Consider the following 54,657-nt stretch of genomic DNA (forward strand, 5'->3'; position numbering starts at 1 on the left):
CCACTTTCTAATCATTTCCCTTCCATTTGCACAAATACATTTCTTGCAGCAAAGTTCCCGGGCCTTTGGAACCTCTCCCAAGGATACCTGCTCCGAGGCTGTCCCATTTCAGCTTTAGTTCAGATAAGCCCTAAGGTTTAAGGCTATCAGGAGGCCATACCTGAACATCTCATGCATCCCAGCAGCCCTCCGCACATCGTGTCACTTAGGTGAACCTCAGCTTGTCAACCAATCCTCTCCACCACAGCGCTTCCTGTCCTGAGACTAGTTCACCAAATGAGAACATACCTTCTTCCCAAGCCCATTCAGCGCCTCTCAACTGTGCATCACAATCACCTGGTGGCTTTCAGGGGAAAAACCACCCTGTCTACCCACCACACTGGCGTAATCAGACTACAACAGCCACCTGCTGCACAGCTGCTTTTAAAAGTCCCCCCAGGATGACTCTCTTGCCATACTGGCCACTAACATGGGTCCAAGCCTGGGCCCGAGATACATGTCAGCATTATCCCCCTTTCCTCCTCACCTTTTGTAAACATTATCTTCGTAAAGGTAAAAGTAAAATGAACTTGTTCCTGATCCAGCTTGCATCATCAGTCACCACTGCATGACACCTGCCGAGGGCCGGATGGCTGCCGTGCTCACCAAGCACATAGGACACCGTGCACACCCCCCTGCCACAAAGACACTGGTACTCAGGATGAAGCATGTGTTTATTTTAGTTCAGTTAAAACAAACATACATTGTTTCATTGAAACGGTGTAGCACTCCCAGCCCACGTCAGTGGGACTGCTGGCCTCTCAACAGTACAGCAGGTATTTACACTATATACAGGAAGTCAGCACACCTTGCTCTCGGAGACCTCCCACTACACCACATCACACTGGATGTCATCACACTACATCACATTTGGGGAACAACTGCACTTTGAAAATTTATACTTATTTAAAATTTAGAAATCTGAACTTGCACCAAGTTTTCATGGAAAAATGTGATGTTCAACCAGTCTGATTGCAAATACAATTTAAACAATATTTAAAAATTTTAGCAGTCACCCGATTTGTCAATTTGTACTGAAATCTCTGTACAGGTACTTTTGGGATAATTCTTATAGATACGTGTGAATTCACCAAAATGCAGGTAAGAGACTTACAGGAATATATACACTTGAACCCAAGACCCAAACCTGACATTATATACAACCTATTTACAAATACATATGGACAGTGTATGTACATAAGATTATAAATATTGAAAAATAGGTTAGCTTTAATGGATTAATGCCGTTCTATAAATAACATTACAGTTACAACTGAAACACCCGTGGAAGACAGCAATGCAAACAGAGGGGACACGACAGTGGTTTTAATACTGAAGACTGCTCATCAATGGGAATTCACTGTTTAGGAACCTCAAGGCAGACAGGACAGCTCCAGGAAAATCATGCAATGGACTCTATCCTAAGCAGCCGATTTTGAACCTCAAACAGCCAAAGAGGATTGGAGGAGCCTCCACAGGTGGATTTCCCGTGAGAAAAGAATTCCTTCTTTCATTCCTCCTGGTTTCTGTGGTGTTTTCTCCCACATGAAAGGATGTAAACTGCAGAGAACAAGTCTACTTGGTAGTATTCCCCGGCAGATCTTAGATGAAAAATCAGCAATTCTTCCCAGGAACTGAAGCAGAAGTGCCAATTCTTGGTCTGAATCAGAGGTGAGGTTCTGGATTCGAATGGAGTGCCAAAAGCCCAATTAAATCCGTCTTCTCACTGCCTTTTCTAGATGGTCCCCAATTATTTTTGAAGAAACAAAAACGGACCACTGGTTTCCCCAATGTACGTAAGACATCTTCCAGTTCCAAAAGGGTCTCTGGCTATAGACACACGTGTCTGTAGTTTAGTCACATGTAATACAAGAATGCATACAAAACCCATGTCTGCCCCATTTCTGGCCCTCACCTAAAACCTACAATGCTCGGTTCAGGAGAAAACCTTAGAGTCAGATGACCAGCTGATGATTCCAGTATCTGCTTCCCTCAACCACTAATGGAATTATGGGTATTAGATCTTAGACATTATGCCCAATGAGCGAAGTACCACATTGTTCAATAATATATTCACCATACACCGTAATGTACGATAGGTGTACTCTTAAAGCTGCTACGTTTTCACTTCTAACTGGGATTGAAATGAAGGGTGAACATGCAGTCGGACCAACTACCTATGCAGGTCACACTGTCTTCCCTCAACATCTGCTGGATGTAAACAGTTCTATGTTGTACACGAATGAGATGATGGTCCAGTGCAGATGAGTCTTTGAAAAAGTTTTCTGCACAAGAAACCCAGTGGCCTGTATGGAAAGAGCTTGTATTATACCGAGTATCGGCGTGACCTGTGAATTAGACCTCTATTGTAGACGCAACGTGGACACAATGAATGCGCGTTATCAAGTAATTCACACTTCCAGGGGCAGGTGAACATGTGGAAAGCTGTACTTTCTGGAAAGGAGAGTTTTGGCCTATTGCCATCAAATGCCCACTGCTGGAAGCAATGTCAAGAAAGCGCTGGCCCAAAAACCCAGAGTCGTCAGAACCGCTCTGGAGACAGGTGCAACTGAATAAACCCTGTTTTACCCAATTGCACTATTTGGTACCTCAAAATTAGTTATTTTACTTCCCACAGAAATCTCTGCAGTATCTTCCATTCTATTAGACAGAAGCCAAATATTTCAATCTGAAAGAACCAAATTATTTGGGGACAGAGAAAAGTGATGAACAGAGAGTTCATCTGATCAGGTGCAGTGATAACCAATCAGTTGTACCTTAATGGTGAAGTCTGCATGGAAAAAATTATGCTCCTATTCAGGGTACAATTTTTCATTACTGAATCTTTTACCTAAAAATTGTTTTGGGTTAAAAAAGTATTTGGCTTATTATGCCTACAAAAGGCAAATCATTTCACAATACTAGTATCTTTGTAAATACCGATGAAAATTTTTTTATGGAATTTATTGACAACCGTTTTTGGATAAAGTTCAAAAAAAAGCAATTTTTAAAAAATAAAATAGTGCTTCTGAGGTCTTTAAATATTTTTGGTACAAAAAATAATAGTGTTTTTTCTCAATGGTTATCTCAATACTTTGCTGTAAATTAACAAGAATTGTTTCTCACATCGAATGGTTCCATTAGGCACATTCAAGTAAAATCATAAAATATCCAAGTTAAACAATGACACAGCCAAACATGTGGCTTGATAAAAGTTAAGAGTTTGTCCATTCTCTGGAATGGAATAAAATTGTCACTTCCGTTAACCCAAGACTCGTGGTTTTGTTGTTAATATCCATTTCTATCACACAGAATAGTTTCTTTAAAAAACCAAAAACAAAACAAGCCCAAGAGTTCACTTATTCTGCACTCAGAAGGACCAGCGAGGACTCTGCGCTTCCCAAGGAAGTGAAACTGAAAACAGGTGAGATTTCACAGCAGTTGAGTGTTGACTCAACACTGGCATCGAACAGATGATCGGAGTCTTAGGGGCGCCCATTAGTGGCCACCTTCGTGGGCGTTGTGGACCCAGTCCAGAACAATGAGGGCCATGCTTCCCGTCATCACCACTATGCCGCTCAGCAGGAAGAGCACGGCCTGCAACGAGCACGGAGAGAATGGTGAGCGAGCGACGCGCACACTGGGCCTGCCTCTCTGCTCCCAAGGACCGGCTTCTTTCTAGAACCACCCGGCGTGCTGGAGCTAGTGGATCTTGCTGAAGATACTGTAAACCATCTTACATGACCATGAGGTCACCCACAGTAGAAAGCAACTCTCTGAAATCTTCCAAAATTTCACATTTTCATTCCTTTGTCTCAAATTAAAAGGTAAATCGTTTTCTTTGCTGAATATATTACTTCATATAATAGAACTAGAGTGGCATTTTTGCATTTTTTATAGTAAAACCTTAAGGTACAAAATCACACCCAAGTGATCCTCCAAAGCCAGAGACCTTCAGTCAAAGCCCTTCAGGGGACATGACCACCTTTACTCCTCATCCTACCTGCAATTACTGCCACTATGTATTCTGAGTCGGTTTATAAACAATTCTAGTGCTTTTTACCAGACTGCAGTGGTAGTAAAGAGTGAGTACTGAAAAGCATTCTTCCCTGATATCCCCCCTCCAGGATCCCCGGGGTTAACACATCCCAGTTCCTGTAAGATCAGTGGATATACCGCAGCATACAGAGCAGTGCACGCAGGGCTTTGAAGACAGAATCTGACTTAACACCCACTTTTTCCCTTTTCTGTTCTCCAGGCCAATGTAAGAGCCTGCCACACAACAGGCAGTCCGACAAGCACCCGTCAAACAAAACACCGGAAGCGGGGCCAGCATCTTTACATTTCATGCTTTGCCCCTGCTCCCATCCTTAAAATATCCAGTAACTCCCTTGCAACTAACTGGGGCAGTACTGGTCGGCAAGCTGCCTCCCGTGTCCCTTCCCCCACCTCCGTCTGGGAAGGGCACCATTACAGAAATATTTACTGGAAACTACAACAAATGACAGCTAAGAGACAAAATTAAAATCAGCTGAAGAAATTATTATATTAGATTATTACTGATTCAAGAGTCATCATCTCTCACTCACCCCAATCTTTTGTACAGATTTCATAGGCTCTTTTTTCACCAACTTGACATAGAAAGCAGACGGCAGAATGAAGATCAGCATGGCGGCAGCAGATGCACCTGTGAGAACATTTGCTTTGAGAATCCAGCATGTCCCTTGTCAGTTTTTGAACCTCAAAATCCCTGCCGTTTAAAACCAGCTTGATTTCTTTCTAAAGCTTACCAATGAAACCAAAGATGTCTCTGATAGTGGGCACGAAGATGACAAGCAAATTGGTAAATGCCAGGATAGACACGGTGACGAGGCTGTGACGCCACCAGCTGAAACCTTTTGCTGAGCACAGCAAGTGGGTCATGGAACTCCGGATCTGCAGAGACAAATCAACAGTAAAGCTAAGAGTCTAGCTGTAATTAATCCAAGAAAACAAAGCCTGAATAATGGGAAATCTGTCTTAAGCAAGAAGCTGCTTAAACACTAAAATTGTACCCCTTCCTCCTACTGCGATGTCCTAAACATCTAAACACTGAGAGATGGTTTTATACCTTCAATTACAGAAAAATACCCCAGGAAATCCACAAAGTATTAAAAAGAGCCCTTTCAAAACCACAGTTAACTTGGTATTGCTCTAGTAGGTGTTTCTCTTCCCGAGAAGATGAAAATTCTGCAGATCTTCAAGTGTTAAGAACTCAGTTCTACTGCAAGGAGAGTGGATGCTTACCGGGAAAATGACCACGGGGACTGTCAAAGTGACAGCCATTAACACAGCCAAGCGGACAATGAGGAGGAGGATGTCAGTTCCCATGACAGCTGAGTAGGTATGAAGCAACTCTGACTCAACGTGCTCTACGGGAAAGAAGGGAAGGTTCAGTGAGCCGCCTTCTCTGGAGATGGGGCAGAATGTGCACTGTTAGCTACTCACAAGCGACTGTAAGCCAAGAAGCTAATAAGATTAATTTGGGATTAGGGATAATATAATTAAAATAACATTGAAAAATTTTTCTTTATACCAAGTAGTAGAGATTTAGCCACATGACCCCCATCAAAAACAATAGGAGCTAAACAGCTGAATTCCAGGGTTTCACTGTGTGAGTGTGCGTTTTTTAAGGTGATCACAGAAAAGAGGCGGGATGAACTCAGATACAGGCACTTTATATAAAAATGCCATCAAATGACTAGTGTTATACTTTTTAATTTGGACTCTAGAATTACTGATTAAAAATACTAGAGGAAATTCTAAGCTCTATATTCAATTTTTCTTCACAAATATGAAATATACCAAGACAGTGAATTTTTAAATAGATTATGCATATGAAAGTATTAATTTCACTTTTTTTTCCTGTAAACTAGACATTATTTACCATAAAACGTCAGGTATCCAAAGAGAGCAGCGAGCAGGTACATGAGAAACATGGCGAAGAATGAGATCTTGGACACACTCATCATCCGTCTACGGCTGCGGCTACACAGACCCAGAGGAAAACAAAAATATGCCTTGAGCAGCAGTTACAGCAGCAACCTAACGTTTTCCAATTTCTCAGTAAATGCATAAGAGAACAGGTGAAGTGCTCACCCTTTCAGCTCTTCATAAATAGGAAGAATAGCAGGATGACAGACGAATGAAAAGGTCAGAATCGGCACAGCATAGACAGTCTGCAAAAAATGTGAACATTCATTTAATATCCGGATATAACAAACTCACATAATCACAGTTCTACAACTTCTATACTACACTAATCTTAGCATCAAGACCCAACAGTCAGCTTCCCATGCAAAGCATCCACTCTTCAAATTTGTTCACTGTGATCAATATCCTAACTTCTGAATGTATCCAATGATTCACATCATGATTAGGCATTTCTCCATCAATTTAAGACACAAAACCACTGCTTTCTCCTCAGCCCTCAATCATTAGCCAGTCTCACTTCCTGAAGAGCAGCTTTCCCCCTCCTCCCTTCTGTGCTTTGTGAACTATTTTTCAATTGCTGGCATAGAGCTTCCCTAAAACTTCCTTTGAGAAAGTAAATAAAGACTAGATTCAGTCACCTGTGAGTTGAAGATAAAATATCGCGGTCTGCAGGACTCTTCAGTCATGTTAAACGCCACACCATGGGCAAAACCAGCTGGCTGGGTGAAAGTGCTATTTATTGTTTCATTAATTATCAAAGCAACTTCCACAGGACAAGGAATCTGAAATTTCTTGCAAATCACCTGAAAATATATTATTTTGCATTTATTAAACTGAATAATGTGACAGGGCTTACAAAATAATCTCTAGCTTTAAAGAGAAGGTGCACCTACCACAATCAGAAAGAACATCATACACAACAAGGAGAGGCCACTGGTGTATCCCAAATACCCTATAAGGAGGGGGGAAATCATTCTTAGTTTAATGAAATAGTCTTAGGGCAAATAGGTAACTCCATTCTGCTTGGAAGACGACTTTAGTGCAGATAGGGTACCATTTTAAATTTCTAATTCTTATGTATAAAGATACAGAATTGCTTAAAAATACCTGCTAACAACTAAATAAAACATTCATTTTGTATTATTTTTACAAAGCATGAGATATTACAAAATGTCAACAAGATGCTTTGGCCCCTTGGTAGCAATCCTGCTAGGCAGGGTTCTGGAAGACTACGGATCTGTATGCTGCAAATCCCAAAGGCATGTCTTTGGGGCTCTCTAGTTTCTCAATGTCTATTAAGAGAAAGCCCACCGGCTGGCTCACCTAAATTTCTCAGCAGTGACAACGGAAGAATGAGGACCAGGGACACCAGCAAAACCAAATAGTCGCCATTCAGATACCACGATCTGAGTTAAAGAAAAGAAAATCAGTGTCAGAACCAGCCACTGTATCCTCAGAGTAAGAGAAACACCTTGCAGGACTCACTTTATAGAAATACCGTAAGAATAAATACAAGACAGGTTGGAAAAAGTATCACTTATTCTAAAAGCCTTTAGACAGGAAAAAATCTCTATCTTTGTGCATTAGATGAATATTCACTCAGGTTAGGAATGGGGTAGCAAACAGTGCAATTTTTGTCCCACTGTTTGCTCTGGGAGAGCTGCCAGCTGATTCATAACATAAATGCTTCTAAAAGCTGATATTAATGTAGGAAACAAAGCAGCACTGTGAAGTCAGGAATCTTTAAGCATTTGAAGAAAAACTACACCAATTCTGTCACAGCTTTAGCATGCAATTGCTAATGCTAGAAACAAGGACATTTTAAAGCAAGTTTCTTTTTCTTTCAGCTTCATTTGTCAGCAATGCACTTACTAAACACTTTGACCAAGAAATTTTTTCATACTTAGATAAAATACACAGGCAGAAACAAAACAAAACCCAGTTCCCCAAACGAGGACTTGTCCCAAGTTGCCAAGAGTGCGCTGTGTACCTTCACCCACCTTGTCTCCAAAAATAGCCACAAGCTCCCTTCTGAACTTATTGTGCCCATCTCCTAAGAGTTCTAGCAAGGTCTTTTCCTTTGTAAGTAATCAACCACACCTTCCTTTTAAATCACTATTTTCAAATTTTTAATTGCCCTGTGAATTCTCCACTCATTCCAGCAACAGAGACCTCACAGAAAACTAATATTTAAGGATCAGTTTATTAAACTTCTAGAGCCAGAGATAACCACACCTCTCTATTCTGAGATAACTAGCTGCGTGTAAGTGGGAAATAAATTACCCAGCCCCATGTTTACTTTAGATAAAACCTGCTACTCCACTGAGATGAGGAACTTCACCAGAACAAGCTTTTTTAGCTCAGCCGTGTTTGCTGACATAATGCATTTTTAATAGGTCAACTTCTAAGAATTTGAAATTTACAAAAATCAGACAAGAATTAATGTTTAATGTGATTCAGAGCTTCAGTCCTAGCTTAGGTTGGGATGTATGTTCTTCAGCTGTAACAAGAGAGTAAATATACAGAAGAAAATCTAAGTTCTAGAAAACCTGTTTGCACACACAGGTTACAAATTAGTTATCCTGTTTTAAGACTAGTTACCATCTTTGGCCTTTTGTTCTCAAAAGTTCCAATCAGTTTATCAGTTTATGGGGAACTTCTTGGTCAGTTTCAACAGGAACATTTACAGAAAAATAATTCACTGATCATCACTTTGTATCCAACTTTGATAAAATGTATCTAGTCACTGTAGACTGTAATCGTTTCTTATGAGTAACCTTACTCAGCACCTACCCAGTTGTATCTTCAATGTTCATTAATGCCTGGATCACCAAAGGTAACTCATATTTCACTATGAAGAGGTAGCTTGACATAGCTGGAGGAAAACAAAATTACACCATTACAAGTGCAAAATGCGGCACGTGACACCAGAAGTACTGCGTCACCCTTCTGTGCTACACAAAGAGCAGAAAGCCTACCCAATTCGCCTTTTATAGCACTCTTACCTCCGATGTTCTGCATGGTGATTGATCCAGAGGCTGCAAGCTTTCCAACCAATCCAAAAGCTTTATATCCCAATTGTTCATATAATAAAGACCCTACAATTTAAAGAACACAAAAGTATGAAGCAAGTATTTTATAACAGGGAGAAAATCAAGCAGACGCAATTGTTTTAGAAATATTAAGAATGCTACCATACCTCCTTCATTGGCAGTCTTTAAAAGGAGATGAACAGAATACAGAGAAAATATTGACACAAACGTCAAGAGAATTCTGGTGAAAGAAAAAGGCACAGGGTTATTAACAAGCACAGGTCTACTTAAAGTACTTTTTGGTTGTTATTTAAACACTAAATATGGAACTTGTCCTAATATTTCTTGTGCTAAACAGAAAAAACCCAAGACCTGGTCACTCCCCTGGTTAGTGTCAACATCTATGCTTACCTGGCACTAAAAATCTGTACTAGGCCATAGGTCACAGCTCTGTGACACTGGTCAAGAGTAAGGGTCTACCCCACCAAGCCAAAGGTGCAGGGAGACCTGGAACACCTGACTTGGGCAGGAGCGAGGAGACATGATTTGATTCTGGCCTCATAGCTGTGCATTTGCCTCTTCTTGGCATTTTAACAGTTCCTTTTAACTGCAAAAGGGTGGTAATACCTGCCAGTAAACCCAGCCTACAAAGTACTTGTGAAATCCAACTGAAGTAGGTTCAGGAAAGGTCTTGAGAGCACATGGGCTGTATAGATACAGAGAGGACTGGGCTATAAAGGGGTTAAAGATACTAAGTGGGCACAAATCAGAGAAGTAACCACTGTGACAATCCACAGTATTGCACCCCATGGTGTGGAATACAGACCCAGTACTGTCACGAAGTTAGACAACACCTGTACGAGAACAAGCAGGCTGTCAGCCTTGTTTGGGCTGTCCCCTCCCCTCCCCCCTCTTACTTGGATGGAAGAAGGCAAAAAAAAAAAGAGAGAGGGACTAAAGGTCACCTAATGTCACTGAGTTTTCCTTTAGGGTGTGGGTTCTCTCATTCCAGCTTTGCTTTCCTACTGCTTAGGCATGCCAAGAAACTTAAGGATTTCTTCTTATTAAAAGGAACAAAAACCAAAATCAGGAAGGCTCACAGAAAACGCTGTAGTAGTCACACTTTTTGGATTCTGTATGGGCACACGGGGCACAGTACCCTGAAGGTCTGGCAAAGAAATTGACGTCTGCTAGTTAAACACAGGTAATGGCATTCAGCTGCCACTCCAATGCCAGAAGTTTGAGGGTGTCTGGTCTGAGGTGGAATCCAGCTTCACCTCACTGGCCAAACTTGTTCGTTTTATCAAAAGCAATTTTTAAGTGTGCTGACAAACTCATCCTTTCTTTCTTACAATGAAATGACAATGCAGGCTTTACGGGTTTTATAACCCTTGAGGTCACTTTCAACCTCAAGACTGACTACATCATAAGGTCTAACTACAGAGTCGTTTAACCACATTGGGACAGCCACGTGTCTTTTGGTCCTTTTAGCTCTATACGTCTAAATATACCTTGTAAAATACTGATGGATTAATAACTTATTTTAGCACTTGATATTATTTAACTATTATGAAAATGGTTAATCCAACACACAGACCTATTAGAGCACAAATAATTTCAGAAGTGCAAGGGCTAACACCAGAAGTTTCACTTATTAAAAGGGGTGCTGTTTTATCTTATGTAAATCCTACACTATATAATCACACTGGCAGCATGTAAAGACTGCCTTCAGTTTTTATACTAAGTTAGGAAGGGCTCCAAATATCTAACAATGACGCCATCCATGCTCCTTACTGAAATCTTTGAAACTCCAGGGTCCTTTCTACGTAAATTCCTGATCCTTCACATTCTTAAAGGGTCTCAAAAGCCTCATGCTAATCAAACAAGCTGACTGAACCCTGGATTCCAATGTGCAAAGCTCGGCTTAATTTCAGTGTGAAACTTCACCACAAAGTGAAGCTCTGCAGAGGCCTGTTTTTCTTTTCATTAACATTCTATTCTGCTGGAAAAAATAACATGAGAAGACTAGTCAGCTAACTACAACACATCTGTCCCCGATGGACAATTCCATGCTACATGTCCTCACTGCACAAGAAATCATACCATCTTCCAGAGACCACTTAGCTCATAGGCACGGAACAGCTGTGATACAGAGGACGTATGCTCAAATTTACATGTGTTTTTGTTCTATACTTTTTTCCTGGAAAGTCCATACTTTTCTATCACATACTCTAAGACTCAGTGACCCCCACAGTGATTAAGAATCATAGCTTCAAAATTCTATTCTGATGGTATTTGTGCTGGAAAGCAGAGGAGCAACTAACTCTAACTGGGCAACTAGGGGGAAAAAACATTAAAAGTAGGTATTTATTAAAAAGCTCATTTTTTTACTATAGTATGTGGCAATCACACAGACCTGAAACAAATACTAAAAGCCAAAGAACACAAATGGATTGCTTTTCAATGTCCAGAAAATTATGACACGTTTTTCTTAAAACAAACATGTTCCACATTCCTATGTTTAAAGAAATTAGTTGTTTGTAAGGAGCCACAGGTCCCTGGGGAGGCTGTGTCCAGTCACCCAGCTGATTTGGAGATACTATGATTATTTAATGTTTTGCTTCTGATTTTGCCAGGACAAAATTTCTAAGTTTTTGGATTTACCTATCAACAGCTTTTTTTAAATACCCAACTCCTGTTACAACTTTGTATTAATTATTCCCACTAACTTAAAAGACTTTTGGCTTAATTATCAGTTTCAAGTGTCGTCCTATTTTTTCCTATCAAATTGGCTTTCTTGATATCATGCAGTTATATCCTAGAATAAAGAGATTTTGAGGATTTCTCATTAAGTTTTATGCAAATAATTTTTTTAAGTCAATGACTTCAACTGTAAATTCAGCCTCTGGAGCCAAAATATATGTTGTGTCACAGTAACTGCCCTGCACGGCAGACTCACTACTTACACATACTTACATAAACAGAGCAATTCCAGTATTAGCCATGGCATAAGAAAGCCCAAGGATTCCACTGCCCACAATCGCATTGCTCAGATTAAATACTGACATTCCAAAGGAGGTAGTACCTGGATGCTACACAGAGGGGAAACGATAACCAAACATATGACAATAATTAAATGGAGAACACCAGCTTTGGGCAAGTTAGATTTGACATCTACAAGTAAAACTACTCTTTTAGTCCACAAGGCCGCAGACACACAAAGCGTTATTTTCAACTTACAAAGTCTGTTTCATATTTCTTCTTCCCCAAATTCGATTCAAGTAAGAAGTTCTGGTTTTCAGGATCGACGTCTGCATAGTGACTGAAAAGAGAGCGCGCCCAGGTGAAACAGGGCGGCGGGATGCGTGCGCCCGGGGGCTCCTGCCAGGACCGGGCCGCGGGGACCCCCAACCCTTCTCCCCTTGCGGGCGCGGCCGCCCTCCTCCAGCTCTCGCACCTCTTCAGCGCGGCCTGCTTGGCGGGGTAGGAGAAGCTGAAGTCGCTGTTGGAACTGAAGCTGCTGCTGTCCTCGTCCGGCGAGATGCCGAGCCTGCCCATCTCCGCCTTCTTCATGCTGCGCGCCCGGCCGCCTGCGGAGGAGCCTGCGGTCAGGACGCCGCCCCGCCCCCGCTGGTCACGTGGGCACACCCTTTCCCTCCCCCCCCACCTTTCCCCTCCTCCCCCGGCGGGTGGAAAAGTACCAGCCGCGCGGGGCGGGACGCGGTGGCCGCGCGCGAACAAAGGCGGCCCCTCGCCCGCGGTCCAGGCCCGGGCTGGGCAGGGGCTCTCCGGCCGCGAGCCACGGCTCCCGCCGCTGCGAGGGCGACACCGGGAGCCAGGCAGGGGCCGGGCCGGGGGCTCCCCCCGCAAGGACGGCCCCAGGGGCCCAGGGCCGGCGGTCGCGCGCCCGCGGGCACGGGCGTCCGGGTGGCGCGCGCGGGGCCCGCCGGCCCCTCCTCTGCCCGGAAAGGAAACTGATGCAACAGCGATCGCCGATTATCAAAGGCTGCGGCGCGCCCTCCTCGGCCCGGCCCCCGCGATCTCCGCAGCCCTCCGCGGCCGCCCCCGGCCAAGGCCCCGCGCAGCCCCCACGCCCCGCCCCGTCCGGCGACCCCCGCCGTGCCCCGCGCGCTACCTCGGTGGTCTCGGTGCTGTGCCCGGAAACGTCACGCAACGCCCCCCGGGCTTCTCTCGGCGCAGATCGCGCAAAGAAAACAAACAGGCACGGGACGAAAGCCCGGCAGCAGGCAGGAGAAATGCTCGTAGTGAGGGAGGAAGGGGCCGGGCGTCCGCCGCGTCCGGGGAAATGCGAGCGGGCGGGGACGCGCGGCCGGGCTGGCGCTGCGGGAAGAGGTGCTCCTGGTGGCGCGCGGCGCGGGGCTCGGGGGCGGCCCGGCAGCAGCGACTTATAGCGGCGGCCCGGGGGACGCGCCGGCGGGCGGGGCCGTAGGCCTCCCCTTTGTGCGGCCGCCCCGCCCCCGCCGCCCGGGCCGCCCCGCCCCACCGCCCGCCCCCACGCCCGGTCCCGGAGGCCCTCCGAGCGCCCCTGGCTGGCGGCGGGCCCGGTGGGGCCCGGGCCTCGCGGCCGCCTCCTGACCTCGGTTTTCTCCTCGGGCTTCGGGGACACAGCCTCGCGCCTCGCCGACGCTGGGTGCCGGGATTTACTCGGGGTTTGTCCCGCTAACTTGAGCCCGTGGCCCCCGCGACCTCCCCGTCTCGTGCCTTCCGTGGGGAGCCGCTCCCCCCGCGGGTTCCGGCCGGCTGGCGGCGCCCTTCGCGGACGCTTTTGGTGCGCGCGGGGATGACCGTGTGACGCCCCCCTCACCCCCCCACCGCCCGTGCTGCTGCGGGGCCGTGACCACGCCGCCCTTCCCGGCCTGAGGAAGCGGCACCTCTGCCTCCGCGCGGCAGGGGCCCGGCCTGCACACTCCCAGGGCCGCGTTGCCCGCTCGGAGGTGCGCTCCTCTCCCGCTGCGCCAGGCCGGCTTGCCGCATCCTTCCCGCCTCAGTGCCCACTTCCCCTCGGCGTCTCCCTGGGCTCAGTCCCCGCGCCCCGGAAAGCCTCCCGCGGCCCGACCCCTCCGCCTCCCCTTTGCAGGTACTGTTTCCAAACCACGCGGTGCGGGACTGTTTAAAACTGTGTTGTCTGGTCTCCACGTCCACGCTGGTCAGAAGTCTTGTCTCACGGGGAGAGGGGGGAACTCCACGAAGGCAGGTTTGGCGCTTAGCACCCAGTCAGGGATGAAAAACGGGTCTCTCTTGCACATTCCCTCCCTGATAACACTGAGCAACCCTTCTGTTCAGGAGAGCACCCGCCGCAGGGGGTCCGGCGCCCTGCACGTCCCTTTAAATTCGGTCTGATAAAAATCGAAAGGTTTTAACTCACTTTTTCCGGAAGCCCTCAGGATGGTGGCTTCGGTTGACAAGTCCCACACTCACTGTATCTCTTGTCCACGGGAATTTTTGGTGGTTTGTGTTGCAACAACACTCAAGAGATTTGTAAAAGTCACGGCAAGCGTGTGTGCGCGCGCGCGCGCGCATTGGAGGCAGGATTGTAATCTTGTTGCGACCTCTGTAAGAACCTGAACAGTATGGCAAAGGAGACAGGGAGGTACTGAAATGCGTGTTTCTGCCGCCAGTCCGTGTTTTCTAAGGCCTGTCCGAGGCTCATCTGCCTGCTCCCTGGCTCCCAGCTGCGTGTGATGTGTTCTCGGTTAGGCTGTTAGCCTCTGGGCCAGAATGCATGGACGCAGTGCCCTTGTCCAGTTTCTGGGAAACTACCACCAAATAAATGCCTGTTGGTCCCAAGTGCTACGATTTTGCTTCATTTCTAAGCTGATGTTTTAAAAGAATGATGTTTTATTAAACTACAGAATGGGACCGTGTGGTGGGTAGGGATGAATTCAGTGTATTCTTATGAGCTTTTTTTCTTTAATAGAAGAAAATAAAAATATGCCATGTATACTAATGCTAAGTACTATTCTTTAAAACTTTGATTTTGATTATGTATATGCATGTATATATTCTGAGTTATGATCTAAAATGTACTTACTGTGGGTTGAGATCAAAGAATGTTGAAAGCTAATGAGAGCAAACCTATTGTAATAGTATCTGAAAGTAATCACAAATACCAGTTGTCAACTTCGGATTATCAGAAATGCACTGTTGAAGTAGGCTGTTGGAAGTTTTTAGTGAGGATAGACAGCAATCTTCTAAAGAATTACTTGACCTTTACCACCTGATAAAATACAGTGGTTTTGTTTACCAGGGGGGCTATAGGAGTTGACCTTCCCGAACTGTTGTTAAACAGCTGGTCCTTCAGATGCTCCTCAAAATTCTGTTTATAAACATTTCAATTTGCTGGAAGTTGGCTTAAATATTAAATTTGCTTCTCCCTCAGTTTCTGACTGAGTAGCTTCATTCTTGGGGTCGGTTCTTCGGGCTGTCCTCCATCGGGCCCTAGCCTGTACGTGTTTCCACCGGAGTATCGCTGTCGTTGCTGGTGATAGGCAGTTTCCAAGGAGAGTCTACGGTACATTCCACCTCCTGGTGCTTGTGCCCATATGTAATCCCCTCTCCCATATGGTTTGGGCCTAGGGATGGGCTCCTATTTACTAGAAGTGAGGGCATTTCTCATCTAAGATTAGGTTACAAGAAGACATCTGGCTTCTGGCTTGGCCTCTCCCTCATTTGCCCTGAGGAAAAGCAGCTGCCATCTGGCAAACTGGCCAATGGAGAGGTCTCGGGGCGAGGGACTGATGCCTCTGCATCAGCAGGAAGGCCCTGGGACCTGCTTGCAGTCTCCTGAGCCTGGAAGCCTTGAGATGGCTGCAGCACCAGTTAATACCTTGGTGAGAGGACCTTAAGCCCCACCTGGGTTCCTGACCCACAGAAATAAGTGATGATAAATATTTGTTGCTTCAAGCTGCTAAGTTTTGGTGCCGTTTGATACTTAGCCATAAACTCCATGCTTTTGCCAAAATGTATTGCTCAGTGTTGTCAACACAAACCATTCCCTATTCAAACTGTTTCCACTGCTTGCAATGTTCTTCATACCTCTTCTTCCCTTTCATAGCCATGTATCTAAATTTTATTTTTCCTTTAAGGTTAAATACTACATCTTTCATTATTTAAATGATATGCTCCCATTTGAAACTCATCTCATTCTACTTTGAACTTAGTGCTTTATAAATATCTTTTTTGGAGCATTTCTTTTTGTGTTATGTAGGTACTAGATTTTATGTTGGTGTCTTTTTGGGGTAGAATCTGGCCAATCACACCCAGCCTAGTCACTTGTAAAAAAAAGGTAGTTTTTGAGTATATGGATGAATTAAATAATTTTTTTCTTTATAGAACCCATCACTATCTACATTATATTTATTTACTTGTTAAGCTCCATGAAGCAGGAATTTAATCTGCTCTCATCACCGTTAGCTCCAGCACCTGCAACAATGCCTGATAATTCATTTTTGTTGAATGAATAAATGCAGGAGTAAGCAGTGCTGAGTTCCTCTAGGACCAGGAAAAAACACATCATCTAATATGCCTAAAAGGCATCTCTCTCATTCCTCACTGGCCAGAGCAGAACTCTTCATTTCCCTAGCAAAACTGCTCCTCTCCTAATTTTTATAGTTCAGAATAACACCCTTATCACGGGAGCTCAGGACCCAGATCAGGGGGTCATCCTGAGCCCTCTTTTTCCTCAGCTATCCAAACCATCAGCCAGTCTTCAGGGCTCTGCCTTCAAGTATATTCAGGATCCTGCCACTTCTGACATCCCCACTGCTCTCTCCTGGGTCACTGCAAAAGCAACGGTCTAACTCATCTCTGGGCTGCCATTCTTGGCACTCACAGTCTACTCCATGCCCAGCATTCCAAGGAGAACTTCTCAGAACATAAATAAAAACCCTTCCCTGAAGGGATAAGTTATTCCCCTTACTTAAAGCTCCCCAGTGAGTTCTGATTACAGTCAGAATAAAATCCATACTCCATGGCCTTACCTGGTTGTGCCCTTGTCTAAGTGATGAGAAACTGTGTGGCTGCCTTCTAATCACTTAGGTCTCAGCCTAAATGTCACCTCCTCAAAAAAACAAGCAACAAAAAAAACCCTTAGCCATCTCAGCAAAAGTCGGCTCTTGCATCTCTCCCTATTTTCTCATTGTCCTATTTTTTTTTATTGCATTTTTTTTCATGGTCTGAAAACATTAATCATTTATTTGCTTTTGAGCCCCTTCCCCTTCCTGCATCTTCCCTCCTAAACTTTCTGGAATGTTAACTCCAAAAGGAAAAGTATTTTATTTTGCTTTTCGTTGGCTCTTCAGTGTCTAGACGAGTGCCTGATACACAGAGTTCAGTAAGTGTTAGTTGAATTAGTACACTTAGCTTCATCACTCAGTGCCTAGCACATAATAAACTGAATGAAGGTCTGCTGCAATGGCTTGGTGGTGGAAAAGGACAGGTTTTTCTTGAGCTTAATTTTCTGTAAGCCATAAGCATGAGAACTGATTTCAAGACTTAGTTTCTATGGTTTCATTTTACCAAATATGACCTTTTGCTACGTACAGAGTCTAACATTCTTGTCCAGTGTTATCAAAATTCGAGGGTGGACACAGGTATATGGAGAAATACAGTGAACCCACCCCCCATCTTCAAACCACACCCTTCAAAATTCCAAGGACTTCCATATAATCTCTTCCAGGTTCCTCAACAAATTCCTTGCTCTACTCTTTTTTTCTCTTATCCTTTTGAATGGTGTTCAACAAATGAAGGGTTGTATTTTATCTTTAGATAAACTCCCAAGTTAGATAATTCCCAAGCCCAAACCAATAGTTTCAACTCTGAGGACCCTGGTGACTTTAGCATGTTTTTCTGGTATTGAAGGATATATATTCTATTAGGTAGCAATTACCCTGTAACAAATCTTTCCAAAACTTATGGCTGAAGGTCTCAAAGTTTCTGTGAGTCAGAAATTCAAGAGCAGTTCGGGTTGTATGTTTTGGATTAGAGTCTCTGAGGAGGTTGCAGTCAGCTGACAGCTAGATCTGTAGTTATCAGATGGCCTGACTGGGACTGAGGATCAGTTTCCCAGGTTGCTCACTAACATGCTGGCAAGTTGGTGCTGGCTGGTTGGTTCCTGTCCAAGAAGGCCTCTCCACAAGGCTGATTGAGTATCCTCATGACATGGCAGCTAGTTTGTCCCAGAACAAGTAATCCAAGAGAGATCAAGGCAGAACTTTAGAGGCTAGCCTTGGAAGCCATACTTTATATTTCTGCCATATTCTATTAGTCACAAAGGCAAATCCTGATTATATCCTGACTGTAAAAAGATGTAAATCCTGGGAGGTGAGGATCATTGCAGTCCATCCTGAAGGCTGGCTACCACAGCAGCAGACAATTTTTATCTCAAAAAACACAATATGCAATTAAAAGGGGCTTAAATAATGGTGCTTACTATCTCTTACAATAGGAAGTCTATAGATAGGGTAGTCCTAGAGCTAATTCTCGGCCTTGATAATCTCCTCCAAGACTAAGCTCACTACCTTCTCTGTGCTGTGTCTTCGGCACACTGGAGATGTCTCCCATCACTGGCCCGTGTGGGCGGCAGTGGTTCCAGAGGTTATGTGCAGACAGGACCACATCCAGTGAAGAGTCAATTCTGTGAGTCACTTGTACTGTGAGGGTGACATTTCTAGAAGTCCTGCTGTAGGCATCTCAGATCCCATTGGCTAGAATTAGGTAACGTAATCATGCATTAACATTGTGTTGGAAAGCCCTATGTTTGCAAGCATTGTTTTGTAAGTATACACCTCATTTCTCAGCCAGAAAAATTACAGTGCCTACAGAAACACAACCTTAAAAAACTGCAAAAAGACTTAGTTTTACCTACATTTTCCATTCTATCTGGACTGTAGAACTTCCCAGAGTACTCCTACTCTGTGTCTCTCATTTCTTCCCTGATAAAGGGGGAAGGAATGGTTTGGCTTATGATCTTTCTGTGGTATCTACCCATTGGTCTTTTCATGTGACCCTGCAATGGTCCATTTTCCTGGGTGAGGCTAGTGAGTATGAACAAAACAGTGTCAGATGAAGGGTGTATTGACCATGGGCCACAGTTCTTTTGCTGGGTAAGTGGACACTTGCTAATGAGCAGTAAGTGGCTTGCAAAGTGGAATGCAAAGCAGAATCACAGATGTGGGTTCTCATACACATAGGTTGTCATTCAGGACATGACAAGGTGACACTATGGATCAAGAATCAAGCTAGAAAACAAGATGTGTATGTACTTAGTAAAGATTTGTATGTCTTATCGAATAATATACTATATTCTCTTGAAAATTAAAAATTTCAGAATCTTAGAATTTTCTAAAATAGGGTGATTTTAAAATACCTTTGTTATCATATTTGTTTCTCTGTTTTCTTGTCCAAAGAGAAATGACAGTGACTGAATAATGAGTTTTACACAAGGCCACAATGGACTTACATTCACTGGTCTTCAGTTTCTGGATCTTTCTTTGCCTGGGGCTTAAACACCAAATAGGGATTTATTAAAATTAACAAACCTGAAATTCCGGTTCTTGGATGGAAACCGTTTCAGTATGTGGGCTTAGTTCTAGGACCTTTACTCACGCAGAACTCCAGTGTTTTGGCTGAAACTGTTGGCAGCTGGTGACTGATAACAGCGCCGCCACCCAGCTCCACGGAAGCGTCCCGCAGGGCGCCCGCCTGCCAGGGACCCCCGGAGGCCGTCGGACGCACGTGCTGGGGGGAGCCGCGCGCACCGCACGCCCCCTCAGACTGCAGTGGAGTCGGTGTGCTGGCGTTTGTCACCCGGGTGGGCGAGGTCAGCACACTCCCCGAACACTTTTCACTCCTGCTGGAGACCGAGTGCGGGGCGTTCTGGGATGGGAAACAATGTGTCTGGTTTTCTGGCGGGGAAGTGCGTGAGGAAGTGGCAGCCGGCGCTTTGTCCGAGCGGCCGGTAGGGCACTAAGCGGGAGGCCAGGAAGCGTGAAGCACCCTCCTCGGACTACAGGCGCTGCGGGTCCCCGGCTGCGGAGGCGCCAGGACGCCGCCCCGCGTCCCTCTGGAGGCCACAGCCACGCGCAGCTTGCGGATCCGCGCGGAAGCAGGGCCCAGGCCGGGAACGGGCGGGCGCGCGCACCGCGCAGCGGAATCTCCGCAGGGGCGGGGCCGGGCCAGGCCGCAGCCGGTGGTGGGGAGCGCGGGGAAGGGGTGGGGCCTCTGGCGCGCAGCCTCAGTAGGTCTCCGGGAATTTTCCACTTGGGCTCCGCGCGCTCCCCGCCTCTGCGCAGTCCGCCTCTGCGCACCCGGGACCCACGTGATGGTGATTCAGCGGGTGCCGCCTCTCGAGCCCGGGCGCGGGAGGGGAGCGGAGCGGGAGTGTGGGGGAGGGGAGGCAGAGCCCCGGGGGTCAAGGCCCGGCTTCACCTCAGCCGCGCGCCGTGGGCGCGGGCGTCCGACCTGGGGTAGCGGGGAGCCGCGGGGCTGGGAGGAGGACTCGCGGCCGCGCGGGGTGTCCGGCTGCGAGGGCCCTGGGCGCGTGGCTCCGGCCGCGGCGGGGCGGGGGGCGGCGCGGCTGTGGGGGCGCCCCGGGCGGAGCGACGGCGGGGCGCGGCCTTTGCCCCGCGAGCCTGGCAGCCCCAGTGCCTGTCCCGCCAGGTCCCCAGCCCCAGAGGGAGTCGGAGGCGGCCGGGTCCAGCGGCCCCGGCGCGCCCCGTCCTCGCGGGCAGGGCCACGCGGACACTCCAGCGTCTGCCCGCGCGAGGGCCCCCGAGCGCGGCGCCCCGGCCGCCAGCTCGCTGCCGCCCCTTAGGCTCCTAATGAGAGTGGCGACCTCCCTGCCCCCAGGCCGCCGCACCGCGCGGGGCGCCTGCCTCCTCTGCGGGGCCGACGGCGGTTGTTCCCGGCGCGCCTGTTCGCTCGGGGGCCTGCCGTCTCCCATGCGCGGCGGGGCTGGGCCGGGACCCGGCAGGGGGTGAGCCCCTTACTGCGGTCGCTGTGCGGCCGAAATGGCCTGGGAACAGTTGACATCTTGGAATGTTTACATTTCGGTGGGACCTTTTTTTCTTTCATGCGTTTAGCCTCCTGAGAGTTTATTTTGGAGATATGTCTAAATTTAGTTTGGATGGAAAACCACACACAATTTAAAAAAACTCTTGTGAAGAAATGCATTCATTCGAAGGCGGTGTGACATTTTTCATACGTGGGTTATTGACATACTTGACCCAGGAACTTAACTCGAGGAGGAGAAATGTTTGTCTCACAGGCCTCGGGCCCCCTGGGAAGGGACGCGGGGCTCTGCAGTTCGATAGGCAGGTACATACTGATTGAAATGTGCTCAAAAGTGACAGCGTTGAAATGGCCAATGACATACTGCCAGATGAAAAGGAAATTTCTGGCAGAAAAGTGCTGGACAGACTGAATAGGAACGCGGGTCGCTGTGCCCTTCTGCCCATGGCGCCGCGCTCCGCGGCCCCTGAGCGCCGCCTGGGGTTCCCGGCGCCGCTGGCTGCTTGCCTGCCCACACCGGGGAACGAGTTCCCCCGAGGGCAGCTGCCTGTCCAGCAGTGTGTCCCCAGAGCTCAGCCAGTTCTTTGTCCTAAAGCAGGAGCTCAGCAGTACTGGGTAACAGGATGAGTTCCGGTTGGCCTTGTTAGGCTGGTTGTTAGGATGCACTGAGTTGGGATTTAGCAGGTGAGACCCAACGTAGGAACATAGTCCCTCTAGTCTGATTCATACTAAACTCCCCTCCACTTCTCTCCTTTACTTACATTTCTTTGTATTCTTTTTCTATCTATGATCTGTCAGTCTGTCCTTACCACTAGATATAAGCTGCTTGAGGCCAATAATACATGTTTGAGTGTGTATATATCCAGATCCACTGCCCTGCCTGTTATTTTGCACGTAATAGTTTTTGATGTTTATTAAATAAGAACAAAACAACTTATGAAAAATTTTGTGTCTGGTTAGCTAACTTTATTTCAGCACCCAATTAATGGTCAGACGTTAAATAACCATGCATGGCCTTGATCTTGAGCTCACAATTTGGGGTCTTTAGGATGATAAAATCATAGAATTTTTATTGCTGAAAGAGATCTTCTAACTGCTCTGTCCAATACATAGCAACATGATCCTATTTTAAATTTAATTAAAAGTAAATAAAAGTAAGAACTAAGCTGCTCAATAGCTTTACTGTATTTCGTGTGCTCAGTAGCCACAAGTGACCAGTGGCTACTCCATGGGCAGGCCTGATGCAGACATTTCTACTTTAGTTCTAGAGCTAAGTTACAAAACAAAACGGGTAATGCAATAGCAGAGTTTTATTAGCTCTTACTACATAGTATATCATATAATGTATTAAGTTTATAATACTTAAATATATATTACTAAGATACAATTCTTAGCAGTTCTGCATACAAGGAACATCACATTCACATTTTAGATTACTTCATGTAAAATTTACTTACAGTTGTGTTTGTATTAACACACTTTTAAATATATTCAGAACTGATGGTTCGAAAGGACTCCTCTTTGTATTCCTGAATATACACCCCAGTTGATCCTTTGTGAGTCTTTTTTCTGTTTAAAAATAATCAATTTGAGCCACTGCACAAGTTTGACATTCATTAGATTTGGCTATGCGTTTTAAGCTCACATGATTGAGAAACTAAAATACTCAGTAATGTTGGCAAAGGACAAATGCCAGGTAGTTTTGGACTGACCAAATATATGTTTAGTGACATCACACATACAAAACAGTTCTCAATTTACAAACACCCTATTCAGAAGCAGCCTAAATAGAAAACATACCAGTGTACCTTCTGTAAACTCTTCCTTCAGACAGATTGCCAAGGTAGCCATTGTATAAAGAAATTCGTAAATAGAGAAATAAAAATAGATCTTGGAAACTGTAGAGAATGTATAGCTTGGCTGTGGAGGCAGTAACAGTGCTGTAAAAAGCCCTGGGGAATTAGCACATTTATTTCCGCGGCAGAGCAGGTTTAAGTGGTAAACCCTGACAAAAACAGTTTAGGTCCCCCTTTTCCTACCAGGCTCACCCCTCCCCACCCCCACTGGAGCCTTTTAAAAATCCGCCAACTTCACTCCAGTTTCAGTTCCGGTCAATTCAAAGCTTATCTGACCTCAGTTTTCCTAAACTGTAAACTAGGCATAATAACATGCTCATTGTCAAGAATTAAAGGAAAATTTATGTGAAAATACTTTATAGATTAGAAAGTTAATACAAAAACAAGGGATTATGATTATATATGTACATTAATTAAACTCAAAAACCTGCTCCCCCAAGGTTAAACGGCCATAGGCCACCTGCCTCCAATGGGACTCTTGTTCATCAGAATATTTAAACTAGTTGATAGTTTGAAGGTCCTGGGCAGGGGTGGAGCTGGGTGTCCTGGGAGGTGGAGGACTGTGAAAGAAAACAGTTCAAGATTTGGAAGTAGGTTGGGTAAATACCACCTTTTCTTTTAAGGAATGAATGTAATTGCTGGCAGTTTCTCTCTATGTCCTTCTTCAGTTTCACTGATTATTCCTAAGGCAAAGTTTCTACTTTCCCCTCTAATTCTCTGACGTTGCGTGTTTTTAAAAACTTAGCATTGCTTACTTTGATTTTCCAGTTGTCTTTTGCTGAGGGAGCTGCTGTGAAGGGCAAATTCAAAGTACAACTAGCTGCCGCAGCACCGGGCAAATAGTGGGGGCTGTGGCCACAGGGGCCTGGGCAGCGCCAGTCACAGCTCCCTGCTGGCCTAAGGCAGACGCGGTAGTTAGACCAGCCCAAATCGGACGGAACAGCAAAACAAACAAGAAATGGGGGTGTTGGGGGGAGTGGGGATGGGCAAGGAGGCAGGGGAGGACGAAGGTGACGGGCGACATGGCTCACACCGAGCGCAGTGCACCTGTCAGCTCCTTGAGCCTCATGGCCGTCCCACGAGGTAGACACCATTATCCCCACTGGATAGATGAGGAAGCGGAGGCACAGAGATTCTGAGCGATGGTCCCCAGTGTCACACCACTTCTCGGTGGTAGAAGAGGGGCTGCAGCTCATCCATCCTGGCTCAGGAGTTTGTGATCCTGACCATCAGCAGTTCTCAAACTCTGATCTTAAGAACTCCCTTGCACCTTAAAAGTTTTGTTCACCTGGGTTATTTCTATTGATATATACCATATTAGAAATTAAAATATTTAATTAAAAAAACCTATAATGTGCTCACATAAATTGAATTTTAAAGTGAAAATAGCTATATTTCAAAATAAAAAAATTTGGGGAGAAGAATGGCATCCTTTTACAGTTTTGTAGGTTTCTGCACTACATTTACACTAGACCTCCTTTGATGTGACTGGTCAGGAGGAGGGAAGGAAATGAGGGGCTGAGGCGTACATGCTGGGAGCTGGGGCTCCCGGTGCAGCCTGTGTGACGGGGGCTGATGACCGAGGAATCACCCGAGTCTAGGGCAGCGTCTCGGCTTCCGTGCTTGTTCTCGTCCTCAGCAGGTCGGTCGGACTCTCTCTTCACACATACACCCATTTGAGGTGCAGTAGAAAACTTTTGAGTCTAGGCTAGATCCTGAATTGAAGGGATTTTGGAGATTATCTGATTAAACTTCTTTTATGGAGGGAAGCAGCTGAGGCTGGGCAGGACAATGATTGATTGCTGGTTAAACTGGTCAGTGATGGCTGGCCGTAGAATGCACGTCTCCTGTCCCCTCGTACCCCTTCAGAGCGTCAGGTCGCGGGGATCAGTGAGCCTAATTATTCAGCCATTAGATGAATCAATTTCCACCAGAGAACTTATTTCGTGGTTGAACCCTGAAGTCTATGGGAAGTCCACGTGCTGCATCACACCATCGTGAAAAATTGCCCTTCCCCCAGAATTGCCTCTTCCTGGTCTGTTTGATGTTTTGTTTGGACTCATTACAACTTCTTGCTTATTGTCTTTTGTTTTACAGGTGGTGCTGGAGAGCACGTGGGCTCAATAAGAGGCTAAGAATATGAGATTTCAGTTCTGAGACGTCTGGGAACGCTGACAGCTAGTCCCTGTCATCTGCAGGATCTACTTTTCTTAAGGATGAGCATATTTTGGTCCACAGGTTTCCAAGACAAGCACATTCCTACCAATATGATCCCTGGACAAGCTGTTCTGGAATTTGAACTGCTACTGAAAAGGGGTTAAGCCCAGGACACACACCCTCATTTCGGTAGGGGGTGAGCCATAGTTGGCTATGTTAGCACCTCATTAGCCAACAGTTTCAGGATAAAGTGATCCCAGATGTGCACTCAGCAAGTACCTAGTACTTATGTTTTTAATCCATTAGGCTAAAACCCACTTGTTGAATTTTGGAGAAGCCAGAAGTTAGTTAGCTAGTCATTTCTATTACTTTATAAAGTTGATTCTAATTGTCTGTAGTATACGGGATGCTTCCAGTTAGCTGATTATAACCATATGAAACATGTATATTCATACATGTGTATGTGCATGCACACATACGAATATCTTTGGCAATGATATTCCATTTTGAGTACTGGTATAATGATCATGAAGTTCCTCTGTCTTGGAAATTTCAGTTGGAAAAGGGAACATGCATCTAAGTAGTATTCTAGTTTCCTTTTTATGACTGATCAAGCTGCTTGGGATCCTGAAGAGTAAACTTCATGGGAGGTCTTGATTAAAGACCCCCACTTCCCTTGCCTTTTTAAAACACAATTTGACAATTTTCACATCATAAACTTTGTGACCCAAATTTACAAAGAACTGAAGAGAAGAGGCGCGGAAGGCCTCTTACAAGTCAGATTATTATTAAGAATATGAGATTTTTGCATCATGTGGCCCTGAAACTGAGGTTGAGCATTTCATTTTGCTTTAAAATACTTCAGATTTTATTATGTTTTCTGTTGACTACAAAGGAAACCTTCTTAGCTTCCTTTAGTCAACAGCATTGCATCCTACTATGCTCTTTTGATGTGATATTAAAAAGTATTTGAAAAAACTTATGTATCCTATTTGGCTTCAAGGACCACTGCCTTTATTTGCCAAACCCAGGGCAGTATTCACTGGGTGGCAATATTGGGAAACGTTCTTCCTTCCAGGCAGTCTATGTACAAGCATGGACTCTGGATCTGGAGTGCCTAGCTTGATGGCCTGTTGTGGGTAAAGTTACAGTATTTCCAGAATCTCTCTACCAGCCTCAGTGCATCTCCATATCAGTAGGTGTGTCCAAGGGGTGGAGAGAAGTAGCCCATCTCCATATCAGTAGGTGATTATAAGGGTTGGGGCACAGAGGGTCCTTCTGGACCAGAGAGGTTGGGTGGGGTCCCTTTTCGCAGCCAGGTAGTGAGAGACAGGTGAGCAGAAGTGGATGACTGCTTGTAAGCAATAAACAGGTTTCTCCCATTTTATTTCTCCCTTTGACTGATTTCGGCTTCAGAGGTAAGTTGCCCCGGGTTGGGAACTTATTCCCCGACTCGCAGTCCCCCTCCGGAATTGCACCTGTTCTGCTTTTTTACTATCTGTGTGCTTCACTTCTCACAAATGTAAAAATGAGTAGTAACTGGTGAAGATTTAATGAGTCTGTATTGTAAAGAAAGCACTTTGACTCCGTCTTGCATGTATTAAGGACCAAAAAAACCCTCAAGTTTCATCTTTGCCCTTATCAGAGGTTCTAATATCGAGGGGTGGCTTAAGCAACATATCACTAATTTAAGTTAAAGGAAAAATGACCCTGGGGTTTAATCCTCTCGTGAAACATCATCTAGGTGCTTCCATCCAACTGGGCCTCAGGTTTGAGCACAGGAAGGTGAGGGAAGTGTAGATGAGTGTGACTGCCATTGCATAAGCACTCAGCTGTGGCTTTGGTCAATAATAATTTGTTTATATTATTTCCCATTGGAGATAAAGACCCTTGGTGTTACCCATTGGTGGGAGATGGACTGTAGTCAGTGTGTGGATTGCCAAGCATTTGTAATAATGTGAAAGGCTTACTCTGGAGGAAATGGACAGGCTGTGATTTTCCCTGAGTCAGAGAGTCGCCCTGCATCGGCCGGGTGGGGCCCCTGGTCTGTAGGAGAGTTTGTGACCGTTAACCTCGCACTGTTACAGCCCCGGACGCACAGGGCCTTTGCCTAGAGGAGGCTCCCCTTGCGTCTGGCTGACACAGTCCCTCCTGGAGTGCAGGACTTGGCAAGGGGGTGCGGCTAGATTCAGCCCCACCAGCTCCCCACGGGGTTGGTGCGGTAAACAAACAGCCCTGTGAGTGCAGCAGCCCTGAGGGCAGGGCTTGAACACGCTTCCTGTGCGCACTCAGTCCGCCCTGGCACTGGGACGGAAGCCTTGGTTTCCAACCAGTGGGCGGCCTGATTACTACGTAAGATGATCCACGAGCATCTTGTGTTTCCTATTAGGTTTACCGAGGCACTGCAGGTAGGGTTAAGGTCCTGCTGAACCTTAAAGTGAGTCTGAAAATGAGGAGAAAGGCGCCACCATATCAGACCCTTTTAGCCATGAATCATATTTTGGCAATGCCATTGGTCCTTTTTTTTTTTTATACGCACTTATGACTTAAGATGATGTACTTTATTTCCAATGATTTGCAAGCTGCAGCTGAAAGGCTGAGTGCTTGGAAAAACTTTGTCTTTCTCCCTGGTTTTCCCTGGTTTTCCAAAAAACCAGTCAGTATATTGACATGGAATCATGTCAGGAGTGGCCTCACAAGATTTGTGGATTTTGGCTTCTGTTGTTTCTAATCAAATATTTCCTTTCAGTAATATCCACAGTTAAATTCCTCATTGGACATGCAGTAGATTAAAACCTCATTAAAGTGTGGGCTTTAACCAAACATAGCAGAAAGTCCTGATTCTTTGACGTTACCTTTCCAGATTCTGTGCTGCAGTTTCCGTGGTCCTGAACTTTCAGAGCTGTGGATCAGGTAAGAGCTCTCCTATCCTCCACAAAGAGACCCCCACCTGTAAAAAGGCGCTTAGAGGTTTTATTGTTCCAAATATATTCACTTTCATTCATAGGAGTATTTGAAATAACTTATATTGTTCTATTCTTACTGTTTTTGTTCAGAAACCTTTCATTTCCATTCCCATCTCCTGCCCTGGGTGAAGTGAGCAGGAGCTCTGCTTTCTAGCCCACCCCCGGAAACAGGAGTCGGGAACAGCTTCAATTATCAAACTTCTACCTAATAATAAGTAACACGCAGCCAACTCATTACAGTTTCTAGAGTCTTTTCAAATGTAGTTACACATTTATTCAACCTGAGCTTTTGAGTTTTGATTTTTTAATGATTTTCTCCATTTTAACAAACTGGAAAATGGAAGCTCAGAGAGCTATGTACTATGCTACCCAGAGGATATAGGAAGAGAACCAGGCTTTTCACCTGTTATTGATTAAAAAAACATTTGTCTCCATATTTTCCATCGGATTAACCAGTACTACAATTTTAAAATATCTTCTGCTCACTTAATTTTGTATAGAATAGTTCATGTGGTGGGAAACATCTACACTGTAGCTAGTCTGTGAATTTGTCCCAACTTATGTAGAGAATCTTTTGGAATGATTTAAAATTTTTATGGTTTTCATCTGAGACAAAAGGACAGGAAACAACTCTTTGGCAGAATGTAAGCAGGGGGCACACCTGCCTGCAGCATTTCAAAGCAGCCAGAGAAACCTGAGTTTCTGTTGGTTTTGCTTATCATGGGCCCCAGCTAATTTGACATTTCCACTTACTCTGTTTTTTCAAGGTGTGTTGACACTTCTATCCTGCTTTTAAGAATATTCCATGCCTAGCATATAAGAGGTACTTGCAGCATTTCAAATAAATGATCAAATTTATTCACCATTTGGGCAGATGGCACTTTGTAAATAAGCATCTCTGTCTTCAAACAGTCACATTATGTTTATTGTTTCAAACGAGGTTTTCATAGAGTTAGAAGTGGTGTAGGAGGAGCCGGGGCTTTGGAATCTGAAAAAATCTGGGTTTGAATCTTTACTCTAGCACTTACTGCTGTCACTACACCTTTCTAGGCAATAACCTCTCTCATCTCCAGTCTCCTCTGCAAGCTTGGGATTATATTACCCCCTCGCAAGATTGCTCTAAGGATCATCTGAACTAAGATATGCCAAGTATTCAGCGCTTTGATGCATAGAATGTGCTCAGAGTGCATGCCTAGCCTTTCGTGAAGACAGGATGGCTATTGTGGCTCTAAGTTATCGTAATTTAAAGACATTTCCAAGTGCTGTTATGTAGTAAACGTGTGAGAGGAACGTGAAAATACACGCAGCATCATCCTGGTTCCACGAGGCTTGCCAAGCCTGAGGGAAGTCCTCCTGGGGGTGCACTTCAGGCAGCAGGTGCCCGGGGGCGAGGGGCCCGGAGGCGCGCTGTGCGTGGGGGCAGCACCGACGAGGCGGCACATGATGCAGTCTTACTCGCTCACCAGTGGAGAGCCCGGGGTGGGCTTCCTCCGTCTTCAGGAGCTGGAAGCTGCTGCCAGCTACTGACACAGATCAAGAAGGTAAAGCATTACTGGCCAAGGATGGCCCATGGTGGCATTACACAAAGCAGAGTGAGATGACCCAAAGTCTGTCAATATTCATAATAAAAGTCACACAGAACCATTCTGGATATGATTTGGGAACAGGCATTTTTGGAATGGGTATGTATAATTAAATAGCAGCCAAGCTCCTCCTGATGAAACTGTATACTACTTGATTAATCTTTGCATGTAAAAATCAGCTGCGTAGTCCACAGCACAAAATACTCATGATGACAATAGCATTTCAATAAACTAAAATTTTACATAGAAGAGCAAAGGGCCAGAAATAGTTAAGATCATTTTGAAGAAGAACAAGGTGAAGAATTTCACTTTAATAGATATCAAGACTTATTGTGAAGCTATGGTAATCAAGGCAGGATAGAAATGGCTTAGGCACATATGCCGACAGGACAGAGTGGAAAGTTTAGAAACAGATCTACACATATATGGAAACTTGATATACATGAGAAGTCATATTGCGGAAAATTTAGATGGCTCAGGAATGGATTTGGTGCAACAGGAAAAAAAGCAAAATTAGATTCCTTTATCACACTCTAGATGAAAATCAATTATAGATCTAAGACATAAATACAAAACACAATTTTTAAACATCTAAAGAAAATATTTTATGAATTTAGGATAAGTAGGGATTTCTTAAACAAGATACCAAAAAAAGACATGAATAAATAAACTTGACTTCATTAAAAATAGGAACTTCTGTAAGAGACACTGAGTAAAGGACAAATGGACAAGAAAGAGATTTAAACATATAAAAATATTCATGCACGGAATATATAAAGAACCCCTGTAAATCAATAAAGAAAAGACAATCCAAGAGAAAAATGGATAAAAGCTATGAACAGGCCATGCACAGAAAAGAAAACCCCAGTGGCCAGTAATCATGAGAACATGGCAATCAGGCTAACTGAAGATAGGGCTTTATATCCACCAGGGAACCAGTGTAGGTGAGGATGTATGGAGAAATCTTATGCATTGCTCCGGGGAGAATCTCACTGGCACTACCACTTTGGGAAACAATTTGACAAAATCTAGTACAGCTGAAGTTGGACCCATCACGCTACCTCCATCTCCACTGCTGGGTGAAATTCCTGAGTGATGTTCACCGCACCTGCCACAGACCGAGGGCAAAGTAGGAGCTCAGTAAACAGATCTTAGAGGGAGAGGGCAGGGGAAGGGGAGGCCCTACAGGCTTGTTAATATCAGTCCAACCCTGGGGATCTCAGATTAGCTTTTACATCTCTGAGATTCTACTGAATGGAAGCAGCAATTTTCATAACTGATGGATTAAATACATTCTGTAAATGTATTTCCTTCCAGAATTCATAGTGGTATAAATACTAAGTTCCAATTGCATGTTTAAAATGAGTCTAATGTATAAAATGAGATACACCAGTGCATTATAGGTAACATGACATATTAGTTATTATTTGATCCTTACAATCCTATTGGCTTAGAAAGATGAGACCTGATGCCCTGAAAAGATAAGGTGTCTTTTTCATGCATACGGATAATCAAAATATATTCCACTGCTTTATGAAGACATGGGCATTCTCTTTAAATAGTAAATATTCATGTGCACAAAGTCAATCCTTTTATAACTATATTTCCAAGAGCAGAGAAACATGGCAGCTCTTCCCATGGCTGGAAGGAAGTGTGGTTACCCTGGCAACAGCTTTGACGCACCACCTGGTGATTTCAAGTCTAACAGCTGTGCAGCAACTGCATTTCCATTGAGGAAATAAAGTGCATTCATGCATCATCTCATGGAGGATTTAAGAAGAAATGAGCTTGCAAATCTGGGAGAGGAGGGGAGGAGAGAGCACTGCACACTAGCAGAACCAGCTGAGGTCTAAAAGCCGCACTCAGTCTTGGAAGCATGCCCCGGTCAGCCAAGGCCCTCTGCCCTAGGGCTGTGGGACTGCAGGGCAGATTTTCCATCAGAACGTCACATAGGCCCAGTAGCCCAAGAACCATTTTCCTATCCCTTACTCAAAATGGGTACTTCTAAGTGAAATTGCACTCTCCATCCCAACAGGCATTAAAACAAAACGGTTGTGCACCTGTCATTGTGAGAGCAGAGGGATGTGAATAAACAGTGTGCTGTTTTGTGCTTGTTTCTCACTGCCCCTAATTTTCCCAAAGTGTTAGGACCTCCTGGAGATCTAGTCATATTAAAAAAGCCAGACCCTGTGGAGGTTTCCAACAGAGTGAGTTTTACAGGCACATCCGAATGAGGTAGTTGAGTGCTGCTGGGAGGGTGAAAGCCGGGGCACCGGGGCCGGGGGATAACCCCGTCCTCAGAGAAAAAGAATATGAACAAATAAGATACACATTTAATTTTTCCCTCTTCTTTTCCCCTGATTGTTATGACTCTACACATATGTTATGGAAAATTTAGAAATAGAAAAAAGTATATAGGAGCGAGAAAAAAATCACTGAAGATACTAATATTGTTAACATATTGGAAAATTTCTGTTGGTCTCCTTTATGCATTTTTTCCACCTTTGTTGTGTGTTTTAGAAGAGCTACTCACGGTAACACACACACTGGATTTTCTGCAGCACCCATTGTTACGGTGATTGCTTCAAAGGAATATTTTAATTCAGCAGGGTGTTTTGGGTTCCCCTGCATTTTTCTGTTACTCTAGTGGCTTCACACCCTTTTCTCCTTTCATCTTACTCTAGTCATTCTTGAGTTCCCTTCCTCTTATTTCACAGGGATCAGGTTTTCATACGCCTCTGTTTCAGACACCAACCAGGACATCAACATTTTCTTTGGTGCCGCAGCATCTTTTCAAGGGCAGCATGCTGTGTGCCCCTGCCTCACCCCTAGATGGGCGAGGTCTGCGCAGGCCCAGCCATTTGCACTTGTGCTCTGACCTCTTCTTGTTGAACTGGACATGGAAGGCTGGCTGGGTGCATGGCCATCGTCCAGTTTCCTGGGCTTAGGATTCCTTCCCTAAGTCACTCTATAAATGTTTGAATCCCTACTATGTGCAGGCACTGTTGTACGTGCTGGGGGAGGGTGGTAAACAAAACAAGTTCGAGTGAAAGAAGAAAGCTGTCACTGTACCACGTAGATTTTAATACTGAACTTCTGGTCAAGGAGAAAGGTGGTTAGGGAAGCAGTTATTTCACGGAGGGGGTCAGGGGCAGACCTGCGGGCTGAGGAGGTAACGCTGAGCCGGTGGAATCGGGGGATGAGTTCTGCAGTGGTCTGGAAGAAGAGCATTTCAAGAAGAATCACAGAGGGCCTTTGAAGCCATGCTAAGGCTTTTGGCTTTTATTCCCAGGGGGATGGGATGCCATTCTAGGGTCCTGAGCAGAATGAAGTCCAAGAAGTCAAACCAACTAAGTGTTTTAGGGAAAAGGGCGTGACCTGACACTCCAGGTGTGGGTGGGGGAGTGGGAGTGGCTGAGGACCGACTGTCGGGTGCACTGATGTGCAGGTCACCGGCGGGTCCTCAGGAGCCTTGCCACCAGGGAAGTGAGGGTGAGAGGGGTTTGCAGTGGTTTCCAGAAGGAACGGAGGAGCTGGACAGGAGGCAGACAGCTCTGAGGGGCTTCACTCTTACAAGGAAGAGAAATGGAATTGTAGCCGGCGCAGGATGTGGGACCAGGACAGTTTTTGTATTTTCGAATGGGAGAATTTATCACTGCACACTGTGTGCTTGGAATGCCCACAGAGAGCAGCTCAATGCAGGAGCGGTGGACAGCTGTGAAGCAGGGGCTTGGGAGGGCGGGTGGCTCCCGGGCACAGGGGGCAGCAGTGGGACATCGGGCATGGCACTGGGACCAGCACAGTGGCAGAGGGAACACCCGCTTCGTGTGGCTCAGCAGGGCCATGCCGGCGGGCAGCACATCTGACAGACAGACCAGCCACCCGTGCCCTCCATGAAGGCCAGCCTTCTGCCTCCCCTCAGGGGCACAGGTCTTCAGAGCCTGTCCCAGGCCTGTTTTTGTCACAACTTCAAGTTGGTAAAGCAAGTGCTACATTTATGCCCATTTTGCAGCTCAAAAAAACCTGTATAGACCTTGACATAAGGCCACCAGCTGACAAACGACAGGGCAGAGAACACACCCAGACACTCGACTGTTTCTGGGCTCTTCCACAGTGTATCAGTGTGGGCCCGGGAAATAGGGATGGGCTATCTTACTGCCAAAGACTGAGATTTGGTGTCTTTTTCCTGCTCTTGTCTACACAGGGGCCCACTGGAAGGATGGCTGTGTGAAGGTACAGTCTGTTCGGGTGCATGGGGGTCTCCAGGTGGGGGGGAGGGTCTGCAGGTTGGGGGTGGGGTGGGGGCTTCCAGGTGGGGGCAGCCTAGGGATGCCTCGTTGCCCTGTTCGCTGAGCAGAGGCGTAGAGCACCCGGGAGTCCGTTCCTCTCCCCGCAGCCCTTGAAGGAGGGTGCTAGGGCTGCACCATCCGGCCAGTTGGCCCTCCCTCCACCTCTTGGCTGGCCTTTTGGTTCACATCCCCCTTTCTCCTTTTGCTCTTTTGATCTGCACAGACACAGGGCTTTGTGTTCATCTGGTTGGCCCTAGTTAGAGGATAACAGACCTTTAAACTTGGAGCTGTTCCAAGACCCCTGGCTTAACCCTCTCCTGCACCCCACTTTCTTCAGCTGCCATTTTGGCACCTAATGCACCACCTGTAAGAGAATAGTAATTTATCCTCCATTTGCTCCATGGTCCCAAGCACATAAGCTGGTGAGAATTATGCCTGGGCCTGCCTGGGGCTTGCCTCGGCTTACCCCGCCTTATCTTTAAACATCCCGACCCTCCCCCAAAACAACAGGCTGAGCAGATCCACCACAATAAAAGGCACCATGCTGCTGCCCCCTCTCTCTCTCTCTGTCTCTCTGTCTCTCTCTCTCTGCTGCTCCCTCTCTATCTCTCTCTCTCTCTCTCTCCCCACCCCCATCTGGGGCAGCCACTCTCTCCTTCAGATAATAAAGTCTCTGGTGTGGGCCCATGTCTCCTGAGTCATTCTGGGTAAGGAGGGTCGCGGCGAGATACCCTTTCATTGGTGCCGTGACTCGGATGAGGCTCTCCCATTGACTTTGCTCTCCCTCCGGGAACCTGAGCTGCTTTGGGAACCCTCACTGCCCGATCCTCCTCCACGGGCTCACCGTCCATTTCCCCGGTCGCTCGTCTTCTTGCCCAACACCGGCCTTCGATTTGGTGAGTCTCCCCTTCATGGTCGACTTAAATGTCCCTTTGGAACCTGGGAAGTGACCGTGGAGTGTCCAGCACCCCCAAGGGCTCCTCTGGGACAGGGGCACCCCCAACCACAACTTTCAGAGTCACGGTTGATCCCCATAGTCGACCCTTCTCTGCCTCCCCATGGTGAGAATCCTCATCCACTGAGGCCTAGTCTCCCTTTATCTACGTTTCTACTCGACTCGAAAACTCCTGGTACCAGATACCAAGCCTCCCTGGTGTTTTCGCCTTGACCCCACAGTTAGAGGGGGTGACGACCCCCTAACTGTGCCTGGTCTTCTCCGTGACCTTCTCAATCGCTCAGGGACGCCTCAGCGACTTCTGAACGGTCTCGTTCTCACCATGGGATCTGGCCCACAGTTCCCGCAGATTCACTGCTGGGGTAATTACTCAATAATCTAAAGCCCCTCCACCTCACTCCAGACCTCAAACCTGTTCGCTACTGTAATGAGATCTGGCCACAATATCCCTTGGACAATCAGTCTAAATGGCCCCCAAATGGCTCTTTAGATCCTAAAATTCTCTGCGACTTATACAACTTCTGTGAAAGTATGGGCAAATGGAAAGAGATCCCATATATCCAGGCTTTCTCCTACCTCCGAACCAAGCTCTCTCTCTGTCTCCCCTGCAATCCTAAACACGTACTACTTGCCTTAAAGTCCTCACCTCTAAGCTTTTTTCACGTTCCCAAATATCCTCAACTGCCTATAAAACTCCTAGACGATGCACCACCACGGGCTCTCTTGTCCTCTCCTGGCTCATGCCAGGAGTTCTGTCTGTCCTCTCACTGTAGCATTGCATCTCAATCTGTATGTTTATGTCTAAGTGTGTAAATGAAAGGTGTTTTTCTACCTCCAGACGGTATTAATAAAAATTGATTTAAAGACAAGCACTTGTGAAGGTTGGGCATTCTAAAATTTCCAGAAAATTCTAGTGGAAGATGTTAAGCATTAATGCTAATTTAAGTTGAACTGAATAGACATGTTCTTATGGTTATCAGCTGCCCAAGTTTACCTAAAGTCATTTAAGTTGATGCCATCTATTAAGTCTTTCAAAGAAAAATGCTTAAAGTGAAGTGTAGCTTTGTCTAATGTGAGTAACTATTTAAGTAAGTGCCTTAAAACTTTTAACAGCTTCCCAAAATCAAATTCAAAAAGGTGCTTTTTACCTCTAGTTCACTCTGATATTTTCCAGAGGGCCCCTGGAACATGTCAGAGGAATTTTTCTCATTGAGGAAAATATTTGGCTAATTTGGCTTATTTACCTGCTTAATTACCTGGAGGGCACTGTCACAGGGAATGATGCTGAACTTTGTTACTGAATGTTTTGTGTTACAGAAATATCCAAATTTCCTTATGTCAACTGTCTTACAGTAAGCTCTCATCAGATCTTTAACCATTGTCATTTGTAAGTCTTTTGTCATCTATAGTCACTGTTTTATTACTCCTAAACTAGTAAAAAACTAGATTTCAGCAGAATAGATATTAGTTACAGAGGATTAAGTAAACTAGGGAAGATAATTTTGTGGCTTTTGTTTCAAATGTTGTTGATAAAGTGTTTTAAGCTTTTTCTCTTAAGCTGACAATAGTTTAGTAAATGACTGCCTTTATAAGCAGAATTGAAACTTTATCTTTCTCTCTACCTGATCCCTCCAGAATTTAAAAACTCTCAGTGACTATTTTTATATTTCATGGCAGTATGTTTATTTGCACAAGTTCAATAAGAATCTGTTTTCCTTGTAAGAGGACTAATTAAAAACACTGGTTATATTACCAAGGCTTTGACTGGAACGTCATACCTGAGAAACACGTGTGTAAACTCAGATATGAACAGACAGCTTTAAGGAACTAAGATTGACTTTATAAAGCCAACAAAGCCCCTTAGAAGAACTGGCCTGGTACCTTGCTTACAGAGTTCCCAGCAGCCTTACCAGGTGAGTAAGGAAGGTCACTGCCTGGCAGGTGCAGGAACCTCAAGAAGAGAGGAATTCACCGAAATGTACAGGTACTGCAGGCAAAACCTGATGGCAAGTCTGGCTTAGCTTTCTGGCCTCAAGAAGCCCTTAAAAGTTCAATCTGAAATTCCTTACAGAAAGTTCCAGCAGAGCACATTTAAAAGATCCCATGTAATCAATTACTCTTCTTGCTGCACTTATGCAAATAATCAAGCCAACTGTTAATTATTTTCTTAATCTGGCTACTTCTAATAAAAATGAGGGTGATTTTAGAGAAAAGTATTGTTTCAATAATTCAGTCTTATCTATACTAAATCCTAATACTAGTCATTGAGATGTAAACTCGATCCAGAATTCTAGTTTCCCCATGATACCTGGCTATGATTCTCAATTAGACTCTTCATATTTCTAGTTCTCATATTCAGCCATGCATTCTTAATCTCGTCAAGTTTGTCCTTCCAGAATGGAAAATCCAACTCCAGATGTTGCTACTTAACCTAATAACAATTTGTTCTATCTTGCCTAGAAGCCACAAAACTGCAGATGGTAGTAGAAATGAAACCCAGAATAGAAGCGCCAACCTTCTGAGGCCCTCTCAACTGACCAGTGATGGAGACCTAGCTGCGCCCTTTACTGCAACCCCCCTCAGCATGAAGCAGCCAGAGCGGTTGTCATCCCCTTTCCCTAGCAGCAGCTAGAGTCTCTATCTGTAGAGGGGAAATGAGACAGGGACCATAGGCTTAGAATAAGGTGAGAGCCTCTGGAGAAAGCAAGGCAGGATATTTGCAGTCAGAGCAATGTAAAACTACATGCTAGGAACCTACCCCTACTAAAACTATGTTGAACATTAAGCTGTAGAATCATTCTTCAGTGAGATCAGTTAATGTTCCCCAGATAAAGAAGAGTAGCACATGTTTTATTATGCTAATCATTTGTAGCCATGTGTAAAATTCACTTTAGCATACTAAAAGGCCCAGGCCTATGTTCTGTCTTTCCTCCTTCAGATCTGAGGAGGTAATTTTGCAAACTGAGCAACTAACTTAGCATGCAGACCCAGCTGTAGATGGCATAGTAAAAGGCAGGAAGAATTCCATCTTAAAGATAAGATTGCATTTTAACACCCAGGAAGTTCCAGAAGCAGGATTCTTTAGCAAATAGACTATATCTCAGCCCACCTTGGGGGCTGGGCAGGCAGCCTTTTGATATGCTCCCAGACCAAGGCGCCGGTGTCCCAGAGAGAAATCAAGACAGGAAATTCCTTATGTTAATTTTTAATATTCAGAGAACACTTAACAAGTCCTTCCCCAAGCCTTTAAAGATAGTCCCCACCTTTTTGGACAGGCTCTAGCACAAGACCTCAAATCCCTTACTCTCTCGAGCTCCACCCTCCTTCAATATGTAGATAATCATCTCCTGCTTAGTCCCTCCTTACAAACCTCTCAACAGGATACTATTCTCCTTTCAAACTTTCTTTCAGAACACAGCTATCAAGTTTCACCCTCCAAAGTTCAGCTGTCTGCTGCTCAGGTCACATACCTGGGAGTTCAGCTCTCCCCGCACTACAAGGCCATTACCATAGACAGGAAAAAACTTCTCCAAACCATGCCCGTTCCAAACACCAAGCAACACCATCCCTAACTCCCAAATGGCAAAGACCATACACAGTAATCCTTTCCATGCCAACTGCAGTTAAACCCCAGGGTCTTCCTCTCTAGATACACAACTCCCACCTTAAGCCGTTTGTCTCCCCTCCCACGGAATCTCCCACAGGTTCCTACTCCCCCACCCTGACAGGACCTCTTAACTCTCCACATTTCGTGCTGCTCATCTCCGCTTCCACTCATCACTGAAGAAGTTTCTGCCCGCACGGATTCCTAAGACCTCCCTTGCAACTGCCATGCGTCATGCTCCAAGATTGTTAACCCTGGTCTCAACACTCACTCTCTCACCAGACCTATCTTCCCAACACCAGCCCTTCTCTTTCAGACTGTCCAACAGATTGCACCATCAAGGATTCCCTTTGCCCTACAGGTTGCTTTGCTGCCTACACATATGTCCCAAAAAATGCTATTAATTCAGCCACCCTATGTAAACATAGCAATCAGCCCAAATGCAAAAAATTTCTAACCAAACCTTTAACCAGCAACCCCTCTCCAAAGATGATGATCCTTATTGAACCTGGAACATGCCATCGCCACTGCAGACCAAGGGCTCATCTGAGGACCACCCCCCATCAATACAAAAATGAACTTCTTCGCCCCTAATCAGCAGGAAGCAGTTACTGAAGACTAACCTTCACCCCTTCCCAAATCCTCTACCACTTATAAAACAGAAAAGGGAGGAATGTAAGAAAATAGTAATTTATCCTCCATTTGCCCCATGGTCCCAAGCACATAAGCCGGTGAGAATTATGCCTGGGCCTGCCTGGGGCTTGCTGGGCTTACCCCGCCTTATCTCTAAACATCCCGACCCTCCCCCAAAGCAACAGGCCGAGCGGATCCGCCACAGTAAAAGGCAGCACGCTGCTGCCCTCTCTCTCTCTGTCTGTCTCTCTGTCTCTCTCTCTCTCTGCTGCTCCCTCTCTCTCTCTCTCTCCCCACCCCCGTCTGGGGCAGCCACTCTCTCCTTCAGATAATAAAGTCTCTTGCGTGGACCTGTGGCTCCTGAGTCATTCTGGGTAAAGAGGGTCGCAGCGAGATACCCTTTCACCACCTAACATCTACTTCTAGAACTTTCTACCCTCAATTCAGGACAACGCACACATACACGTCAGTTTTGTTCCCTTTTGGAAGAAGCACTAAGAAAAGACATGAGGGTTTAGCTGTCATTGCAATCATGTGGGGCCGCTGGAGGTAGGGCTTTTACGTGTGTCTGGCAGTTACCCTGTTCATGATTCATTTTCCTCAAAACCTGTTACTCTGTATTAGGCAAACTGTCCATTCCAAGTGGCAGGTGTTTTCCGTTACACATATATAATGTGTATTAAGTATCCATAAACTTGTTTATGTCATATCATGGTTAATCAGCTCAAACTCCTGTTTATAATGGGGTGTTACTGAAAAGGTTCAGAGATATAGGTGAATGAAAAGGGCATTTTCAAATACTGAAATAGGACGTGTTTCAAGTAGGAAAGTAGGACACATGTAATCAAGGAGTGTATTTAGTCAACACTTAAACATGTGTTAAACATAAAGCTTAGGTTAAAAACTATTTTTAAAAAATAATAAAGTCTAGAGTGTTTATATACATTTGCAAATATAAACAAATATATATTCTAGTAAAGCATATTTGGAGCCGTGACCTGATGCTCCGATGGCTCAGAAGCCTCCCAGCTAGGAAGCGCTTTGGAATGAGCAGAAAGTCCTGCAGGGGCTCGCTGCTCTGCTGCCCTGCCCACCCTCATGCCCTGGGGGCCCCTCCTGGGGGAGAGGCTCAGACACAGGCGCGTGTCACAGAGGGTGAGATGGGTGGCCTGACTGGCATTTCCGTGTATGTTGATTGTGTCTGGGCCGTGGAGCTGGAAGCTTAGGCAAAAGCCAGGACTAGTCACATGAATTATGTGCCTGTTTGGACCCTGGGCTCCCCTGCCCCAGTCCGTGCCTGTAAATCCTGCAGACAGCTTCAACACCACTCTGTTTCTATCCCACTCACATAAAATTCCATGCCAGGGTACAAACCACAGTCCTCTCTTTCTTGGTTCTTCATGCAAAAACTATTTTAGACTGAATTTAAATGTCAAACCTTCAAGGACTTTGAGCCCAGGAGGCTTGAGCTCAGTCATTTCTCAACAAGGCCAACAATTGTTTGGAAATTCTGACCAGGGAACTAAAATTTCAGAGGTCTACATTTCTCCCTGGATTTAAGTTCCAGAGAGAAACAAAATTGCTATGTTGGAGGAATAGCATAAAAGAAGAAACATTAAGAGAAGCATAAATATCAACACAGCCCTTTCAGGCCCAGGAGAGGCCAGAGGCTGGTGTGTGAGTAACATTGCAATGGCTGCCTTTAAATAAACAGGCCCCACCACTTAACACATCCAGCGCCGACCTAAGCAGACGTAGCTGTAGAATGCCAGCCAGTCCAGGCAGACGTGTATGAATATACACGTGGAACACACTGCAGGAAGAGACTGGTGCTTTTCCACCCTCAAATATTACGCACACATTTCAGATTAAATGCACATTCAGTGTTCATAGTCTAAGCTACAGAAAACACGTTTTTTATCAGTCCTAGATAGCAGGAAAAGCTTGTTCCAGGTTTATTCTTCACTTAACACATGTTTATTGATACTAGAAGGCAGGAAGTTACATGACACGTCTATAGCTTCAAAGAGTTTAAAATGTGGTAGAGATCTTCAGGGGCGTGAGGTCATCAGGGAACTTAAGAGAACGTTTGTGTAGTTCGGTAGAAACAATTGAACCAAGAACGATGTATGATTTAATCCCATGTTTCTTAAATTATGGAATGGGTTCCACAGCTCTCCTCTGTGAATCTGATGGAAGTTATGGGCCCAGAAATAGCCATCTATCCTTGAACTTGAATACAAAATGTCATAGCTTTGGAGTCTGAGTCCATGGGCTTTGTAGTTTAAATCTAGTATAATTACCTTTACCGTGGTCAATGTGTTGTGACTGTTTATTCACATTCCTGTCTCCTCCGCTAGGTTGTAAGCATTTCTAGGACAGGATTGTGTTATGTTTTATCTTTTATTCAGCTCCCTCTCTGTTTAGCATTGTGTTGATGTGTAGAAGGCACTAAAAGTGTTGCCTGCCTGACTGTCTCAATGTTTAGGTGTGAGGCTATATAGCATCTTCTAAATGTTAGTTTCTTGAGTAACTTTCTCACAGTTTTTGCCATGGCTGTTTACCACCTGCATTATCATTTGCTACCTGTAGCAGCAGCTAATGAGTTTTGGTGACAGAGCACTAAATAATATTGCATGATTGTGTTTCCTTTTCTCTGTCCAGCGTACACCGAGAAGCAAGTTCTATTTTGCTTCTGCTGAGTCTTTAATGCTTATCTGACATTTGGATCTCCTTTGGGACTGATACAGAGGCTTCTGAAGGGGCAGTATCTGGCTGGAAGTGGGTAACACGTTTCATTTTTCTTTCATTGTGTTGAATGAAAAGGGACACTGATTTTCTATTTATGGAAGTGACAAAGTTTTTTTCAGCATACACTTAAGTTTAAAACAATAACATATTTACAGAAAGGCTGCAGATCAGCTGTCTATTTCTTGTAACAAACTGCCCCACAAGGTGGCTTAAGAAATCATGGTTTCTGAGGATCCCGTGGGTTGGCTGGGCTCAGCAGGCGGTTCTCCACACGGACCTTCCTGTGGCTTGAGAGCCTGGGGTGGGGCTGGAAGGGCCACGATGGCTTCACTCGCATCCCGAGCGCACCTGGAGTGGCTGGGAGGCTGCAGCTGGCTGAGTCTCTCTCAGCATTCAGTAGTCTGTAAGGGCCTTGTCCACATGGAGCACAGTGCTGTACATGAAGGGGCTGAAAGTAAAAGATAAAACATGGTACAAACATGTCCTAGAACTGTTTGCATTCTAGTAAGGGAGACAGGTGTGTAAATAGTTATAAATAACCCTGATGCATGTTACAGTAAAGGGTCTAAAATATAGTGTCCTGACATTTTATATAAAAGTTTGAGAGTATGTGGACTTCCTTGGGCCCATGCCGTTTACTGATTCTTGATAAAGTTTGAGACCTTAAAAAGACCGAAAAGCACTCACTGAATCAAGAGACACAGGGTGGCTGTTACACCATGGGACACAGAGAGAGCAGCGGTCAGCCGTAGTGGTGAGGAGAGGCCTCCCAGACAGGGGCAAGGGGGACTGGAGAGGAAGAATCAGCCTGGGTTAAAAGCCAATTGGATGTGGCATGGGGTGGCAGGGGTGGGATGGGCATAGGGGAAGGAGGAAAATGGTGAATGACAGCAGGAGCCTGGGGAGTTGGTGAGAGAAGATGGAGAAGTTCACTCCAGGATGACTGAATCTGTAGCTGGGGAGAGATAGGCGGTAGGCGATGAATAAGGAAGTGTAGGTTTTCCAGGAACATCTTTCCAGAATTAAGCTTTTCCAGGTTGTAACTGAGGTACCCATGAGATATACCAATAAATAACTGGAAATGTAGATCTGGAACTTATGCCAGGCAACTTCGTAGGCACTGGGTATAAAACAGTGAATATGGTGAGAGAGGCGTGCCCATATTCCCACAGAGCTCATGTCTAGTGCGGTTGGGGCAAGATGCCTTAGAGACAATCAGGATGTAAAAAAGTCCATACAAACTTTATATAACATTAAGTACCAAAAACAAAGTAAATCTAACTAATGGGATAGAGAGGATTGGGGCAGCTGCTTTATCTAGGGAAGTATAGTAATTGAAGGCAACTTTTTGAAATATAACTCAAGCTAGGAAGGAGGCTACCCTCCTTTAGCTTAATAAGGTAGGAAAATAATACTAGCAAGTAGTATAAAGCATTCTTGGCCAAAGCCCAGATCATCATGAGGGGCTCTTCCCCAACCACCTTCATGCACAGACGGCTGCATCTTCCAAACAGCAGAGCCACATAGGGAGGCAGGTATCTGAGACACCCGCACCCCCCACGGCCAGGACACGAGAGGAGTGGGCACCTCAGCAGGGGAGGAACAGGAGGAGAGAGGGCGGGGAGCTTGGGAGAGTGTCAAGGCGTGCCAGTCACTGACCAGTGCGGGACACAGGCCACTCCCAGAAGGGAGGCCTGGAGCCCCACTCGAGTGGTCGGGACCTGAGAATGAGCTGACTGGCCGAGGCACGCCGCTCTGCGCTCCTCACCACGCGCGACGGGTGTACAGGGTGGATCACATCACTTGGACTTGAGTGTTCTGGGTTTCGGGTGTGCGGATTTGATGTGTGGCAGCCCACGGTGGTTGTTGGGCCCCTCCAGGGGTGACGGATTGAGAACAGTTGCCTCTGGGTCTGTCTACCACCAGGGCGGCTTTGTCTTCTGACTATTCTACTCCAGCCACATGAAGGTAAGGATATATTTAATTTTTAAGAAAATTGAGTATTATATTCTCATTTTAAGTTAATCATTTCTGAACGCATCTCCCCTCCTCCCGTGAAGAATGTGTACAGTGTAAAGTGAATCACTCTGTCAGTGATTCTGACCACATCTACTTTGGCTAGTGCCGGGATGTCCCTCTAGATTTAAGGTGAACAAGGATAAATTAGCTCATGACATGTCTTGAAATATTGGATCCCATAAAATAAAATCTTCAGTGATGGGGATGTATTATCATTTTAGAGCTTACAAAGATTTCAAATACTGAATGGGCAAAAAAGAATCTAAATGACTAGAGCTATTATCTTTTTTCAAAACCTTAGGGAAAATATCATTTCAAAACCACAGGCTTTGAGTGTTACAACCTATGTGGGGTAGAAGAAGCGAGCAGTGTCCAGCCTGCTTGTCACAGTTCTTGGCCCCATTATGAGAGAAGAGGTTTGGGTTCAGGAATTATCTTAGACCCACTATTTTTCTGCCATTGCTGTTATCGCCTGATGCAAACTATGAAATGGGGTGTTATTCAAAACTCAAAATGTTGTCAGGGGAGAATAACCTATCAAACACAGGCACTCTATAGGATTCTAGAATCCCCAAAAGTATACATTCCAGAAAAGTTGGAGAAGATTCAGGCTTCGTACCACAAAGCTGCTGTCTTCCTGTATCCCGCTGTTTGTGACCTTGCCTGTTTCCATCATGATGAAAACCCATGGTCCAAATCGATGACATGTTTAGGATTCTCTCATCATGTTTGGCCATCTCAGTACCACAGAGGTGGGAAGGATGCTTACAACATACAGGGACTCCTGTCAAGTGAGCGAAAACTTGCAGTGAAGTCCGAGCAGCACTGGCAGGAGGCTTTGTCCCAAGTCTGTCCCCTGTACAGGCTCTTACGGTGGGGTTCTGAGCTGTGTGCCCTAAACTTCATGTAAGAGGGGAGACGGTGGAGCCCGATGCCTTGGGCTGGTGACAGAGGGACTGCCGTTGCTGCTGCGAGCACCAGTAACAAGGCACAGCAAATTCCTGGCCCTGGGTCCCGAGCACATGCCCTACGGGAGCCCATTTAGTCTCCGCAGCAGCAATCCATGCCATCTCTCCCCTCCTTTTACAGACCGGGACGCTGAGGCCCAGAGAGGGCACACATCCAACAGGCGGAGGGGCCGAGATGAGGTCTGCGCTGACAGGCGAATGACACAAGAGTGACAGTGAGGAGGAGGGGGGGAAGAGGCTGCTCCATGTTTGAAGCCACTGCTCACAGAGGGGGAGAGGTGTCTGCCTCCCAGCCGGGCGCGGCCTCGCCTCCGGGGCGGGCAGCTGTGTGGGCCTCCCTGGACGTGCTTCCCCACGGCACACATCCCAGCCCATCAGGCTGGAAGGATGGCTGGGGACACACGCGGCTTCCCATTTTGCGGAGGCGGCCCTGAGGGCTGCACGCACTTGATTCTGGCTACAGGGGCACTTTTCCGGTCCCAGGAAAAGTTTTTTCAGGAAGGCAGCTAACTGGGCAGGCATCTGGAGTCCAGTTTATTTGCACCTTTCTTTACCTCCTGTCCCTGACAGGCAGGAATGGCGAGGATAAATGTTAGGATAAAGGAAGGAGGTCCTACAGGTTTTATGGAGAAACATGTGAACAGGAGGGAGGTCTTCAGGCAGGATGTGTTTATAGCTCTGTGGGGTGCATGGCTTGTGTTAAGGGCAAAAGCACTCAGAAGCTGTGACGTTTAGATTCCTTTAATGTTCTTAGTAGGTGCCCGGGGGGATTCATTGTTTAGTCTCCAAGTTGGTGTGATGAGAGAAAGTTGGAAAATTCAGAATAGTTCGTTCCTCACAGACATTCTTCCTGGCCCCTCCTCGGGAGGGCCACTAACCTGGCCATTCTTGGTTGTCCACATTTTGGACTTGGAATCGCTGCTGTTACCTGGACCCTCAGTGTGGCATGTTGGAGAGCTGGTGCCTTGCCCTCCTGCCAGCCTTTACCCCAGGCCCTCAGTCACTGTGCCCAGGAAATCATTCTCTTTCCCACCTCCTAATTATGCCTCTGGGTACTTTCTGGTAAGGGGGATGTTTTTCTCTTGACAGGCAGCATTATAGTATACGACTGTCCTTGTCCTTCTTTATTGCTTTTAATAACTACGAAATCTCTTACAAGATGTCTAGAGCTTCATCAACATATGTTGATGGCACTATCTTATCAGTCCTGCCACGGTCAAGGTCACAGACAATGTGCCGCAGGAAGGAAGACAGTGAACACACTATTATAAATAGATGTGTGGCTTGAAAATGACCCTTTCAGTCATGGGGACGTTAGTTGGCATTAGGAAGGATGTGGTGAAATGCAGTAACAATTAGATTTTACTCAGAGAAGTCTCCAGGTCAATGACTAATGCTATGTATAATCTGATTGGCACCTTAGCATCTTAGAGGTTTAAACATATATCAAAGTCATTTTATGACAATGAAAAGTGAGTTAAAAAGTAAGGATGGGGCAAAAGTGCGGTTTGGATAGTCAAAGCTGGTGGATGCGACATCATTTTAGCTTAGGAGCCCTAACTGAACGGTGTGCAGGCAACATAGCTTACGTTTTGTCTTTCTGAACTTTCTAAAAACATGAGCATTGCAGGACCATCTTAGGTAGTAAGCTGAAATACTAGTACCGACCCCCATTTCCCTGCCTCTTGATCTCACAGTCACCCTCGACAGGCACATTTTAACAGTGAAGCATCTAAGAAGCACGTCGGTTCTGATATTTGGTGCTGAGAATTGTCCCTGAGGCACTGGCTTAGACTTGCAGGTGTGTTTCAGCTGATGATTTGTGCTGAACAGACCCGGAACTCCCAGCATCTGGAGAGAAAGAGCAGCCAGAGCAGTGTCACCGTCAGAGCACCAGGAGGAGGGCCACGGCGTCAGCGGGCCGTGGAGGTCGGGGCCACACCTTCCGGCGCCCTGTGCGCACAGGGGCTACCACAGTGTGCGGGTAGGAGTCCAGGCAGCGAGCTCGGACTGGGGAAAGCTAGCTGGTTCCTCTCAGAACTGCAGTTCCCTCGTCCGCAAAGGGCGGGCGTCACCGCCGCTTGGAGTGGCATCATCACTACTGCCTTGACGTTTTCTTCTGAAGAGTATATGAGCGATATACGTCTGGAGCGCTCGGCCCGGCGCCTGTTTCGGGAGGTTGTCACCAGCGCCATCGTGGTTCCCATCTGTCCGATGAGGAAGTGCCGGCTCAGAGATGGCAAGGCTGGAGTTGGACAGGCGCGCTGGCCGCCCTAGGCCCTCCTGGTCGTCGGAGGCCCCTCCCTGCTGGTGAGGGGCGCTGCTGTGGGCAGAAGGGCTGCCCTGAGGCTCAGCCTGGGCTGGCTTTGGGAAGAGCTGCCGGTCATGTGCAGCTGGGCCTCGGGCTGGCAGGCAGTCCTCTCCCTGCTGCTCTCCTGTCTTCACCCCGGGGTGTTACCCTCCCGACACGTCCCGGTTGCCCAGCTGGAGAACGTGGTTACTGGGGCCATTACCCAGGCCCAGTTTCTCTGGGCCCAGTTCCCTGGATCACTGAAAAAGGGGAGCACGGCGACGGTGAGCAGGGTGGTCATGCGGCGGCTCACACATCCCCCGGGAGAACCACACACACTTTGTCCAGAGCCAGGTGGGTAGATCTGCCGCACAGGCGACCAGGAATCTCCCGCACCTCGACGGGCCAGGCTCTTGGCCGAGCGCTGCTTGGAAAGAACTGGCTTTCCATCCTCTGTTTTTGTAAACTTTCCTTCCATCTTCCATTCTCCTCTGATGTCTTCCTGGACTAATAGAGAGAACGGAAACTGTGGCTGTAAAGAAGGAGCAACTTCCCGAGGGCAGGCAGCCCGCGCTAGCCCTGCGTCCTTTCTCTAGAGAGAAGAGGTCCTCCGGCTGCCTGGGCGTTCACGGTGCTCTCAGCAATCCTTTCACTTAATTCACTCCTGTTTTTACCAATCACTGTGCACTGGATCTCCCAATCCTTACTGTAAACAGAGCGACCATTGCAGAGAGGCCTGCGGAGCTGAGGTGTTCCCTGGTCGAGAGCCACGTGCTTCCTCCCTAGGACATCTCTGAAGAGAAAAGGAGGCACCGGAGAAGGAAGGGGAAGCGAATGGGAGTAAGTGAAGTCAGTAGGATGCCTTTTTAAACGTGAAACGTGGTTGCAGCGGATGGTTTGATAGGACGGAAGGCGAAGACATGCAGCAGAGAGCCCAGGTCGCTGCTGTTTTCCAGATGCGAATCCAGTCCAGCCGGCCTGCTCTGCGCACATGGTGACAGTCAGCGGTTCCCTTGCCGGCCTTTCAGAGTCGGCTGCATCCCTGGGCCGCAGAACCAGGAGCGACAGAGCCTCCCCTCCTGCCCCCAGTGTGTGTTCCGTCAGTGGCACCTCCAGTCACTTCGTTTCCAGTTTGCTTGAAGTGTTTTATTTACTCTAAGGATGGCGCTGCTGCCAGTGGCAGGTTCTGTACCCTGTCACTGCAGAAAGCGCCCAGGGCGGTATTACAGATGGAGGTGAAACCAGGGGCTTGCACAGAGGTGGTGCTCAGCCCCAACACTGTCCCGCTCGCACATGCCTGTGTCTCCGCTCTCTGCTCATGTGGCACAGAGCTGCTATAAGCAAGGCTCTTTAATCCAAACTCAGAGGGAGAGGCGGCCCTACGATTTCATTTCAGTGATTTGGTTTTCACATTTTTTCCATCCTTCCATGAAATCTGTTAGCCACCTTGCTAAAGAGCAACACGATAGGCACTAAAGATCGGTGAGCTGGTCCCAAGCCTCAGCTCGATTCACATTTACTGCCTTTTCTTATCATGTTTCATCACTGGGGTTATAAAGATGAGGAAACATAATTCCTGACCTCGCCAAGCTCACAGGTCAGCCAACAGGCCAAGGAAGTGTGGGCTCAGGTGGGACACTGTCAATGCCTCATAATAGTTTTAGAAGAAATGAATCGAGTGCTGGGTTTCTTGACAGTCTAACAATCCATTTCAGCAACAAAGACAGAGACAGGAAGCTAAGTGGGTAGGTAAGAGGGAGGGGAGATTACATGCTGGTGCTGTGTTAGAGTTAGGTAAGTGGAAGGGACTTTTTCCCTTCATTTTTTACATTGAAAAATTTCAGACTCACAGAAAAGTTGGAAAAACAGTACAGTGAGTACCCATATACCCCATAATAGATTTACCAATTGTTACCATTTTGTCATGTGTATTTTTGAGCTGTGAAAGTAAGCTGCACACCTCATTACATTTCACCCCTCTGCTGTTTAATAGGCATGATTCTTAAAATAAACAGTAACTCCATAATGTCATCTAATAAGGAATCCATATTCAAGTTTCCCTGGTGGTCCCAAGTGTATCTTCTATAGATTTTTCCTCCTGTCCAATTCATGGTTTGACAAGGGTTCACACGTTGCACATATCTCTTAGTCTCTGAATTTATAGTTTGTTTTGCTTTGTTTCACAGCATTGCATCTTTGCAGAATTTAGGCTGGTTGTGCTGAAGAATGTCCCATATAGTGGGTCTCTCTTATTATATCTTCATGAATAGATTTATGTCAAGCACTTTAGGCAATAGTCCCACAGATAGATGTTGTGGTATAACAGCTTTGAATCTAGGGTTCATGGACTTCTTTCTTGGGTTTTTGTATATAAATTTTCAAAGATTCTGTGAACCCCCAAAAGTTAAGAATTGGGGTAGAGGAGTGAGTCATTATTAGTAGGAGGCTAATATGTTTTACATTTAAGTCTTAATGGACTCAAGTCTGAAATCTTCTTAAACCATTAGATGTTGTATGCATTTTTAAATATAGTATTTTCTTTTCACTTGTCTGTTTTTTTTAAAGTAACACTATATATGATAAAACATTCAGATCATACACAAATATCACAGAGTGAAAAGTGTCCTTCTGACCCCAGTTCTCCAGGCCCCTGTCCCTCTTGGCAAAAGCAACCTGCAGCCCCAGTGTCCTGAGTACGCCTCTAGATCATCATCACAGGTAAGCGTGTGCCTTTATTTAGTTATCTTACACAAGGGGGAGTTTTACAGAGGTGTGCTGTAAGTGAAATGTCCTCGAATTTTAAAATCAACTGCAAGTATCTGCAGTGAAAAAAAATCAACTGCATATACTTGGCAAAGCAAAACTCATAAAAATTGAAAACAGAACAGAGAAACCAAAGCGGAGGCGAGTCGGCGCAGGGATCGCACATGCCTTTTTGCTCCTGGGGTGAGTGGCAGATGGACACCAGCCCTGATCGTGAAGCTGGATTCACTCTCCGTGTGTGCTCGGACCTGAGCTGAGGGCCAGGCTAACTTTCATTTTGTGTGGTAAGAACACTTGGTGGGAGCTACCCTCTCAGCAGAGTTTTAAGTGTACAACAGTGTGTTGTTACTGTGGGCTCAGTGTCCTGCAGATGATCTCCAGAACGTATTCATCTTGCTTAACTGCAGCTTTCTGCCTGGTTATTAGCAACCCCTCCTTTCTTTCTCTCTCCTGCCTCTGGCAACAACACTCTATTCTTTGCAAGAATTTGACCATTTTAGGTTCCTCCTAGGAGTGAATTATGCAGTGTTGTCCCTCTGGACAGCTTATTTCATGTCTCATAATGCCCTCGAGGCCCCTCCACGTGGGCACAGATTGAGGGTTCTCTTTGAAGACTGTGTTTATCACCACCATGGCCCTTAAATGGAAGCCAGCTTTATGCAATGTGCGACTGAAGAATTGGGCCCACCTTCCAACGCCAGAGGACACACCAGCGTTGGGCAGGACCTGCTGAGAGAGGGCGTGTGAGCCTTCAAACTCCATCCCTTGGCGCTGCTCAAGGGCCCTTTGAGGGATGTCTGGGCCGTGCAGTTCGAGCCTTACACACTGGCTTGAGAACCACATGCACGGTGGACTCCACGGCTCCCGGTTCAGTTCCCGGCTTTACAGCCTAACGGGGTGTCCCAGTCATTGCACAGAACATGTAGGTCTACTTTATTCTTTTAAATAGCTCATAGTACTCTGCTATATAAACTACCAGAATTTGTTCAAAACCAGCCCTCTATGGACTAGATTAGATTGTTGTTAGAGATTTTCACTACTCCTATTAATAATGCTGAGAAGAATGATGTGTCTTTTATAATAATTCATTTTGGGGATCTTGCATGACCAAGCGTCCACAGGACAACAATTAAAATGTCTTTGCTGTACGCGTGGTCCCCGACTTGCGATGGTTTCACCTAGGATTTATAGACTTTGCAGTGGTGTGAACATGCTACGCATTAGGTAGAAACCGTACTTTGAGCTCTGAGTCGTGATCCTCCCCGGGCCGGTGACATGCGGTCAGACCCTCCCTCGGGACGCTGGGCGGGGGCGACCCCGCGGCTCCCAGGTGGCCAGGCCACAACGAGGGCCTACGGCCAAGGCACCCCCAGCCTTTCTGCACCTGATTTTCACTTTCAGCACGGGATTCAGTGCGTTACACGATACCCAGCACTTTATTATTAAACAGGCTGGGTGTGAGACGGCTGTGCCCAGTGTGGGCTCAGGTGAGCATTCTGAGCACTTGTGAGGTGCCCGGGCTGAGCTGTGATGTTCCTTAGCTGACGTGCATTAAATGCATTTTCGGCTTAAAGGTGTTTTTAACTTACAGATTGGTACATGACCCCATTCTAAGTTGTGGAAGCTCTGTATTTATTTTAAAATATGGCTTTTTTTCTTTTCTGGCTACTTTCATATTGAAACCTTTTTGGTCCTAATTCCTATAATTTCAATTTTTCAAAATTAAGTTAAAAAAATATGAATTACCCTTAAATTCCCAATTGGCATAGTTTTAAAATCCATTTAATGGCATTAGGATCCCAAAAGACCACTTACTAATTATCTCCAGCAGTTAGTATTTATTCAACAAACCTTTCTTGCATATCTCTATGTACCTGTGATAATATTAAGGATTTTAGTAGATTTTATGCCTGTTTACATCATTGTAACTCTGCTTAAATGTAAGACTCAGAACTATTTATTAGATAATTGCTTATTTATTCCACTAAATTTGTAACATGACATTTGTATACTAGTGAGGTGGAGAAGAGGGGACATTAATATATTTGTATTAAAAATAGTATTTTAATGTATTTCTAAGGTAGCAGTTATAGAAACTCATTCCTTTCTTAAGAAAATGACTACATTGAATGTTATGGTTTAATATTAAATGATTTTGGAAGCCTCAATTGTCCTAGATTCTAGGATGAAGTTTTTAAAATATTCCACATGATAAGCTATTTTATGTTATGGAGGTATAAGTAATCCCTAACTAAGATTGTAAACCTAATATCCATAAATGGATTCCAGATACTTAAATTCAGTTGATGTGTTTCCTGTAATTATGCAGAGCAGAAAATTATCACGCTCTTCATTTATACCATTAACACCTATGCATTAAAATTATTTTATTTTTAATTTTTTAATGGGTTATACATGCATGTGATATAAAATTTGAAAATGTCACAAAAGGCACCTAATTCTGTCCCTGTGTGGCCAATTTCTTCTGAGGTAGTTGATGCAGACACAGTGGTAAGTCTTACATCTCCTTCCTCCCTTCCAGTTTTGGTGATTGGTATGAACTTCCTCATCCTTCTTTTTATTTTACCCTAGATGCTTTCTCCTGGCTCTTGTTGCTTATTTAGTTTTATAAAGGAACTTTAAAATCAACTTGTCTAGTTTGAAATAAAATCTCCCCAAAATTACTATTGGATGTAGGATGCCCAATATTTATAAGTAAGTTTGAAAGAATTGACATCGTAGGATCCTGAGTCTTTTAAACTAAAAACACGGTATGCTTTTTCATTTGTTTTAGTCTTTTAAAAAGTAACTATTAAGTGTATCTTATCTTTTTGTTTTTTTGGTAGAGTGATTCTATTTTATCTTCTGGTTGTTGTTTGTGTGGATGAAGACTATTGATTTTTCTATACTACATTTTTTACCATACTGGATTCTCTCATTGTTTGTAATAGTTTTTCAACAATTCTCTTGAGCTGCCCAGATAAGCAATCAATTTATCTGCACATTCCTCCAGACAATTTTGAGTTATGGTGATGTTAAGTTGAGTGGTTTAGTTAACTTAATGTGCACATTTTTGAACAAAGTCTCTCTAGATAACTGCTCAACTGAAAAGCAGATATAAGCTGTTAAATCTGAACACAAATGAAACATTCCAAACCTACAGTCACCACAGAACCAAAACAAAACAAAACTACCAACCAACACAAATGTTCTCATATGCAATTGCTTGTGAATCAGATTTGTCTCAGATTAGTGAAAACAAAACAACGAAATGAAAGATTTGTATCACTATCACGAATAACCTTCAATTTAGAACTTTTTGCGTTCCTTGAAACTCATTGTTTTCATTTTATTAATTTTATAATAAATATATATAACAAATTTGAACTGGTAAACTATTCTCATGAGATGTTGCTTGAATTACCTGTTTTTTCTTCTTTTATGTTGCAGATCCACAGAAGAAAACCAAGTTTAGTTGACAAGAAAAATTGAAACACTGGCCTGACCCCTCTTGCCTCTCTCTTTACTGGCACAGGACTGGTCATTGTAGACCTAGTGTCAGAAGGTCAGCGGCCCAGCAATCTGTCTTTTGCGTTGGAGGCATCTGTGGGGAGGGAGTCTCAGGCTTCTACGGTGACATTCTGTACAGTACTAATTATTGGCCTACCTGCAATGTGTGGATGGTTAAGGTAAAGCAGGGTGGGACTCTGACCCACCCAGGCATCGCTTTCATCGGAATGTGAAGGAAATGATTCACTGATACTGAACCGAAAGACCTTGCCTGGAAAACCCGCTCAGTATTGCATAATCGAGCGTTTGAAAACAAGGTGTCCCAGAAAACAGTGTGGGCATCAGTTCCCATCACTTTCCCTTATTAGCTTAACTTTTGTTTGCTTGCGTTAATAGCAGTACCTGCCAGGTGTTGTTCTGCAGCCCGTGAAGTGAGCTGGCAGTGGCCTTGTGAGAAGGTGCCGTCACTGCCATCCTACGGGTGAGGACGGGGAGGCACTCAGAGGTCCTGTGGCCTGCCTGGTGAGCTGCCTGGTGAGCTGGGCAGAAATTGGTAGAGCCAGGAATTACTAAATCGAGTCTGCCTGGGAAGGGGAGGGCGTGCATTGTATAACTGCATCTTCTGGAAACTCAGTTTTTGACCTGTGGAATGAGCGTAAGTCATTTATCAGCGTTGCTATAAAAATGAAATGTGATGATGTAAGCAAACCTTCCAGGTCAGTATTTATCCTGCGTTGAGTTCAGTACATATTTATTTTATTTACTCTTTAGTCCCAGCGCCATGTTTATAATTCTGTAGTAACAGCATTAATCAGCACATTAAAATTTTCACTGCCTGATTCCTTATATTTGATTATAGTAAATTACAGTGTAACTGCATTGAATCCTCTATGTAGTACTTTTCTTGGGACTAACTTACAGCAAGTTTCTTCTGGTATGTTAGTCACTAACCTCTTCCCCCTCTTTGGGGCATAGGGCCAAGTGCATTTGGAAGGGATTCAGGTGAGCCTGCAGCTTATTGGAGCAGAGTTAGAGTGAAGACGTGACACACTTGCAAGGTGACATCTGAAGGGGCAATAAGCAGCAGGCGTGAGCAAAATCATAAAAACCCATTTATCTGCCAACGTCCTTACGTAAGAGGTTACACTACTGCCAAGGAATTTCCTGCCCATGTCAGTCTTTGCTATGGGACTTTTCAGTAGCTTGTGCTTCCTCTGCAGGCTTGGCTGTTATCAGTCT

The 54,657-nt window shown here is 45.5% G+C and overlaps 1 protein-coding gene and 3 long non-coding RNA genes across 9 annotated transcripts; 1 reads left to right on the top strand and 3 right to left on the bottom strand.

Moving 5' to 3' along the window:
- Positions 1–695: 695 nt before the first annotated feature.
- On the bottom strand, positions 696–14,570 carry SLC38A2 (solute carrier family 38 member 2). 3 transcript variants are annotated; one of them, XM_036889553.2, is made up of 16 exons: positions 14,431–14,570; positions 12,502–12,634; positions 12,285–12,366; positions 12,021–12,136; positions 9,212–9,285; positions 9,018–9,110; positions 8,806–8,887; positions 7,336–7,418; positions 6,906–6,964; positions 6,651–6,815; positions 6,178–6,257; positions 5,966–6,066; positions 5,326–5,450; positions 4,830–4,974; positions 4,629–4,726; positions 696–3,636 (listed from the first exon to the last, which is right to left on the bottom strand). In XM_036889553.2, exons 2-16 carry the CDS (start codon positions 12,615–12,617, stop codon positions 3,538–3,540), a joined length of 1,518 nt encoding a protein of 505 aa, XP_036745448.2. In that variant the 5' UTR covers positions 12,618–12,634; positions 14,431–14,570; the 3' UTR covers positions 696–3,537. The 3 variants fall into 3 exon arrangements, with proteins under 3 accessions (XP_036745448.2, XP_036745447.2, XP_036745451.1); XM_036889552.2 differs by lacking the exon at positions 14,431–14,570 and adding an exon at positions 13,180–13,414; XM_036889556.2 differs by lacking the exons at positions 12,021–12,136; positions 14,431–14,570 and having other exon boundaries at positions 12,502–12,640.
- A 2,988-nt stretch (positions 14,571–17,558) lies between these two features.
- LOC130680801 (uncharacterized) lies at positions 17,559–19,249 on the bottom strand. The gene is made up of 2 exons (XR_008993840.1): positions 18,917–19,249; positions 17,559–18,754 (listed from the first exon to the last, which is right to left on the bottom strand). It is a non-coding gene; the product is annotated as an uncharacterized LOC130680801 (long non-coding RNA).
- Positions 19,250–20,350: 1,101 nt separating this feature from the next.
- Positions 20,351–31,868, top strand: LOC130680802 (uncharacterized). 2 transcript variants are annotated; one of them, XR_008993841.1, is made up of 5 exons: positions 20,351–20,388; positions 25,028–25,276; positions 27,951–28,000; positions 29,104–29,594; positions 31,248–31,868. It is a non-coding gene; the product is annotated as an uncharacterized LOC130680802 (long non-coding RNA). The 2 variants fall into 2 exon arrangements; XR_008993842.1 differs by having other exon boundaries at positions 31,253–31,868.
- On the bottom strand, positions 29,440–53,472 carry LOC118914529 (uncharacterized). Of its 3 annotated transcripts, none has more exons than XR_008993839.1 (3): positions 53,333–53,472; positions 42,022–42,316; positions 29,440–29,573 (listed from the first exon to the last, which is right to left on the bottom strand). It is a non-coding gene; the product is annotated as an uncharacterized LOC118914529 (long non-coding RNA). The 3 variants fall into 3 exon arrangements; XR_008993838.1 differs by having other exon boundaries at positions 29,443–29,576; XR_005025638.2 differs by lacking the exon at positions 29,440–29,573 and having other exon boundaries at positions 41,995–42,316.
- Positions 53,473–54,657: the final 1,185 nt, after the last annotated feature.

This window comes from Manis pentadactyla, chromosome 14 (assembly GCF_030020395.1).
Source record: "Manis pentadactyla isolate mManPen7 chromosome 14, mManPen7.hap1, whole genome shotgun sequence".
Taxonomy (NCBI): domain Eukaryota; kingdom Metazoa; phylum Chordata; class Mammalia; order Pholidota; family Manidae; genus Manis; species Manis pentadactyla.

What these genes read in the sequence shown, in the direction of transcription:
- SLC38A2 (XM_036889553.2), bottom strand. Translation starts at nt 12,617, where the DNA reads ATGAAGAAGGCGGAGATGGGCAGGCTCGGCATCTCGCCGGACGAGGAC. An exon ending in ATTTATGAAGAGCTGAAAGG is followed by an intron (nt 6,067 to 6,177) that starts GTGAGCACTTCA and finishes GGGTCTGTGTAG; the next exon opens with CCGCAGCCGTAGACGGATGA. An exon ending in AGACATCTTTGGTTTCATTG is followed by an intron (nt 4,727 to 4,829) that starts GTAAGCTTTAGA and finishes ATGTTCTCACAG; the next exon opens with GTGCATCTGCTGCCGCCATG.